At 45.9% G+C, this 72,089-nt stretch overlaps 1 protein-coding gene across 2 annotated transcripts; it reads left to right on the forward strand.

Annotated features, from left to right (window-relative positions):
- Positions 1-1,705: 1,705 nt before the first annotated feature.
- Positions 1,706-16,536, forward strand: SIGMAR1 (sigma non-opioid intracellular receptor 1). 2 transcript variants are annotated; one of them, XR_013277483.1, is made up of 5 exons: positions 1,706-1,915; positions 3,695-3,895; positions 9,841-9,933; positions 11,605-13,161; positions 13,533-16,536. XR_013277483.1 is itself a non-coding variant. In XM_077490554.1 (4 exons), exons 1-4 carry the CDS (start codon positions 1,765-1,767, stop codon positions 11,832-11,834), a joined length of 675 nt encoding a protein of 224 aa, XP_077346680.1. In that variant the 5' UTR covers positions 1,706-1,764; the 3' UTR covers positions 11,835-16,536. The 2 variants fall into 2 exon arrangements, 1 of the variants encoding a protein (XP_077346680.1); XM_077490554.1 differs by having other exon boundaries at positions 11,605-16,536.
- The last annotated feature ends 55,553 nt before the right edge of the window (positions 16,537-72,089 follow it).

Consider the following 72,089-nt stretch of genomic DNA (forward strand, 5'->3'; position numbering starts at 1 on the left):
AGCCCCCCAGTGCTCTCACCCCCCCCCCCCCAGTACTCTCATCCCCTCCCTGTGCTCTCCATCCCCCCCAGTGCTCTCATCCCCTCCCTGTGCTCTCCAGCCTCCCCCCCTTTCATCCCCTCCCTGTGCTCTCCATCCCCCCAATGCTCTCATCCCCTCCCTGTGCTCTCAGCCCAGATACCCCTCCTCAGTACCCAGTGCCTATTTTGTGGTCCCAGTTTGGGCCTGGGTCAGGGGCGTAACTATAGGGGGTGCAGCAGTCGCGACCGCAACCGGGCCCTGTGATGCAGGGGGCCCATGCAGCCCCCTCTACATATGGCCGGCAGCAGCATAGGCAGCTAGGGGTACCAGTGCACCATGCACACGGGTGGCTGGAGGTGGAGGGTGACTAGCAGAGCTCCATGCTCGACTATCACACTGGCTGCTCTTTAGTTGTGCATTCCCCGCATGACCTGTGTCCTCGGCCGGCTCCTCAGAGTACCCCTCTCCTGCTCCATGCATTGCCGCTCAGTCCGATGTCTGTTCTCCCCAGCCAGAGTCCCGCCCCCCCGAGTCCGGCCCACACTGCACTGCATACTTCTCCCGGGTAAACAAACTTTAAGCACACAGATGCAGTGCAGCCCTATGAGAGCCAGCTCCCCGGAGGACACTGCAGGCTTGTCTGCCAGCCCCCCTCCTCCCCCCGTCATACACAGATGATGAAAGGTCTTTCTGGGAGATATGCTGATCGCCCGTCCAGCACACTGGATTGAGCCCAGGCCAACATGGATGAGTGCGCGGCCTACAGCTTGGTCATGGTGAGTGAGAAGACCTCATCCCCCACACACTATTACATACCCCCTCCATCTCCCCCTGGGGACAGGGGCCCCTTCTCACGTGGGGACAGGGACCCCCTCCTCCCCTGGGGACAGGGACCCCTTCTCACCTGGGGGCAGTAACTTCATCTGCCCTGGAGAAAAGGACCTCATCTCTTCTGGGGACGGCTACCCCATCCTGCCTAGGGACAGTCCCCCAATGGGGCACCTAAAAATTAAAAAAAAAATAATAAAAAAACTACTGATGCCAGTGGTGGAACTACAGGGCTCCCAAAGGTCATACCTGGTACCACGCCCTGGAGTTCCACCGCCGGACTCGGAGGGAAGGGCCCTGGCTGGGGTTCAGGGGGACCCTTTATGGTTTCTTGCATCGGGGCCCTGAAGGTTCTAGTTACGCCACTGGCCTGGGTACTATTATTCAACAAGCGGTTGAGTGGTGGTTTAAATTGTGTGTAAAAGAATTTTTTTTTATATTGGCTGGAGTGGGACGAAGATGCGACCCTCTGACAGGCTTTTTTTGCTATCGACTGCATGTCTCCGCTGGGCAGTTTCACCCTTCTATTTAGCTTGCTGACTATCGTCATCAGCACTGAAAGTGATAGCAAAATGAAAACATTTGGAATGGCTTGGGGGGAATCCTCCAATAACGGTCTGACTTTGGAGAGATTCGCTCTCACTTCCTGTTTCCTCTCCTGGAGAGGAAGTGAAGGGAAATCTCCCCCGTGGGGTAGGAGATTTCTTTCCGATCCAAGGATAGGATGGTTTGAGCAGAGCGCTGCAGTTCCACCGCTGCGGCCACCGGGTGTCGCTGTTGCGCAATGACAGTCAGCCCGACCCTTCTGATCAGTCGTCGGGCCGTCCGATGTCCTCCTATTGGAGGAACGGGGTGATGGGCGTGTCCCTGCGGCAGTAGGAAGCGGGTCTCCGGCGTGTCCGCTCACTGTCTGCCATGTACGGATGTTGCGGGTCCCGGGCGGTGAGGGCCGCCGTGCTGGTGGCGGTGGTCGGGGTCCTCGCGACTCTGGTCCACCAATGGCTGATGAGTAAAACGTACATCTTCTCCCGGGAGGAGATCTCCGCCCTGGCCCGGGAACATGCCGGTAACCACGCCCCCCCCCCCCCCGACGGGTCACTCTGCAGCCGGGTCACGTATTGGCAGAGGAGAGGGCCCCTGGGTGGTTTCCAGAGGAAAGGCCCCCTCAGTGGTTGGAAGGAGGCCCCTGGGTAGTTGGCAGAGGAGGAGAGGGCCCCTGGGTGGTTGGCAGAGGAGAGAGCCCCTGAGTGGTTGAAAGGGGGCCCCTGGCTGGTTAGCAGAGGAGAGGGCCCCTGGGTGGTTGCCAGAGGAAAGGCCCCCTCAGTGGTTGGAAGGAGGCCCCTGGGTAGTTGGCAGAGGAGGAGGGGGCCCCTGAGTGGTTGAAAGGAGGCCCCTGGGTGGTTGCCAGAGGAAAGGACCCCTCAGTGGTTGGAAGGAGGCCCCTGGGTAGTTGGCAGAGGAGGAGAGGGCCCATGAGTGGTTGGCAGAGGAGAGGGCCCCTGGGTGGTTGGCAGAGGAGAGAGCCCCTGAGTGGTTGAAAGGGGGCCCCTGGCTGGTTGGCAGAGGAGAGGGCCCCTGGGTGTTTGCCAGAGGAAAGGCCCCCTCAGTGGTTGGAAGGAGGCCCCTGGGTAGTTGGCAGAGGAGGAGAGGGCCCATGAGTGGTTGGCAGAGGAGAGGGCCCCTAGGTGGTTGGAAGGGGGCCCTGGGTGGTTGGCTGAAAGGGGGCCCCTGGCTGGTTGGCAGAGGAGAGGGCCCCTGAGTGGTTGAAAGGGGGTCCCTGTGTGTTTGGAAGAGGGGAGGGCCCCTGAGTGGTTGGAAGGGGGCCCCTGGGTGGTTGGCAGAGGAGGAGAGGGCCCCTGAGTGGTTGGAAGGGGGCCCCTGGGTGGTTGGCAGAGGGCCCCTGAGTGGTTGGAAGGGGGCCCCTGGGTGGTTGGCAGAGGAGGAGAGGGCCCATGGTGGTTTAAAGGGGGCCCATGAGTGGCGGAGAAGGAGAGGGTCTCTGAGGGAATTGTTGGAGCAGGAAAGGGTCCCCGAGGTGGTTGTTAGAGAAGATGGCTGCTGGGTAGTCCTGGGTTAAGAGTAGATGGCCCCTGAGTGGCAGAGGAGGAGAGGGCCCCAGGGTGGTTGGTGGCGAAGGAGAGGGTCCCCGAGGCGGTTGGTGGAAGGAGGAAAGGGTCTTCGAGGGAGTTATTGAAGCAGGAAAGGGTCCCCAAGGTGGTTGCTAGAGAAGAGGGCCCCTGGGTAGTCCTGGGTTAAGAGTAGATGACCCCTGGGTGGTTGTTTGAAGAAGAGAGGGTCTACAAGGTGGTTGAGGGAGAGGGTCCCCGAGTCGGTTGACGGAGGAGGAGAGGGTCTCTGAGGGAATTGTTGGAGCAGGAAAGGGTCCCCGAGGTGGTTATTAGAGAAGAGGGCCCCTGGGTAGTCCTGGGTTAAGAGTAGATGACCCCTGGGTGGTTGTTGGAAGAAGAGAGGGTCTCCAAGGTGGTTGTTGGAGGAAAAGGTGACACCGTGGTCAGAGGAGGAAGGCACCTCCTGGGGTGGATGGTGAAGTAGAGGGCCCCAGAGTGGTCAGTGAGGAGATAGTGGCAAACACAGTGGTTTTTAAGGTGGGGGCCCCAAGGTAATAGCAGCGTAATAAGAGGGGCCCTTGGTGAGTGAGGGGAGAAGGACCTCTTGGGTCATTGGAGGAGAGAAGGTGGTAAGAAGGGGTGTTGGGATGGACTGTAGTGGGGGGGGGGGGTGGTGGTGCGCAGAGAAGGGGTACTCGGGAGGTTACCAGGGCAGAGGGCGCTTCCTCTGGGGACTCCCCACCCCCGCTCTGACCCCCTTCTCCCTCTTCCCCCAGGTCTGGACTATGAAGTCGCCTTCTCCAAGATCATCATTGAGTTGAGGAAGAAGCACCCCGGTCACATCTTACCGGATGAGGACATGCAGTGGGTGTTTGTGAACGCCGGCGGGTGGATGGGCTCCATGTGCCTCCTGCACGCCTCCCTCACCGAGTATGTGCTGCTCTTCGGGACTGCCATGGACACCAGCGGGCACTCAGGTCAGTGATTACAGGGTGGGGTGACTTGCGCTTCCTACAGTGCCTTGCAAAAGTATTCACCCCCCTTGGCATTTTTCGTGTTTTGTTGCCTAACAGCCTGTACTTAACATGGATTTTTTGAGGATTTGCATCATTTAACCACTTGCTTACTGGGCACTTAAACCCCCCTCAGTCCCAGACCAATTTTCAGCTTTCAGCGCTGATGCACTTTGAATGACAATTGCGCGGGCATACAACACTGTACCCAAATGAAATTTTTATCATTTTTTACCCACAAATAGAGCTTTCTTTTGGTGGTATTTAATCACAGCTGGGAGTTTTATTTTTTGCTAAACAAACAAAAAAAGATGCAAAAAGAAAAAAATCATGTTTAATAGTTTGTTATAAAATTTTGCAAACGGGTCATTTTTCTCCTTCATTGAAGTGCGCTGATGAGGCTGCACTGGTGGGCTGCACTGGTGGGCTGCACTGGTGGGCTCTGATAGGCATAGTTAAGGCGGCACTGATGGGCAAAGATGCGCACAGATAAGATGGCTCTGATGGGTGGCTCCGATGGGTGGCTCTGATGGGCCGCACTGCTGGGCACTGGTAGATGACACTGATGGGCACGGATATGTGGCACTGGGGTGCAGCACCTTTGAGGCAGATTGTGGGCACTGCTGGATGGCACTGTGGGCACTGCTGGGTGGCACTAACATTTTATTAATGATGGTGGGCACTGGCAGGGGGCAGGTGGGCACTAGCAGGGCTGGCCATGATCGGGACTGATGTCCCGATCACGGCCGCCGGTGATCGGCTCTTTTTTTTTTTCTCCTCGCGCTGTCAGCGCGAGGAGGAATAATAGCCGATTACCGGCTCCGTTGTATCACATGATCAGCTGTCATTGGCTGACAGCTGATCACATGATAAAGGGTCGGGATCGACCCCTTGCTCGGATCGGTGATCAGGCGAGTCTCACGGACTCGCCGATCACAGAGCACGCCGCGTGCGCCCCTCAGGGGGCGCGCAGGCCGCTCGTGCACGGGACTAAGTCAATGTGCATAACTATTCACCCCCCTAAATTCAATACTTTGTAGAGCCGCCTTTTGTGGCTATCACAGCTCCAAGTCACCTTTGATAAGTCTCTGAGTCTTGCCACATCTTACCACTGGGATTTTTGCCCATTCCTCCTTGCCAAACTGCTCCAGCTCCTTCAAGTTGGATGGTTTGCGCTTGTGAACAGCAATCTTTAAGTCTGACCACAGATTTTCTATTGGATTGAGGTCTGGGCTTTGACTAGGCCATTCCAACACATTTACATGTTTCCCCTTAAACCACTCAAGTGTTGCTTTAGCAGTGTGTTTGGGGTCATTGTCCTGCTGGAAGGTGAACCTCCGTCCTAGCCTCAAATCACACACAGAGCGGTGCAGGTTTTGCTCAAGAATATCCCTGTATTTAGCACCATCCATCTTTCCCTCAACTCTGACCGGTTTCCCAGTCCTGACTGCTGAAAAACATCCCCACAGCATGATGCTGCCACCACCATGTTTCACAGTGGGGATGGTGTTCTTTGGGTGATGTGTTGGGTTTGCGCCAGACATAGCGTTTTCTTTGATGGCCAAAAAGTTCAATTTTAGTCTCATCAGACCAGAGCACCTTCCTCCATACATTTTGGGAGTCTCCCACATGCCTTTTCACAAACTCGAAATGTGCTGTTTTTTTTTTTTTTCCCAAAAGTAATGTCTTTCTTCTGGCCGCTCTGCCATAAAGCCCAACTCTATGGAGCGTACGGCTTATTGTCGTCCTATGTACAGATACTCCAGTCTCTGCTGTGGAACTCTGCAGCTCCTCCAGGGTTACCTTAGATCTCTGATTAATGCCCTCCTTGCCCGGTCTGGGGGTTTTGGTGTGCGGCCGTCTCTTGGCAGGTTTGCTGTTGTGCCATGTTCTTTCCATTTGGTTATGATAGATTTGATGGTGCTCCTAGGGATCATCAAAGATTTGGATATTTTTATTTTTTATAACCTAACCCTGACTTGTACTTCTCAACAACATTGTCCCTTACTTGTTTGGAGAGTTCCTTGGTCTTCATGGCAGTGTTTGGTTAGTGGCGCCTCTTGCTTAGGTGTTGCAGCCTCTGGGGCCTTTCAGAAAGGTGTGTATATGTAATGACAGATCATGTGCCACTTAGATTGCACACAGGTGGACATCATTTCACTAATTATGTGACTTCTGAAGGTAATTGGTGGCACCAGAGATTTTTATGGGCTTCATAACAAAGGGGGGTGAATACATATGTACATGCCAATTATAAGTTTTTTTATTTCTGGAAAAAAAAAAAAAATATATATATTATATATATATATATATAATATATATATATATTTTTTTTTTTTTTTTCTAATTATACTTCACCAACTTAGACTATTGTGTTCTGATCCATCACATATAATTCAGATTAAAAAAACATGAGCTAAAGGCTGTAATATAACAAGAAAAGGGAAAAACCCAAGGGGGGTGAATATTTTTGCAAGGCACTGTACATCACCTTTTATATACAGATTACTGATCCAGCACTGCTTCCTCCTCCTCTATGTGACAAGACACGCCTCCTTGCTCCTCTAATTGAAACTGCATGTACATTTTGTTCTTTGTGAAATAACCAATAGGGAATAAAAACGAATATTTTTAGGGTATTTCCTCTTCTAGTCGAATTCTTCTTCTCACATACCATAGGCAGCAGTACAAATGGGTTCATTCATAACAAACGTGCATGCTGCATCATGTCCACTAGATGTATTTTATTTCCCCCCCCCCCCCCCGACTCTTACTCCTAAAAGTTCTTCAAATCCATATCTGCAAAAAAAAGAGACACAATGTAACAATTGTAGGCAATGCTGGAGGGAATTGGCAACTGTAGCTAATGTGGGAATTTGCTACCTGTAAAACAACAAATGGAAAGGAAAGGGCCTGTGTGTTGAAAATTCGCCGCAATGCTTCTCCCTGGCCACCGCTGCAGATATTCACCCTTTGGGTGTATAGAATACATGCTCCCCTGCCACATGCTGTTGGTTCCTTCCACCAGCTACTCTATCCATACAAGACGTAGGAGCAAGTGGGGGGGGGGGGGGGGGGTCGAATCACTGCATGGAGAGAGATGCAAGTGCAGGTCACAAGAATGCACAGGGGTCATGGAATAATACACAGTGCCCTGGGGGTCACAGGTGTGCACAGAGGTCGTGGGATGATATTGGGGGGGGGGGGGGCTCTGGAAACAATGGGGTTCATAGGGGTCATGTGGCTCATATAGGGTGCTCTGGTATTATGGGAGTGCACAGGGGTCATGGGATGATATAGGGTGCTCTGGAAACACTGGGGTTCACAGGGATGATATAGGGTGCTCTGGGGTCATGGGATGATATAGGGTGCTCTGGAAACACTGGGGTTCACAGGGATGATATAGGGTGCTCTGGGGTCATGGGATGATATAGGGTGCTCTGGTAACACTGGGGTTCACAGGGATGATATAGGGTGCTCTGGGGTCATGGGATGATATAGGGTGCTCTGGAAACACTGGGGTTCACAGGGATGATATAGGGTGCTCTGGGGTCATGGGATGATATAGGGTGCTCTGGAAACACTGGGGTTCACAGGTGTGCACAGGGGTCATGAGGAGGATATAGGGTGCTCTGGGGTCATGAGGAGGATATAGAGTGCTCTGGGGTCACGGGTATAAAATGGGGTGCTCTGGAGGCACAGGAGATGATGCAAAGTGCTCTGGGGTCCCTGGAGACACTGGGATCAAAAATATTACTGGATAGCACAGGGATCTTTGGAGGCACAGAAATGCTGGGTTTATAGGATGACAAAGGGTGGGCTGGGGTTGCTGGAATCACTGGCGTGGGAGTGGTCAGGGGTCATGGTATGACACAAGGAGCTCTGGAAGCACATGGGGGTCACTGGGTGTCACAGGAGTGCTCAGGGGTCTTGGGATTACACAGGGGTGCTCTGGGGTCACGGGGGGGCTCTGGGATTACACGGGAGGGCTGCTCTGGGATCATGGCATTACACGGGGCTGCTCTGGGGTCATGGTATTACACGGGGGGTGTTTTGGGGTCACAGGGGTGCTTTGGGGTCATGACATTGCATGGGGGTGCTCTGGGGTCATTGGATTACACGAGGGTGCTCTGGGGTCATGGGGGTGCTTTGGGGTCCAGGGATTACACGGGGGTGCTTTGGGGTCCTGGGATTACACACGGGGGTGCTCTAGGGTCCTGGGATTACACGGGGGTGCTCTGGGGTCATGGCATTACACGGGGGTGCTCTGGGGTCAGAGTCTCTAGAGGTATAAGGGTTCAGGGGCGGCACAGTAAAGTGAGTGTGATAATTGGCTGTAGTGCCGGTAGACAGTGACACTGCATTATGACTCCCCCACTTTATTAAGTATGTGGGCAGTAATAAATTCCCCCTTGCCCTCTCCTTCCTTCTTTCTGCACATTTGATCATTGATCTGGGAAAGTCTCTGATGTGTCGTTCACCCCCCCCTCCCCTGGACCTTCCTGGACCTTGTGCTCAGTGTGCGGCGTCCTTGCGCACTCACTCTTTGTACGGAGAGTTCATGGCCGGGCTCCACTGCCGGGAGAGATTAGGAGATCACACCAGATGAGGAGGCGGGCGGGGCCTGTGAGACTCCATTATCAGAGGTTGCGGGGGAGGGGTCCTCTGTGTGTCGGTGAGATCAATAAACGCATACAAAGGTTATCACACGGGGGACTCCTCTGTGTGGTTAAAGGTGAAGCTTAATCTGCGCTCCCTTCACTGGTAACTGACAGATCGTTCCCTCTGTACAGAGCTCTGTGTTGTTTACCAACACGGAGCTCTGGGCTGTGATTGGACACAGGCAGGCCCTGAATCCTTTGCTGGGACTTGCTGACAGGTTCCCACTTGGCGCACATGGAAGTAAGCGGTGACATACGGGCACGTCGCTTTTGCCTACAGCGGCCGCCCATCCGTCCCAAATTACAGGGCCGGGTGGTCCCCAAAAGGATAAACAACTTTGCAATTCTTTGAGGGACACTTCACAATTTCTGCGTTCTTGATGTTCTGCATTCGAATTTACATGTTGGTTTTTTTATTTTTGTATGCGCTTGGTGCATTCCCTCCCCCTTTTAATTCTTTCTTGTTTCAGGACATTCATCTTGGTGCGTTTACATGCATTCCAAGTGCATTTTCCATGCATTTTGCCACGTGCGTTAGATGTGTTCCATACAAAAAATGCAACATGTTCTACTTCTGTTGACTGCACTGAAATAGGGCCACTAAAGCTCTCTCTCTCTCTCTCTCTCTCTCTCTCTCTCTTTTCTTTTCCTTTCCTTTTCCTTTTCTTTTTCCTTTTTCCTTTTTCCTTTTTCCTTTTTCCTTTTTCCTTTTTCCTTTTTCCTTTTCCTTTTTCCTTTTTCCTTTTTCCTTTTTCCTTTTTCCTTTTTCCTTTTTCCTTTTTCTTTTTCTTTTTCTTTTTCTTTTTCTTTTCTCCCGCTTGCCGACCAGTAAATGTACTGTTGCAGGTCGGCTCTGTTGCAAGAAATCATGCAATAGCTACTAGGGGGCGTGAACCGTCGTAGGCACAATTGCACACTGATTGACGCCCCCCCCCCCCCCCCCCCGTCCAATCAGTAGGTCCGACAACCCACCCATGCTCATTCCCGGGAGAGGCAGAAGGGCGATCTGCTTGTGTAAATAAGATCACTGTTCTGACAGGGGAGAAGATGGAGATCCTGTGTTCCTGCTTGGCAACATGGATCTCTGTTTACCCCTCCCCCACACATATTGGCCTAAATTAGATAAAAAAAAATTTATTTTTTCTTATGGCAGTAAAGATTTTGCTCTGGTCCATTTTTGGGGGTTCCATACACTTCTTTTTTTTATTATTTTTTATTTATTTTTTTACTCTGTGGCTTCTCTTGCAGGTCGTTATTGGGCAGAGATCACAGACACCATCTTGTCTGGAACGTTCCGGCAGTGGAAAGAAGGAACGACAAAGAGTGAAATATTTTATCCAGGTAAGAGGGGGGGGGGGTGTAACACACAAATATGGAGGGTGTGTTTATGGAATCCCAGGGTGAAGGGAGGGTGTGTTTATGGAATCCCAGGGTGAAGGGAGGGTGTGCTCATGGAATCCCAGAGGGGAGGGGTGTCCACAGAATCCCAGGGGGGAAGGGGGAGAGTTGCCCCGCTGAATCGAAGGGTTGCTCTCCAGAATCTCAGGTTGAAGAGGGGGCGTTCACGGAATCCGAGGGGGGGTTCCCCCTGCGGAATTCCGGGGTGAAGGAGGTGCTCACGGAATCTCAGGGGGGGTGGGGAGCCCGGCAGAATCTCAGGGTGAAGAGGGGCACTCATGGAATACCAGGGGAAAGGGGAGGGGTTCCCCGCGGAATCTTAGGGTGAAGAGGGGGGGCGCTTGCAGAATCTCTGGGTGGGGGAGGGGTTTCCCCTGTGGAATCTCTGGGTGAAGAGGGGACACTCGTGGAATCTCAGGGGGAAGGGGAGGGGTACCCGGCGAAATCTCAGGGTGAAGAGGGGGTGCTCACAGAATCCCAGGGGGAAGGGGAGGGGTTTCCCCTGCAGAATCTCAGGGTGAAGAAAGGGTCACTCACGGAATCTCAGGGGGAAGGGGAGGGGTGCCCTGCGGAATCTCAGGCTGAAGAAAGGGGCGCTCATGGAATCTCAGGGAGAAGGGGGTGGGTTCCCCCCGCGGAATCTCAGGTTGAAGAGGGGCGCTCATGGAATCCCAGTGAAAAAGGGGAGGGGGGGGGGGTTGCCCAGTGGAATCCCAGAGGAAAGGGTAGGAGTGCCCTGCAGAATGCGCGGGGGGGGGCGGGGTACTCGTGGAATGCCAGGGGGAAGGGAGGTTGTGCAAATGGACACGTCTCTTGGGGCTATTATCATGGCTTCCTGCATTTGCATATAATACAGATAACAGGGCTGGCATCAGTAACGCTCTGCACGTCATTGTGGACTGCCCAGTGCCAAACAGAGGCGAAGAGGACATAAGACGCCTGAAAATGGATATATTTTAAAAATAAATGTTTAGCCCAACCCCACCCACCCCCTAGTTTACACTATTTTACTGAAAGTATTGGGACGCCTGCCTTTACACTCACATGAACTTTAATGGCATCCCAGTCTTAGTCCGTAGGGTTCAATATTGAGTTGGCCCGCCCTTTGCAACTATAACAGCTTCAACTCTTCTGGGAAGGCCATCCAGGTTTAGGAGTGTGTCCAAGAAGCTCCTCTCTAGGGTACCTTATCCCGGCTCTGGCGGATACATGTCTGGGGCTGATGGGTAGGGTGTCGCTGCCGATAACCCCCGTCCACTTAAGTTAAGACACCCAGCTACACAGGGTGACAACACTGCCGTGAAATCACTCCAGACAAAAGTGTTGTCACCCTGCTGGGGGAAGTACCATGCACTGGCAGGATCACTAGGTATTCATACTTGCACGTTATTGTGAGAGCCCTGGGGGTCTGTACTACTTTTAATTCTGCTTTGTTTTCTGTTGTGGGGGGATAGCAAGAGAAAGATCTTGTTGTAAGCTTGCTTGACTCGATTGGCTTTGTCAAGCAAAACTGTGTGATTGGTCGGCCTCTGATTGCTGTTGATGATGAATGTAGCTCAGTGTGGATATACAGCCCATACGCCGCTCACCCTCCCATGTTTTCCCACTCTGCAGGGGATACCATCATACACGAGGCGGGGGATGCCACAGCCGTCCAGTGGAGCGCCGGGACGTGGATGGTGGAGTACGGCCGGGGGTTCATCCCCTCCACGTTGGGATTCGCCTTGGCGGACACATTCTTCAGCACCCAGGACTTCCTCACCTTCTACTACACCGTCCGGGTTTACTCCAAGGCGCTTCTACTGGAGGCCAACACCTACCTGTCCGAGGTGGGGTTCTTCTAAACCCAGCTGTCCAATCGTCATCTCCCCCGCCCCCCACTCTGGCGGATAACCGGCGGACCTCCATCTAGTTTTTCCTTAATCTGCTAGAAGATATTTTTTTCCATCACGTGGGTCATCATGGCTGCTGCGGGGGTCTTAAGGAGATGCGTCTTGTCAGAACCACACGGCCGCCAAAACGGGCAGAAGCAGGTGCCTTCTATAGAACAATATGGCTGCCCCCTGGAGGGGGAGGGGGGATTCAGGCAGTGCTCTAGAATGAGAACACACGCCCATTACAGGGGGTCTTGTCACAAAGCCATTTTCAGAGCTCGCCTTCATTGGGGGGGCCAAAGTATGTGGTGAATTCTTTTACCTGCAGCCTTAACGGGTCAGCTGGCCACACACTATGCAATCACGTTGTACAGTTTAATACATACACATTAAATCTAGACGTTTGTCGTAAAGACATAACTTCTGTTTGGAATTCGATTGTAGCTTAATGTCCTAATACAATTGACCCTTTTACAATTTTTAGAGACCCTGTCACCCTGCCTGTTTGCAGTTACAATGTAAAGCCCTCAACTCCATTATACTCAGCCCCTCCCCCCCAAATTACCCAATGTCGGAGCTTACAGGGTTTCATGACATTACCTATGCCAAGGGAAAGCATTCTGGCCAAGTGACTGGCCGTTAGACCTGAGCATCGAATCATAGGGAGCAAGTCACATTCTTCATTGCGTTACCTCCTTGATCTTTGAAGATTTTGTTCTGGCTGAATGATTGGCAGTTAGACCCAAGTGCTGCATTGTAGGAGGTCACATCCTCCCATGATGCTACCTCCTTGATCATGCGACGGTGTTCTGGCAGAACAATTGGCTGTTGGAACCAAGCATTGAATTATAGGAGGCCACGTGCGCCATGACATTACCCCCTTGGTCATGTGCCAATGTTTGGATTAAGGGACTGGCCACTATACCCAAGCGCTGCCTCAAAGGACGAGTTCATATCCTCCTCCATAATTACGTCATGTGATGTTCATCTGACTGAGTGACTGGCTGCAAGACCCCAAGCACTGCCTCACAGGATGAGGGCACATTTGCATCCATTCTCGGGGTATTGTGTGATGGGAGTGCTCCATGAGATCATTCCCTTGGTCTTGGGACAGCCTTCTCACCCATTGAGCCTGAGCACTGCATCATAGGAAGAGGTCATGACATCACCCCCTTGGTCATGTGCCAACATTTGGATTAAGTGACTGCCTGCTAAACCCAAGCACTGCCTCAAAGGATGAGGTCATGTCCTCCTCCATAATTGGCGTATTATGTGGTGGGAGGGTTGTGAAGGTGAGGTCATGTTCCATGAGCTCACCCCCTTGGTCATGGGACAGCATTTTTACCCATTGAGCCTGAGCACTGCATCATAGGAAGAGGTCATCCGCTCCATGACATCACCCCCTTGGTCATGTGCCAATGTTTGGATTAAGTGACTGGCCACTAAACCCAAGCACTGCCTGAAAGGACGAGGTCATGTCCTCCTCCATAACTGGCGTATTATGCGGTGGGAGGGTTGTGAAGGTGAGGTAATGTTCTATAAACTAATCCCCCCCCCCGGTTCATGGGACAGCATTCCCACCTATTGACTGACCATTGGACCTGAGCAGTGCATCATAGGAAGAGGTCACATGCTCCATGACAACAGTGGGTGTGTTGTGAAGCTGAGGTCATGTTCCATGAGCTCATCCCCTTGGTCATGGGACAGCATTACCACCCATTGACTGACCATTGGACGCGAGCAGTGCATCATAGGAAGAGGTAAGGGACTATATACAAGATTTTAGTAATGAGAACGGTATCTTTAGCAGTAATCAGCATGGATTCATGAAGGATCTATTAACCTTCTATGAGGAGGTGAGTTGCCATCTAGATAAAGGAAGGCCCGTAGACGTGGTGTATCTGGATTTTGCAAAAGCATTTGACACAGTTCCCCATAAATGTTTACTGTACAAAATAAGGTCCGTTGGCATGGACCATAGGGTAAGTATATGGATTGAAAACTGGCTACAAGGGCGAGTTCAGGGGGTGGTGATAAATGGGGAGTATTTGGAATGGTCAGGGGTGGGTAGTGGGGTCCCCCAGGGTTCTGTGCTGGGACTAATCCTATTTAATTTGTTCATAAATGACCTGGAGGATGGGGTAAACAGTTCAATCTCTGTATTTGTGGACAATACTAAGCTAAGCAGGGCAGTAACTTCTACACAGGATATGGAAACCTTGCAAAAAGATCTGAACAAATGAATGGGATCTGAAGATCTGAAACTACATGACTAATGAGGTTTAATCTAGAAAAATGTAAAATAATGCATTTGGGTGGCAAATATATGAATGCAATCTATACACTGGGGGGAGAACCTCTGGGGGGAATCTAGGATGGAAATGGACCTGGGGGTCCTAGTAGATGATAGGCTCAGCAATGGCATGCAATGCCAAGCTGCTGCTAACAAAGCAAACAGAATATTGGCATTAAAAAGGGATCAACTCCAGAGATAAAACAATAATTCTCCCGCTCTACAAGACTCTGGTCCAGCCGCACCTGGAGTATACTGTCCAGCTCTGGGCACCAGTCCTCAGGAAGGATGTACTGGAAATGGAGCAAGTACAAAGGGCAACAAAGCTGATAAAGGGTCTGGAGGATATTAGTTATGAGGAAAGGTTGCGAGCTCTGAACTTATTCTCTCTGGAGAAGAGACGCTTGAGAGGGGATATGATTTGATTATATAAATACCGTACTGGTGACCCCACAATGGGGAGAAAACTTTTTTGCGGAAGGGAGTTTAACAAGACACGTGACCACTCATTAATATTAGAAGAAAAGAGGTTTAACCTTAAACAATGTAGAGGGTTCTTTACTGTAAGAGCGGCAAGGATGTGGAATTCCCTTCCACAGGCGGTGGTCTCAGTGGGGGGGCATTTCAAGAAACTATTAGATAAGCACCTGAACGACCGCAACATACAGGCATATACAATGTAATACTGACATATAATCACACACATAGGTTGTCTTTTTTTTTTTTTCAACCTCACCTACTATGTACCAATGTTTCGGCTGATGACAGGCCACTAGAACCAAACACTACCTTTTTAAAGGATGAGGTCATATCCTCCTCCTCCCATCCTTGCAGTATTGTGAAGGTGAGGTCACATGTTCCATGACATCATCCCCTTGGTCATGGGACAACATTCCAACCAGTTGACTGACCATTAGAGCCGAGCAGTGCATCATAGGAGGAGGTCACATGTTCAATGACATTACCCCCCTTGGTCAGAGTACAGCATTCACACTAATTGACTATTGGGCCTAAGCACTGCATCAAAGGAGGAGGTCACATTAGGGTTGACACCTCATTTCTTTAAAATCGAACACATATGAATTATACAGGTTCTGTGGTTGATTAAGGTGGTAAATAAACTCACTTGGAGCCTTATCTGCATTTAATTGGCCTCAAAACCTGTGTTAATCATATGTGTTGGGGTTTAAAGGAATGAGGTAGCAACCCTAGGTCCCATGTTTCATGACATCATTCCCTTGGTCATGGGACAGCATACAAACCAGTTGCCTGCCCATTGGACCCAAGCACTGCATCGTTGAAGGAGGCCACATGCTCAATGATCTCATCCTCTTGTCATGGCACGGCATTCCCACCCAATTGACTGACCGTTAGACCTGAGCGTTGCATCGTACGAAGGTCACATGCTCCATGACATCATCCCCTTGGTCATGGGACAGCATACCAACCAGTTGCCTGCCCATTGGACCCAAGCACTGCATCATCGGAGGAGGCCAAATGCTCAATGATCTCATCCTCTTGTCATGGCACGGCATTCCCACCCAATTGACTGACCATTAGACCTGAGCGTTGCATCGTAGGAAGGTCACATGCTCCATGACATCACCCCTTTGGTCATGTGACAGTGTTTCGGCTGAGTGACTAGCCACTAGATCCGAGCACTGCCTCGAAGGATAAGGTCATGTGCTCCTTTGTACTCGCGGTATTGTGCGGTGGGTAGTGTTGCGAAGGCAAGGAGTGACTGGGTCGCTTTAAAGCTTTGTGGGCAACATTGTCCAAAAAAAATATCTTCCAGACATAAAGAAAAATTGGTTTGTAAGAAGAGATTGCAACTTGTATGGTCAGCAACAGAAGTTCATGTATTTATTTATTTTTTATTGTTTTGTGGTTCTTTCATACATACAAGCGTCTTGAGGCATTTTGAGAATCTCTTGCCTAAATCCCAATGTTCCATCTGGAAATCTTGTAGCCTTTTGAAGAATGCATAAAATGAATGTTTGGGGAGGAGGCTGGTTGAGTTGCACTCTGTCTATGTCCAGTGTATGAGTTCCCATCTCCACCCCCTGCTAAAAAAAAGCAAAGCAGGAATTGTGATATGTCCGTCAGCGCAGGGGTTAAATACATCGCCTTCCTCCAGGGGCTAAAATGACTAACCTTCTAAAAGTATTGGCTTTTTATGCTGTGGTTGTGATTGGTTGTTGGTCTCAGCCGGCCCTGCCCACTGACGTTGGCTCCGGTGTGTCTTTCTGGTGTTTTGTATCTTTGACCGGGATGATGAGAAAGCAATAGAAATATCCTCTGACAATTTAGAATAATTCTGTTGATTTTTGTTTTTAAACATGAATATTTTTTAATAAAAAAATTATAAAATATAAAGAATGTGTTTCTTTTTATAGAAGGAAATTGGCTCTAATCCCTCAAGCTTAAGGCATGTATGTCGAATTGAACTCACTCAATGTCATTGCACGCCTTTTTAAGGAACCCAGTCACCAGACCATTCCTTACAACCATCATTACCCTGTAATATTATATGTCCATTTAATGTATTTTCTGCATGACCTTTTACCTGTAAAAGCCTTCCACGTGTAGACATCCAAAATCCCTGAGACTGCTGCCAGGTGGCGTCATCTCAGGTGTGATATCAGTACTCAAAAGTCAGTATCGGCACTCAAAAGTTGTCACACATTGCAAGTAAAAAAAAAATATATATATATATATATATATATATATATATATATATATATATATATATATATATATATATATATACCGTATTTATCGGCGTATAACACGCACCCCAAGTTTAGGAGGGAATTTTGTGGAAAAAACTTTTAGGAGGGAAATTTAAGGAAAAAAAACTTACATTTAAATGCCCATCAATGCAGCCTTATCAGTGTCCATCTGAAGCCTCGTCAGTGTCATGCAGCCTGTCCATCATTGCAGCCTTGTCATGCAGCCTGTCCTCATTGCAGCCTTGTCATGCAGCCTGTCCGCATTGCAGCCTTGTCATGCAGCCTGTCCACATTGCAGCCTGTCCTCATTGCAGCCTGTCCTCATTTCAGCCTTGTCATGCAGCCTGTCCGCATTGCAGCCTTGTCATGCAGCCTGTCCTCATTGCAGCCTGTCCTCATTGCAGCCTGTCCTCATTGCAGCCTGTCCTCATTGCAGCCTTGTCATGCAGCCTGTCCGCATTGCAGCCTTGTCATGCAGCCTGTCCGCATTGCAGCCTTGTCATGCAGCCTGTCCACATTGCAGCCTTGTCATGAAGCCTCTCGTCATTGCAGCCTGTCGTCATTGTAGCCTTGACATGCAGCCTGTCCGTCTTAGTGCATTGTCCGCTTATGTTTTTAAAAATGGCGCCGCCGAGATGCCCCGTGTATCTCGGCGGCACCCGGAAGTTCTTGACGGCTTTCGGCCGCACTCGGACCTCGACAGCTTTCGGCCGCTCTCGGAAGGTCCGAGAGCGGCCGAAAGCCGCGAGAAGGGCTCTGGGCGGCTGAAAGCTGCCCAGAGCCCAAAAAAGTGTGCAGAAATCGCGGAGTATCGGCGTATAACACGCACCCGCGATTTTTCCCTGATTTTAAGGGGAAAAAGGTGTGTGTTATACGCCGATAAATACGGTATATATATATATATATATATATATATATATAAACAATCTACAAGTAAGTGTTAAACAAAAAACACTTGATTTTCTTAATTGTACATTTACAGGACACTCAGGATCAGACCTAAACCATGGGTTAAGCATCTACCTCCAGGTAACTGGACATTGGCAAGCAAAGCTTTGGACAGGCCTGTGACGTAACGTCCCACACTCCGCTTGAGTGCTTCCGTCAGTATATTGCTTCCTAAGCTCTGGAACACGAGACTAAAGGATCTGGCAATAGTAACACCAAGAACCAGGCAACACCAGTTTTGGAGTACACCAGAAATAGAACTGTTTATTAGAAGAAGAATATAGTCTTGTATATGCTTGAGGAGGAGGTTCCTCCCTCCTGATCATATTACCCTAACAGTACAACTGTAACCAGAATCATAAATTAACATGAGCTAACTAGTCACTTAACCAGCCTAGGTGACTCAGGTTTGACCTTTCAGGTCAGCCTTGCCGTTGTTCTGCCTAATAGAGTCCGCCTATCAAATGCTGTCCGCTCCGTACTGCGCATGCGCAGTACGGAGCAGACGAAGCTTCGGAAAAACTCAGAAGCTGGCCTGCGCCGTGAGTGGAGGAGGTAGCCCCACTATCCAAGCGGACATAGGGTTGAGAATTTTAGAGTGCCCCTCGCGGGCGAGCTTCGTTCGCCACGCTTCGGGCTCGGCCTCGCTGCGCTCGGCTCTTTTTTATTCTAACTCTATGTCCACTTGGATAGTGGGGATAGAACCTGGTCTCACGGCGCAGGCGCCGTTCATCCTCGGCAATTTTCGGAATCTGTGTCCCTGTGTACTGCGCATGCGCAGTACGCAGGGGACACCATCTGATGGAGGACACTATTTTACAAGACACCGTCATCTAGCTCAGAATTATAAGCACAGGACACCTTCTCACAATAGTGGAAGCCCACCAGTAGCAGACTATCCATCTCCTACATTGTACATAGGCCAATATGATCAGCTCTTTCAATTAACATGTATAGTTCAGAATAAAATAAACCAGGAATAGTGTTTGTATATTTTCTGGGAGATATTGTGTGATAAATATTACTGTTCCATTTGCTTGGTGACCCTGTGCCCCTAATAGACACAGGGTGACTTAGACATAAGAGGGCATGGAGAGATGAAACAAAAGTAAACTAACCAGGGCCCATAGTCAGTTGGCATTTAGTCCCCTCCAAAAGCCTCTGTCCTGGGTGAGTCTATCGCAAGCCTAACATAACACCTTCCACTCCCAGCAAGCCCCAGCTCTGCATGGATGGGGCGTAGTCCCTAACATCCATTCTTGACTGCTAAGAGGGATGGCAAAATTACATAAATTAGGACTGCTCACTTATCTTTGAAAGATTTTGGGGCTCAGCTGCCTACTTACTGACTGGTCACAGAAGGCTTTACCATGTCCTTTCTGCAGTAAGTCGTGACTAACCCCTTTGAGACATCCCTTTTTACACATGGCTGATCATAGACTCTAAGAGATTGGGTCAGTAGCCTTGCTAACTCATGCTCTACTAAAGGCTTGGGTGTGTGGTCCTGATTTAGTTAGTCCTGACCACTGTCCCCATTAGAGGCACTGCCCTTAGAGATCCCATTAACTCCTTCTGTTGCACTCCCTTACTAGGCAGCACAGGCTCCACCTCTTATGCCCATGTACACAGCAGCCCTACTTGTCAGGCAGCACAAGCTCCACCCCTTCTGCCAATGTACGCAGCAGCCCTACTTGTCAGGCAGCACAGGCCCCACCCCTTGTGCCTATGTACACAGCAGCCCTACTAATCAGGCAGCACAAGCGCCACCCCTTCTGCCAATGTACGCAGCAGCCCTACTTGTCAGGTAGCACAGGCTCCACCCCTTGTGACTAGGTATGCAGCAGTCCTACTTATCAGGCAGCATAGGCTCCACCTCTTGTGTCTATATACGCAGCAGCCCTACTAATCCGGCAGCACAGGCTCCACCCCTTGTGCCCATGTATGCAGCAGCCCTACTTATCAGGCAGCACAGGCTCCACCTCTTCTGCCCATGTATTCAGCAGCCCTACTTATCAGAAAGCACAGGCTACACCTCCGATGCCCACGTATGCAGTAGCCCTGCTTATCAGGCAGCACAGGCTCCATCCCTTTTGTCTATGTACGCAGCAGCCCTACTTATCAGGAAGCACAGGCTCCACCCCTTCTGTTCATGTACGCAGCAGCCATTTTAAACTGCGGTGGCCACGGATTGGCTGGGCATTGGAAAGAAACCCTCGAGCCATTCTCTCCTAAAGAAGTTTGCAATTTGCTGTGGGGGAGGAGGATTGCTGGGCTTCAAACCAGTCATGAAGATGTACATGCTGTGCGCAGGCTGTCCACGTCATGATAAATGCTGCCCGCCTGGCTGTCATTCTCATCCTCTGGTTTTTGTACTTTTTAAATGCACTGACTCGTCAGATGTGCAGATGAGGAGTTCTGATTTCACTCGCCGCATACTTGCTTCGGGCAAGTCAGTGTTTCTCAATTCCAGTCCTCAAAGCGCACCAACGGGTCATGTTTTCAGGATTTCCCTCTGATGAAAGGGCTGTGGTAATTACTAAGACAGTGAAACTGATCAAATCACCTGTGCAAAATAATGGAGAGCCTGAAAACCTGACCTGTTGGTGCACCTTGAGGACTGGAGTTGAGAAACGCGGGGGGGGGGGGGGGGGGGATTAAAGTTGGAGGATCAGCATGACCGGTGGCAGGTTGTTGTCAGACCGGGCTCTTCTCCCGGGGGACACGTGTCTCCCAATCTGTCGGTGTTGGTCCTCCTGGAGTTGTCCGCCCCACCCCTGTATCCATCCTCAGTGTGCGTCCTCTGTATTTATTTTGTAATTGAAGATGAGATGTGTTTTAACAATAATTATATTTTCAGAATAAAATTAATAAATCCTGCTGACAGATTTTCTCTTCACATCTTCAAAGAGACTCATCCCAACCTCCATTTGGTTTAAATCTTCCCTCCGGCCTCCCCCTCAGTCTTGCACTGTTGTACCAGTGTTCAGACATATAGCGTCCGGCCATCTAGAAGTGTACGCCCCGTACTGCGCAAACGCATCGCTTGCGCAGTACGGAGCAGAAGGAGATTCGGAAAATCTCCGAAGATGAACGGCGCCTGCGCCGTGAGTTGAGATGCTGGCCCCACCATCCATGTGGACATAGGCCTGCGCTCGGCTCTTTTTATTCTAACTCTATGTCCACTTGGATGGTGGGGCTAGAACCTGGACTCACGGTGCAGGCGCCGTTCATCTTCGGGTATTTTCGGAATGTGGGTGTGCTGCGCATGCGCAGTACACAGCGGACACTATGGGGGACAGTATGTGATAGGACACCGGCTCCTCTCCTGGACTGACATGGTTTTCTCTGAGTTCACTGCACACTGTGAGCTTCTCCAATAGTGGCACTATAATTGATTGCCCATTGTATGCGCAAAGGCACAACAAAGGGCTCTGCCCGGCCTTCATACCTTGGCACATCTGTACACTTGCAATGTTATTCTTGGCTAGACGAAAAAGGAGAAAGTTCTGCTCTACAGCACACAAATATAGACAGCCAGATAAACATGAATAAATATATATGTATAGTATATCACAAAAGTAAGTACACCCCTCAAATTTTTGTAAATATTTTCTTCTCTCTTTTCATGTGACAACACTGAGGAAATGACACTTGTCTACAATGTAAAGTAGTGAGTGTACAGCTTGTATAACAGTGTAAATTTGCTGTCCCCTCAAAATAACTCAACACACAGACATTAATGTCTAAACCGCTGGCAACAAAAGTGAGTACACCCCTAAGTGAAAATGTCCAAATTGGGCCCAAAGTGTCAATATTTTGTGTGGTCACCATTATTTTCCAGCACTGCCTTAACTCTCTTGGGCATGGAGGTCACCAGAGCTTCACAGGTTGCCATCGGAGTCCTCTTCCCCTCCTCCATGATGACATCACGGAGCTGGTGGATGTTGGAGACCTTGTGCTCCTCCACCTTCCGTTTGAGGATGTCCCACAGATGCTCAATAGGGTTTAGGTCTGGAGACATGCTTGGCCAGTCCATCACCTTTACCCTCAGCTTCTTTAGCAAGGCAGTGGTCATCTTGGAGGTGTGTTTGGGGTGGTTATCATGTTGGAATACTGCCCTGCGGCCCAGTCTCTGAAGGGAGGGGATCATGCTCTGCTTCAGTATGTCACAGTACATGTTGGCATTCATGGTTCCCTCAATGATCTGTAGCTCCCAGTGCCGGTGTTCTGCCGAGAAAGGTCCCCCTCCGGTGGATAATGACCCCCCCCCCCCCTGTACTGCCCAGGCGCAGCACTTGCACAGTACAAACCACAAGGGAGCTGCCGAAAATAGCCCGAAGATGAACAGCTGTGAGACAGCTGTACACGGTGCCTGCGAATGACGACGACATTGTGCCAGAGGCTGCCGCACGCTCCCGATGCTCGTGCAACTCTGCAAGGGCGGGTGTATTACTGTTATGCCGTGTAAGGGGCAGATGGCTACAGAAGAGGGTGATTTTAAATAGATGGGCATGTGAAAACCCGCCCGTTTAAATACACCCCACAAAGACGTGTAGTTTATTGTTAAAACCACCGCTAAGTTATCAGCTCTGCCCATCAATTTAAAATTCGGCCTCTTCTGTAGCCATCTGCCCCTTACACAATATAACAGAGTAATATATGCAGAGTAACCCACCCCAATATTGGCTCCGTAAAATCTATTGATCCGAAATCCGCCGCTGTCAGTAAGCAGACGGTGAATGTCATAATGTACTGATGAAAGAATAATATAAAATGAAAATAAAAAATGGCAAATTTTGCAAAATCTGAATAGAATCTATATTGAGATGAAGGTGGAATCCCTCAACTATCAACGTGCAGGAAATAATTATCCTCAGCAGTTTCTACTGTAAGACTGCAATTCTCCATCTGTCCACTAGGTGGCAAGCTAAACTTTTTTTTCTTTCTCCAACCTTTCCCTAAAGTATATGTGACCAAAAGTATATGTACACCAGACCGTCACACTTTATATGGGAAAAAGTATATGGACACCAGACCATCACCCTTTATATGGGCAAAAGTATATGGACACCAGACCGTCACACTTTATATGGGCAAAATATATGGACACCAGACTATAGCATTTTATATGGGCAAAAGTATATAGACACCAGACCATCACACTTTATATGGCCAAGAGTATATGGACACCAGACCATCACACTTTATATGGGCAAAAATATATGGACACCAGACTATAGCATTTTATATGTCCAAAAGTATATGGACACCAGACCATTACACTTTATATGGCCAAAATTATATGGACACCAGACCATCACACTTTATATGGGCAAAAGTATATGGACACCTGACCATGACGCTTTATGTGGTCAAAAGTATATGGACACCAGACTATAGCATTTTATATGGGCAAAAGTATATGGACACCTGACCATCACACTTTATATGGTCAAAAGTATATGGACTCCAGACCATCACACTTTATATGGGCAAAAGTATATGGACACCAGACCATCACACTTTATTTGGGCAAAAATATATGGACACCAAACTATAGAATTTTATATGACCATCACACTTTAAATTGGCAAAAGTATATGGACACCTGACCATTACACTTTATATGGCCAAAAGTATATGGGCACCAGACCATCACACTTTATTTGGCCAAGAGTATATGGACACCTGACCATTACACCTTATATGACCAAAAGTATATGAACACCTGACCATTACACTTTATATGGTCAAAATGATATGGACACCTGACTATCGCACCTTATATTGGCCAAAAGTATATGGACACCAGACCATCACACCGTATAAGCCCAAAATAAGGTGTCACCAGCGAAGGGTACTGTTAATACTACACCATACAAAAACATTGTAGACAATTTCTTCCAATCTTATGGTTTGGTAAAGGCCCATTTTCTGTTCCAGCATGACTTTGCCCCTGTATACAAAGCCAGATCCATAAAAGACGTGGTTGTACCCGTTTGGAGTGGAGGAATCCAAGTTTCCTGCACAGTGCCCTGACCTCACCCCTACTGAAGACCTTTGGGATGAACTGGAACTCTGATGGTGAGCCAGGTCTTCTCATCCAACAGCAGTACCTGACCTCGGGAAAAATTCTCACAGACACCCCAAAATCGTATATGTATGGAAGATAGTCCTCTTTAAATATGGAACCCCAACCACTTATCAGATGTATGGTTTACCATGACTGGGCACCAGTTAGGCAGCAGAGTGTCAGCGGGGTACTGTACTGTAAGGCAGAGTTAACTTTCACTGCCATGACCACCAATTTAGGGTGGGGGGGGGGGGTATTACATTCACTGCCACAATTCAGAAGGGTGTGGGGATTAACGTTCACTGCATCTGACCACCAATGTGTGTGTGTGTGTGTGTGTGTGAAGGGGGAGGTGGGGTGGGGGTTAATATTACTGCCATCAGTGCTGGGGGTTATTATTGCAGCCATTGACATCAATGTTGGGGGTTATTATTGCGTCCATTGACATCAATGTTGGGGGTTATTATTGCAGCCATTGACCTCAATGCTGGGGGTTATTATTGCAGCCATTGACATCAATGTTGGGGGTTATTATTGCAGCCACTGACATCAATGTTGGGGGTTATTATTGCAGCCATTAACATCAATGTTGGGGGCTATTATTGCAGCCATTGACATCAATGTTGGGGGTTATTATTGCAGCCATTGACATCAATGTTGGGGGTTATTATTGCAGCCATTGACATCAATGTTGGGGGTTATTATTGCGTCCATTGACACCAATGCTGGGGGATATTATTGTACTCTCTGACTCCAATGCTGGGGGGGGGTTTATTATTGCCACTGACATTGGGAATTATTATTGCACTCACTAACACCAATGTTGGGGGTTATCATTGCACTTACTGACACCAATGGATGGACAGTTGGATAAATGGCTCTACATTTTGGATGTATCCAGTCCATAAACCAGAGGCTCTGGATGGACAGTTGGATAAATGGCTCTATTATTAGGATGTATCTGTTCTATAAACCAGGGGTTCTGGATGGACAATTGGATAAATGACTCTATATTTGTGATGAATGTGGTCTACAAACCAGAGACTCTAGTTGGATAAATGGTTCTATATTTAGGATGTATCCGGTCTATAAATCTTGGATAAATGGCTATAGACATATGTATTGTAAATGGGGGTGTTTGGTCCTCCTTTGGCTTCTGTTGGCCAATTTCACTCTTCAGCCATTGGAGTCACAATTGTTGGTTGCTCCATCCTCCCCTCTCTCAGTAAAATACGTCCAGCTTGGCTCGGCGCTCTCCGTATCGCTGACTTCCAGATCTCAGGGGAGTGGCAGAATCCTACTTTGATGGAAGTCCATCTCCCCCCCAGTCATAAATATACATTGCTTTAACGTCTAATGCACGGGCCTGAAAATGATCGGGGGATTTATAGCTCCTTGTGAGTGTTATTACTGACACCGCAGCAGCCAATGTGCGCCCGCGGCCCGGCTCCAGTCATTTAACACGGGAGCTGGGACGGAATCTGAGTAATTTGTGTCTACACAAACAAAGCTGATGTCAGCAGTGCACGTCGATAGCTCCACTTACAGCGAGACTCGTGTAATGAAAATCCAATGAACAAACCGCTGGAAGTAAATAAGTATTCCATTAAAATTAGAAAATCCAATCCGGGACGGCTTATTTTCTCTGCCTTATTGATTTCTTTTATTACGGAAATATTACTGCTAAATAACATTAGCGCGAGCAATCTTTACATGTTTTTCTGGGCAGGGTGTCAATAGTTTTGTGTCAGCGTCGTGCCCCGCAGAGATAGAAAACTCTCGGCGGAATTATCGGCTCTTTATCATGTTTTTCTAAATACATAACGAGCGTCTCTACCAACCTCCGCCCGCCTATCCGAAGTTAGGGACGAGCTCTATTCAAAGTCATCGTTTCCCAGAAAATTGGGCAAAAATGGGAAGATTTTTGTTAGAATTACATCACATAGGCGAATCGCTTAAAGTTAATGGGGAAAGGTGAAATTAGCAGGGCTTTTGGCAGTTTTTCCAAGCAGGATGTTTACTAAAGGGACCATGTGAGTTTCATTAAAGTAGGGTTTCTCAACCAGGGTTCCAAGGTACCCTAGGGTTTCTCCAGAGGTTGTTAGGGGTTCCTTGAGCATTTTCTGCCCCTCAGATAAATTCCCACTCACACCACTGATCTTTTTAGCTACCTGTAAGGGGGTAATTCTTCCCAATGACCACAAGTGTAAGGGACATTCTTCCCACTGATCACCAATGTAAGGGACATTCTTCCCACTGATCACCAATGTAAGGAACATTCTTCCCACTGATCACCAATGTAAGGAACATTCTTCCCACTGATCACCAATGTAAGGGACATTCTTCACACTGATCACCAATGTAAGGGACATTCTTCACACTGATCACCAATGTAAGGGACATTCTTCTCACTGATCACCAATGTAAGGATCATTCTTCTCACTGATCACCAATGTAAGGAACATTCTTCCCACTGATCACCAATGTAAGGAACATTCTTCCCACTGATCACCAATGTAAGGAACATTCTTCTCACTGATCACCAATGTAAGGAACATTCTTCCCACTGATCACCAATGTAAGGAACATTCTTCTCACTGATCACCAATGTAAGGAACATTCTTCTCACTGATCACCAATGTAAGGAACATTCTTCTCACTGATCACCAATGTAAGGAACATTCTTCTCACTGATCACCAATGTAAGGAACATTCTTCTCACTGATCACCAATGTAAGGAACATTCTTCTCACTGATCCCCAATGTAAGGAACATTCTTCTCACTGATCACCAATGTAAGGAACATTCTTCTCACTGATCACCAATGTAAGGAACATTCTTCTCACTGATCACCAATGTAAGGGACATTCTTCTCACTGATCACCAATGTAAGGAGCATTCTTCTCACTGATCACCAATGTAAGGGACATTCTTCTCACTGATCACCAATGTAAGGAACATTCTTCCCACTGATCACCAATGTAAGGGACATTCTTCCCACTGATCACCAATGTAAGGGATATTCTTCCCAATTTTTCTTTATTAAAAGTCTTGCAATCATTAAGCATAAAATCACAATATATAAATATACATAAATATATACATATTTACATAAATTAAAATAAATATAGCAAAACTGCTCTCAAACCAAAAAAAAGAAAATACTTTACAGCAATAACATAAATCCTATTACGACTCACACCATTACACCAGACATCAAACTTGTGAGGTTAAGAAACAATCCCGCACCCATTATGCATGCAGCCCTTCTTCAAAAAGAAGATATTAACCAACAAAAGCTAAGGGAGTGAAAGAACCAGAAAAAGAAAAGAGCTCCTCACCCAGAGATGGGCAGTTCACCAAAGGCAGGTCTGATATTCCTCCACGCCCTTATCCAGACTGCCTGAGGCTCCCTGCCCTTCTCAAGACCCCGAATTTTCCCAACCTCACCCAGAATATCGTGCACCACCACCTCAACAGAGAGGACTTTCTTCCACAGGGTAATCTGGCACCGTGCATTCCATGTGAAGTAACGGACAACTATACTAACTAAAAACAGTGTATCCAAATCAAAATCCCAGTGAGTCGGAAATGCCCCATACACCCACTCCGCATAACTCATGCGATAGAAAAAGGGGATGCCTAGAGCCCTCCCCACCTTTTTATACACCTCTATGTTAAAGGGACACTGGAGCAAAAAGTGGTCCATAGACTCCACTTTACCAACACACTCCGCTCTAGGACAATCCCGATCATCCACAGGGCGATGCTTCAAGTTCCCTCTCACATAGAGCCTTCCATGGAAGGCGAGCCAGGCTTGATCCCTAAACTTCAAGGGGATTCTTTCTAAATTGATTAAACGCAACCCTTCCCTCATTACAGAGCCTGGGCAATCCCTTAAGGCCAGTGACACACTGAAAGCAGAGCCCAAAATCCTCTTCTCCAGAAGCTTCCTGGGGAGGGACTTGATATCCTCCACTGTCACCTGCCACTGCCGAAGTATTTTCAGACACGGGGCAACATAAGCCGGGAGCTTGCCATGTCGGACTCTCAGACTTTTCACTGGCCCGCCATCTTCCCAGGATCGCAGAAAAGGCCTAAAACAAGATTGAAAAATACCCACCCATCCCGGCGGGTTCTCTGCTAGCATGTTACCAAGATTGTACTTTAAAAACAGCAGAGAAAAGAAAACTATTGGGTTGACCATTCCTAGGCCACCCTCCCGCCTAGACAGGTAAGTTACATTGCGTTTGATCAGGTTCAGCCTACTTCCCCATAACAGTTGGAAAAAGCAGCTGTACACCCTTGCATAGAGAGATACTGGCAAGATACAGACGAAGCTGACATATAAAAAAATTGGGACCAGGTACGTTTTGATCAAGTCAACCCTCTCCCTCAATGAAAGCTTCCATTTCTTCCAACTTGCTACTTTGGCATTGGCACACACCAACCTGCTTTCCCAATTTCGATGACCATAGTCACCAGGACCAAATTTGATGCCCAACACTTTAATTTCCTGCTGGGGCTCTGGGAAGGCATCCGGAAGTTCGAAGCTTTCACCTTCCTCACCCATCCAGAAAACTTCACTCTTTTCATGGTTGACTTTAGAACCAGAAGCCTCCGTGTACTGCTCTATCATAGAGACCACCTCCTGCGCCTCCTCCGTTCCAGAGACAATAACAGACACATCATCGGCATAGGCCACGACCTTCAAAGGTGGCACACCAGCAATGCCCAAAGGCACCCCGCACAAAGATCCACTCTCTAGCCTTCTTATGAAGGGGTCGATTGCGAATACATATAACAGGGGGCTCAGAGGACATCCCTGGCGCACACCAGAGCCAACCTCAAAAGGCCGTCCAACCCAACCATTAACCAGTGGGAAGCTCTCAGCCCCTTTATATAATGTCTTCAGCCAATCTATAAACCTCCCCTGCAGGCCGTATCTACCAAGTAGAAAATACAGGTACTCGTGATTGACTCTATCAAAAGCCTTCGCCTGATCCAATGCCAGCAAGTACTTTCTCCATCCAGCAGCCCTGCATCGCTCCAAAGCCTCCCGGACAGCTAAAACCGCTGAAAAGGTACTTCTACCTTGGACCGAGCAGTGCTGATGACTGGACAACAAATCGCCTGCCACTGACGACAAGCGCCAAAAAAGAATCTTCGCCAAGATCTTTCTATCAACATTGAGAAGACTGATGGGGCGCCAGTTCTCAATCATTGAGGGGTCTTTACCTTTTGACAGAAGAATCACAGCGGATTGCCTCATGGAGGGAGGGAGCGAACCCTCTTCTAGACAGCTGTTATAAACCTCCGCTAAAAAGGGAGCCAGAATGGACTTAAAACACTTGTAGAATTCAGCTGTCAACCCATCTGGCCCAGGCGATTTTTTGGTAGCCAGCTTCTCTATAGCATGGACTACCTCATCCACTGAAATTGGTTCTGTCAAATCCATCAAAGGCAATGTACCATTTCCCAATCCTGGAGTAGAATCCAGAAAGCTTTCCATCTTGTCCCGACAAAGGTCCTTTCTTCCCAGAAGGTCTGCATAATATGATCTGAAGATCTCCAGGATCCCTGATCTGGACTTTACCAGGGAACCCGTACTATCCCTCAGGCCTATGACCGTCTTAACTGCTATGCCTTGCTTACAGTTCTGGTAAGGATCAGGCGAGTGATATTTTCCATAATCCCTCTCCAGAACCAAGGAGGCATGCCGGTCGTATTGACACTTTCTAAGAAGAAACTTCACCTCAGAGATCTTCCCTGGATCTCCTCTATACGAGACAAGACGATCAAGCTTCCTCCGCAAATGCCGGTAGGCAATGTACATACCAAGCTGCTTCTTCTTACTTATGGCCTTGAAAAGTCCAATCGCCCTTTGTTTCACAAGCTCCCACCACTCTGACTTAGTGCTGCAAAAGTCCAGAATAGAAACCTGTGCCTGGAAAAAATCCTCAAAGGATTGTCTTACCTCTACGTCTTCCAGGAGAGCCGAATTCAGTTTCCAGGTACCCCTTCCCCTGGGTGAAGTGTCCGAGGCATTCAGAGTCACAGACAGCATACAGTGGTCAGAGAACTCCACCGCCCTCAACTCAGGAGCCGAGAAAGCAGAGTTCTCCTTTAAAAAAAAACTATCTATCCTACTCTGACTATTCCCTCTCTGAAATGTGAATCCCGTGCTGCCAGGGCAGTGCTTAATATGCACATCTACCAGGCCTGCTTGTCTCACCATATCTCTAAGAAAAACGCTATCGTACGCCAGCCTGTCTATGGAGCCTCTCCTGTCTTCAGGCCTAATTATGGTGTTAAAATCACCTCCAAAGACAACCTGCTGGGACGTAAAAAGGAAGGGCTTGATCTCTGTGAGGAGGCATTTCCTGCCCCATCTTGACTGCGGTCCATAGATATTAATCAGGTGCGGGTCCTGCCCCCTAACAGAGACGTCCAAGACCATGCATCTCCCAATCTCTACCTCAAATACCCGCCGGCACGCTACCATATCGGTTTTAAAAAGGACCGCAACTCCGCTGCAGGGCTCAGCCGCAAGAGACCAAAAGGAGGGACCGCATCTCCACTCCCTTTTTGCTAGATGGACATCGGCCAAAGTATTGAGCCAGGTCTCTTGCAAAAATAAAATCTCGGCATCAAACTCGCTGAGCAAAAATAAGGCAATATCACGAGCTCTTGCAGATTTCATGCTGGCGACATTAATGGTCGCCACCTTTATCGGAGTGGGAACTGCCATCAGGCTGATTGGGGTAGTCGTTTCTTAACCTTTGCCACACTCTCATCACCAGAAACAGCTCTCTTCAAACTATGTGACTCCCCCTCATCCATGGATGATAAAGAAAAAGATAAATCAGACATCCCATCACCTGACAAAACTGAGAAGGTGTTGCCAAGAGGAACCCCTCCTGGGTCCGACTCTGAGGAAGAAATTAACACCTTATTTGTCTTCCTCTTCTTCTTTTTCTTCCTCATAAACGTCTCCCACCCCTCATCATCCGAATCCCCCCCAACAGAGGGTGAGACATGGGATATGGACACCCTTCCATCAGCCCCACCCCCATCCAGCACCCCCACACTCCCCTGACCACGTTTGCGCTGCCGAGGGACAGGGACTGGAGGCTGAGAAGGAAGATCCGCTAAACCTGCCCCCCCAGCAGCCTCCGCTAGTCTGGAGGATCTACGTACAGCAGGAATAGGGACAACCACATGGGGGACAGACTTAGGGACCACATCACTAGAGGGAACAGAATCTGAAGCAACAGATGGAACTGACACAGGAGGGACAGACTCAGGGACCACATTACCAGGGGAAACAGAACCTGAAACAGATGGAACAGACACAGGAGGGACAGACTCAGGGACCACATTACCAGGGGAAACAGAACCTGAAACAGATGGAACTGACACAGGAGGGACAACAACAGTTACAGCGGCCTCATCCTCCTTATCCAGCCTCTGCAGCTCAGCCTCCAATCCTGGCAGGTTATGTAAAGCCTCTGGACACTTACTGTAAGGATGGCCAAGCTTTTGGCACAGATTGCACCGAATTTGGGTACAATCTTTTGCCAAATGGTCCAGACCCTGGCATAGCGAACACTTTTTACGGGTGCAGGTAGAGGCAAAATGGCCCTTTTCACCACATTTATTGCAGACTTTGGGCTGTCCCTGGTAGAAAATAGTCAGCCGATCTCTTCCCAGAAAAGCTGAGCAGGGCAGATGTTGGACTACATTGCCCAGCACCCCCAGTTTTAGCGACACTGTCCAGGCCCCTGTCCATATCCCATGTTCATCCAGGACCTTCCGCAGTGGAGTGAGGACCTCACCATATCGGCGTAGCCATACTATCAAATCAGCCTCTGGTATGGATTCGTTGCGCACCAGAATGGTCACCGATTTTATCAGGGGCTGCCTGGAAATAACCTTTGGCACCAAACCACTCCACTGCGAAAGGCCCTGGCACCTCCTATGTCGCTCCCAAAATAAGTCCAACCCCTCAGGTTTTACAAAAGATAAATCAAATTCATAACTCCCCACTGGGCAAATCAAAGCAAAAATATCCACAGCTTTAAACCCCATTTCCAAAATCAACTCGGCCACCCTCCCCCTCACTGGTGGGGTCCCCTCCCCCTCCCACTTGAACTGAACCACATTCCTCCTCCTATACCCACCACCAATCCCACCACCAAACCCCCCTATATTGTGACCACCAATATTTACAGCATTCCCCCCACCCTCCTTGGTGCGACTCCCCACAACAGACGCATAACTCCCCATATTCCTCCCAGCAGAAGAGATATTTGTGTGTTTTGAACTGTCTGAGACATCTCTAGCAGATATCGATTGTACAGATTTGGTCTGTACAATCGATGAGTCTTTCCTCTGAGCAGAGAGAGAAATGTCATTTTTGTTTTTCCCAGCAGTATTAACCCCTCCACCATCACCACCACCCACCACATTCATTGTTTTATCATGACTGTCATTGTTAATACTTGCTGGTATATTCACATGTCCTGCAGTCTTCCCAGCAGTGTCAGTTCCCACTGCTGTGCTGGTGGAATCTTCATCTGGCCTGTTCTCTTCCATCAGGACAGGACTTTCTGCAGAGGACGGTGCAGGCTGGACTGACACATCCATGGCTTCCATTGCACATGGTGCAGTATTCTGACCCCCTCCCCCACCAGAATCAATCAGCTCTGCTGGAACACAGAGAGGCTCAGGTGAGGCAATCACATTGCAGGTGTCAGACACAGTGTGTGAAACACATGCAGCAAATGTGGTAGTGGAACTACAGGTCTCAGCACATGCAGGTGCAGCAACATCCATGTTCAGGGGATTTGGTGCAGGTTCATCTTCATTCCCTGGCTGATTTTTCTGAACATCCTCCGGGACCTCTGATGGATTATCAGACATTACAAGCTTGTCTCCTCTCAGGGGGGATTCCATCCGCTGGATGAAGGTCAGGGTGCCATTCTCACTCTCAACCCCCTGGCTGGTTGCCGCCGGCGACTCCAAGGCCTTACATGGGGGGAGAGGAGCAGAGGCAGATGGACCCGGATCATCCATATGCTGAGGCTGATCCACTGAACATGCTGAGGACTGGCTGACAAACCTTCTCTCGTTTTCAAACTTTTCTTTAAATGCTCCACTTTTTTCTTTTAGTTTTCCCAACAATAAAGTTTGCTGCTTCACTTTTTCCTCTAATTCCTGTAGCTCAGGCTTCATGGCGGTGCGATTCTTACTCCAGGCCTGGAAGTATTTGGCTTTGAAGTTTTTAAGCTCCAATCTCAAAACTTTAAGTTTCTCCTCCGCTCTCCCAATCGCCCTAAAGCGATTAACAACCTTAAGGCTGAAAACGCTGGCATCCATACCAGGGCCCGGACCCACAGACAGATCCTCCACCTCCTCCTCACTGGGCCCCGTGTCATCAGGGGGATCCATCTCAGGGCCTCCCCCAGGATCAGGCATTATTCCTGGGTCGAGCTAGCAGGCAAGGCCCAGGCTTGAAAAAAGGTGCGGTTCTCAGAGAGCTCCTTGGGTGTGTCCTCCTCCTCCTTCCCACTGATCACCAATGTAAGGAACATTCTTCTCACTGATCACCAATGTAAGGAACATTCTTCCCACTGATCACCAATGTAAGGAACATTCTTCTCACTGATCACCAATGTAAGGAGCATTCTTCCCACTGATCACCAATGTAAGGAACATTCTCCCCACTGATCACCAATGTAAGGACCATTCTTCTCACTGATCACCAATGTAAGGACCATTCTTCTCACTGATCACCAATGTAAGGAGCATTCTTCCCACTGATCACCAATGTAAGGAACATTCTCCCCACTGATCACCAATGTAAGGACCATTCTTCCCACTGATCACCAATGTAAGGAACATTCTTCCCACTGATCACCAATGTAAGGAACATTCTTCCCACTGATCACCAATGTAAGGAACATTCTCCCCACTGATCACCAATGTAAGGAACATTCTTCTCACTGATCACCAATGTAAGGAGCATTCTTCCCACTGATCACCAATGTAAGGAACATTCTTCCCACTGATCACCAATGTAAGGAACATTCTCCCCACTGATCACCAATGTAAGGAACATTCTTCTCACTGATCACCAATGTAAGGAACATTCTCCCCACTGATCACCAATGTAAGGAGCATTCTTCCCACTGACAGTCACACTAATGTATCATGAGTTGTAGATATAGTCATTTTTAGTAGTGGTTCCCTGAGACTGGAAAGTTAATTTCAAGGGCTCCTCTGTGTTAAAAAGGTTGAAAAGCGCTGCACTAAAACAATCCATGGGCCCCAACACAACTGGATGAAAATCACACACACAGTATCTGGTTATGTAGCTTACCACAAGCAGGGCTGCCTTTAGGGGGGGTACAGCTGATACAACTGTAAGGGGCCCTGAGCATCTGGAGGGGGCCCGACCAGGCTAGGAGAAGGCAGCAGCGGGTGAAGGGGAGCCATGCTGTGCAGTGCAGAAATGATCTGTGCAGTGCAGAAATGATCTCTGCAGTGTCTGCGCTCTGACATCAAGCTTTTTACTGCCACCTCTGGCAGGTGACATATGAACCCCAGTACATGTTGCATGTACTGGGTATGTAGTGTGATCGGCTGCAGCCCCTCTGTGTCTCAGCTACATGTCAACTTTGTGGAAACAGGAGCTGGGACCAGGTAGGAAGATCACCTTTACATGTAGGGGCTGTGAAGGAATGGGAGGGTGGCTGTTTGTGTACAGGGAGGGGCCAGAGTTTTGTGCGTTTACAGATGTGTATATGTGGGGAGCTGACATATACACAGGTGTGAGGGGGGCCTGACATTTATACAGGTGTGAGGGGGAGGCTGATATGTATACAGGTGTGAGGGAGCCTGACATGTATACAGGTGTGAGGGGGGCTGATATGTATACAGGTGTGAGGGGGCTGACATATATACAGGTGTGAGGGGGCCTGACATGTATACAGGTGTGAGGGAGGGGGCCTGACATTTATACAGGTGTGAGGGGAAGCCTGACATGTATACAGGTGTTAGGGGGAGCCTGACATGTATACAGGTGTGAGGGGGAGCCTGACATGTATACAGGTGTGAGGAGAAGCCTGACATGTATACAGGTGTGAGGGGGGCTGATATGTATACAGGTGTGAGGGGGGCCTGACATGTATACAGGTGTGAGGGGGAGCCTGAGATGTATACAGGTGTGAGGGAGCCTGACATGTATACAGGTGTGAGGGGGCCTGAAATATATACAGGTGTGAGGGAGGGGGCCTGACATGTATACAGGTGTGGGGGGGCTGACATGTATACAGGTGTGAGGGAGGGGTCCTGACTTGTATAAAGGTGTGAGGGGGCGCCTGACATGTATACAGGTGTGAGGGGGGCCTGACAGGTATACAGGTGTGAGGGGGGGCTGACAGGTATACAGGTGTGAGGGAGGGGACCTGACATGTATACAGGTGTGAGGGGGGCTTGACATGTATACAGGTATGAGACAGGGGGGCTGACATGTATATAGGTGTGAGGGGGCCTGACATGTATACAGGTGTGAGGGAGGGGCCTGACATGTATACAGGTGTGAGGGGGGCCTGACATGTATACAGGTGTAAGGAGGAGGCCTGACATGTATACAGGTGCGAGGGAGGGGGCCTGACATGTATACAGGTGTGAGGGGGCCTGACATGTATACAGGTGTGAGGGAGGGGGCCTGACATATATACATGTGAGGGAGGGGGCCTGACATATTTACAGGTGTGAGGGAGGGGGCCTGACATGTATACAGGTGTGAGTGGGCTGACATGTATACAAGTGTGAAGGAGGGGGCCTGACATGTATACAAGTGTGAAGGAGGGGGCCTGACATGTATACAGGTGTGAGGGGGGCTGACATGTATACAGGTGTGAGGGAGGGGGCCTGACATATATACAGGCGTGAGGGGGGCTGACATGTATACAGGTGTGAGGGGGGTGCTGAGTGTGTACGGGAGTGAGGGGGGCTGACATGTATACAAGTGTGAAGGAGGGGGCCTGATATGTATACAGGTGTGAGGGGGGCAGACATGTATACAGGTGTGAGGGAGGGGGCTTGACATAAATACAAGCGTGAGGGGGGCTGAAATGTATACAGGTGGGAGGGGGGTGCTGAGTGTGTACGGGAGTGAGAAGGGCTGACATATACAGGTGTGAGGGGAGGCTGACATATATGCAGATATGAGGGTGGTTGCTGAGTGCATTCAGTTGTAAGGAGGGCTAAGTGCATATTCGGTGGGATGGCCCGTGGGCAGGCCCAGGGAATGTTGGTTGTCAGGCTCTGGGGGTGGGGGGGGGGGCAGGCCTAAAGCTGTGTAAGGGGCTCAAAAATGTATGATGGCTGTCCTGACTACAAGACAAGGCAAGGCATTACATCAACATGAGCATTGGAGCGTCATTCAAAACAAATGGTACATCAACACACTGTTGCATTACCAAGCCATGCAATCATGTTCACATTTTACCGAGAGAATGTGCTCCACCACATGGTGGGACCCGGGTCTGAACCTACAGCCTATGCTGTGTCTAGCAATGTCTCTTCTTGCTGAACCACCTGAGATACTGGACATCTTCCTGGACAATTCCTTGAATGATCTTTCCTTGAAACATGCTCTTGAATTTTGAACCCTTCCCATGTCCTTTCTATTTTAGCCATGCCTTTGCACTTCCTGTTTGCCAGATTATTGTGCTCTCTCCAGCCAATATCTCTCTCTTGTTGCTGTCCATATTTTCCCTACCACTTGTTACTGACCTTTGGCTTCTTCCTTGACTACACTTCTGCTTGAAGCCAAACTGCGACCACTTGTTACCGACCTTTAGCTTGTTTACTGACTACACTTCTGCTTCATCCCTACCAGCTATACCTGCTACTGGACCCCGGCTTGCTCACCTCCTGGTGGGTCAATCCCGAGGGCTGTGACCTGGCACTAACACACAGCAAAACCCATCTCCGCCATCAGGAGCTTTAGTGAATATCGGTTAGTTCTTAGACTTCGTACCTTTGGTGAGCCCACGCCATCCGCCAGGGTGACCTGTTTCTGTACTTATCCAACTGGTTGATGGAAGCCTCTCTACTGCTATAGGTACTGATCTCCACACTTGGCTCCAGGCCGTGACAACAGCATTCTCATGGGATTTCTAGAACCACTTATTTTCATGAAAGGTCAATTTCAAGGGTACAATGTACTCTTCTTTTTCATCAATTGAGAGACACAGAAAAATCATATACTGTTGGGTTATACTGCCATCTACAGGAGGACTGGACACTGGCAAATAAATAATTTGAAGGCCAGCCCCCGTATAACCCAATCTCTGCCAGGCATGCCACGGTTTTTTATAGTGTCCTAGGAGGATGGATATTGTTTCTTATGTTGGGAAAAGTCTAATCAACTTTTGCTCGCCTTCAATTCTTCCATTGGCTTCAGTCTTGGTCTTGTAGCCCATTTCAGCCTTGTGTAGGTCTACAATCTTGTCCTTGGACAGCTCTTTGGTCTTGGCCATGGTGGAGAGATTGGAATCTGATGATTGCTTCTGTGGATAGGTGTCTTTTATACAGGTAACAAGCTGAGATGAGGAGCACTCCCTTAAAGAAAGTGCTCCTAATCTCAGCTCGTTACCTGTATAGAAGACACCTGGGAGGCAGCAATTTTGCTTATTGATAGGGGATCAAATACTTATTTCACTCATTAAAATGCAAATCAATTTATACATTTTTTGAAATGTGTTTTTCTAGATATTTTTGTTATTCTGTTTCTCACTGTTAAAATAAAACGACCATTAAAATTTATAGACTGATCATTTCTTTGTCAGTGGGCAAATGTACAGAATAAGCAGAGGGTTCAAATACTTTTCCCCTCACTGTATAACCACATGGTGCACTGTTTCTATTTATGCCTTAAATGCAATCTGATACAAATGTGACAACTAGTTCAAGAATTAACCACAATACTAGGTCTCAAAACATAATAAATAGACAAAAATGTATCAATAATAAAACAGTGCTTGTATGCTGTAATTACTGTACACTAGATTAGACATACAGTATCTCACAAAAGTAAGTACACCCTTCACATTTTTGTAAATATTTTCTTCTATCTTTTCATGTGACAACACTGAAGAAATGACACTTGTCTACAATGTAAAGTAGTGAGTGTACAGCTTGTATAACAGTGTAAATTTGCTGTCCCCTCAAAATAACTCAACACACAGCCATTATTGTCTAAACCGCTGGCAACAAAAGTGAGTACACCCCTAAGTAAAAATGTCCAAATTGGGCCCAATTAGCCATTTTCCCTCCCCGATGTCATGTGACTCGTTAGTGTTACAAGGTCTCAGGTGTGAATGGGGAGCAGGTGTGTTAAATTTGGTGTTATCGCTCTCACTCTCTCATACTGGTCACTGGAACAGGGAGAGGCCTCTGCGTACACTCACTACTTTACATTGTAGACAAGTGTTATTTCTTCAGTGTTGTCACATGAAAAGATAGAAGAAAATATTTACATAAATGTGAGGGGTGTACACACTTTTGTGAGATACTGTATATTCCAGAATACGTGTGGTTAAAAAAACATGTTCAAACAGATGCAAATTAATTGAACAGGTGTTCCAAAGTCCATAAAAAAATAATGGTGCTCTGATAACTCATATAATCTATTTGTATAGAATGAATATGTGGTTCCAGATTCCCACATGTGAGATATACATGAAAGTGTTCTTGTGCAGAAAATAAATCCAAAATGCATCACCACCGTGCTCCACACAAAAGATTGGCCGCTCTCCAGACACATTGATCCCACTAAGAGGTCATATGCGCATATAAAACAAGGTTAAAGAGGTTTTGGCTTAAAAAAATTATAATAATTAGGTCATGATATTGTACAATAACACAAATAATAATATGCAATATACAATATATAATATTGATATACAGTATTATTAGTAGTAGTAATAATAGTAATCATAAGGTCATGATATTGTAGAATGACATGGATTGATACATTAATATTATTATTATTATTGTTGTCATGGTATTGTACAATGAAGCTAATGATAGTAATAATAATATTTAATATATAATATTGTATTGTACAATAACACTGATAACAATATAGAATAATATTATTGGTAAATTATTATTATTATTATTATTATTAATAATAATAATAATAATAATAATAATAATAATAATAATAATAATAATAATTAATAATAAGGTCATGATATCGTACAACAACACCAGTGATAGTAATAGTAATAATAATAATGATAATATTTAGGTCTTAGTATTGTACAATGACACTGATAACAATATATAAATAATATTATTTGTACGATATTATTATTATTATTATTATTAGTATTATTTATTTCATGGTAATGTACAATAATGCCAATGATGGTAATAATAATATTTAGGATTGTACAATATTGTATTGTACAATAACACTGGTAACAATATAGAATAATATTATTGGTACATTAATAATGATAATAATAATAATAATCATGTCATGCTATTGTACAAAAACACTGATAATAATATATAAATAATAATATTGATACATTATTATTATTAATGTCCTGGTATGGTACAATAATTCCAATGATAGTAATAATAATATTTAAGATTGTACAATATTGTATTGTACAACGACACTGGTAACAATATAGAATAATATTATTGGTACATTAGTAGTTTTATTATTATATTATTATTATTATTATTATTAATAATAATAATAATAATAATAATAGAAATAATAATAATAATAATAATATTGTGCAACACCAATTATATTAATAGTAATAATACTAATGATAATATTTAGGTCATAGTATTGTACAATAACACTGATAACAATATATGAATAATAATATTGGTACATTATTATTATTATTACTTATGTCATGGTATTGTACAAAAATGCCAATGATAGTAATAATGATATTTAAGATTGTACAGCATTGTATTATACAATAACACTGGTAACAACATAGAATAATATTATTGGTACATTGTTAATAATAATAATAATTCATGGTATTGTACAACAACACCAATAATAGTAATAATACTAATGATAATATTTAGGTAATAGTATTGTACAATAACACTGATAACAATTAAGAAATAATAATATTGGTACATTATTATTATTATTATTATTATTATTATTATTATTATTATTATTATTATTATTGTCATGGTATTGTTCAATAATGCCAATGATAGTAATAATAATATTTAGGATTGTATAATAACACTGGTAACAATATAGAATAATATTATTGGAACATTATTATTATTAATAATAATAATAATAATAATAATAATAATCAGGTCATGGTATTGTACAATAATACCAATGATAGTAATACTAATGATAATATTTAAGTCATAGTATTGTACAATGACACTAATAACAATTAAGAAATAAAAATATTGCTACATTATTAGTAGTAGTAGTAATAATAATATTAACCACTTAACAACCGCCCATTCCCGATTAACGGCTTCAGGGCGGTTGTTTAACTCTGAGAGGCCGTTAATTAACGGCCTCCCAGAATTCTGCTCTCGCGCGCCCCCTGGGGCGCGCACACGAGAGCATCCGTGACCGCTGGGTCCAGTGGACCCGGCGCATCACGAATCACGGTAAACGGCCGCTCATCGCGGCCGTTTACCACGTGATCGCTCCGTCAAATGACGGAGTGATCACTTGTAAACAAGCCGGCGTCATGTTATGACGCCGGTTCCTCCCTCCCCTCTCTGTACCGATCGGTACAGCGGAGGGGGAAGAGATCGGTGTCAGCAGCGATGTGGGCTGCATCTGCAGTGCCCACATCGCTGCTCACCGAAAATTAACCCCTCAATTCCCTGCAAATACTCTGCATTACTCTGCAATTCCCTGCAAATACTCTGCATTACTCTGCAATTCCCTGCAAATACTCTGCATTACTCTGCAATTCCCTGCAAATACTCTGCATTACTCTGCAATTCCCTGCAAATACTCTGCAATGCCCTGCAAATACTCTGCAATGCCCTGCAACACTCTGCATTGCCCTGCAACACTCTGCATTGCCCTGCAACACTCTGCATTGCCCTGCAACACTCTGCATTGCCCTGCAACACTCTGCATTGCCCTACAACACTCCGCAATGCCCTACAACACTCCGCAATGCCCTGCAACACTCCGCAATGCCCTGCAACACTCCGCAACGCTCTGCAATACCCTGCAACACTCTGCAACACTCTGCAACACCCGCCAATACCCTGCAACACTCTGCAATGCTCTGCAACCCCCGCCGATACCCTGCAACACTCTGCAATGCTCTGCAACCCCCGCCGATACCCTGCAACACTCTGCAATGCTCTGCAACCCCCGCCGATACCCTGCAACACTCTGCAATGCTCTGCAACACCCGCCGATACCCTGCAACACTCTGCAATGCTCTGCAACACCCGCCAATACCCTGCAATGCTCTGCAACGCAGTACTCTGCAACACCATGCTCTGAGATACCCAGCCATAGTCGGTGATACCCTGCAATACCCAGCCATAGACATCTCCCGCCGCCCTCCGCCCTCCGGTGCTTCTACCGAATCGCTAATACGATCAAAGCCAGAATCTTTTTTTTTTTTTTTCAGGCTTCCCAGCTTAGAGGTGAGATGTGGGGTCTTATTGACCCCACATCTCACTGTAAAGAGGACCTGTCATGCCATATTCCTATTACAAGGGATGTTTACATTCCTTGTAATAGGAATAAAAGTGATCAAAAAAATTATTTTTGGGGAAAAAAATGTCAAACTAAAATAAATAAAGTAAAATGAACAATAAAAAAAAATGTTTTTTTAAAAGCGCCCCTGTCCCCATGTGCTCGCATGCAGAAGCGAACGCATGCGTAAGTCCCGCCCACATATGAAAACGGTGTTCAAACCACACATGTGAGGTATCGCTGCGAACGTTAGAGCGAGAGAAATAATTCTAGCCCTAGACCTCCTCTGTAACTCAAAACATATAACCAGTAAAAAAAATGTAAATCGTCGCCTATGGGGATTTTTAAGTAGCGACGTTTGCCGCCATTCCACGAGCGTGTGCAATTTTGAAGAGTGACATATTAGGTATCTATTTACTCAGCGTAACTTCATCTTTCACATTATGCAAAAATTGGGCTAACTTTACTGTGTTTTTTTTTTTTTAAGCACAAAACAGTTTTTTTTCCAAAAAAAAGCATTCGAAAAATTACTCGCAAATACCGTGCGAGATAAAAAGTTGCAAAGACCACCATTGTATTCTCCAGGGTGTTTGCTAAAAAAACATATATAATGTTTTGGAGTTCTATGTAATTTTCTAGCAAATAAATGATGATTTTTACATGTAGGAGAGAAATGTCAGAATTGTCCTGGGTGCTCCAGAACGCCTGAAGGCACTCCATGCATGTTGGCCTCTGTATGTGGCCACGCTGTGTAAAAGTCTCACACATGTGGTATCACCATACTCGGGAGTAATAGCAGAATGTGTTTTGGGGTGTAATTTGTGGTATGCATATGCTGTGTGTGAGAAATAACCTGATAATATGACAATTTTGTGAAAAAAAAAAAAAAAGTAAAAAGAATCTTGATTTTGCAAAGAATTGTGGGAAAAAATGACAACTTCAAAAAACTCACCATGCCTCTTACTAAATACCTTGGAATGTCTTCTTTCCAAAAAGGGGTCATTTGGGGGGTATTTGTACTTTTCTGGCATGTTGGGGTCTCAAGAATTGAAATAGGCCGTCAGTACTTCAGGTGTGATCAATTTTCAGATATTGGCACCATAGCTTGTGGACTCTATAACTTTCACAAAGACCAAATAATATCCACCAATTTGTACTTATTTTTACCAAAGATATGTAGTAGTATAAATTTTGGCCAAAATTTATGAAGAAAAAATTACTAATCTGCTAAATTTTCTAACAGAAACAAAGAAAAATTCATTTTTTTTACAGAATTTTCGGTATTTTTTCTTTTATAGCACAAAAAATAAAAAACCCAGCGGTGATTAAATACCACCAAAAGAAAGCTCTATTTGTGTGAAAAAAAGGACAAAAATTTCATATAGGTCCAGTGTTGCATGACTGAGTAATTGTCATTCAAAATGCGAGAGCACCGAAAGCTGAAAATTGGTCTGGTTATTAAGGGTGTTTAAGTGCCCAGTGGTCAAGTGGTTAATCATCATTTTTAGGTCATGGTATTGTACAATATTGCATATAATAATATGCAGCTAATAATGGTCATACATTAACCACCTCAATACAGTGCACTTACACCCCCTTCCTGACCAGACCAATTTTCAGCTTTCAGCGCTCTCACAGTTTGAATGACAATTACTCAGTCATCCAACACTGTATCCATATGAAACTTGCGTCCTTTTTTCCACACAAATAGAGATTTCTTTTAGTGGTATTTAATCACTAGTGGGTTTTTTTTTTGTGCTATGAATAAAATAAAACGTAAATTTTGTGAAAAAAATTCATTTTTCTTTGTTTCTCTCATAAATTTTTGCTAATGAGTAATTTTTCTTCATAAATTTTGGCCAAAATTTATACTGCTACATATCTTTGGTAAAAATAACCCACATTAGTATATATTATTTGGTCTTTGTGAAAGTTATAGAGTCTACAAACTATGGTGCCAATCACTGAAAATTGATCACTTCTGATCAGGCCTTCAGTACATCAGGTGTATCTCAATTCTTGAGACACTAACAAGTCAGGAAAGTACAAATACCCCCCAAATGACCCCTTTTTAGAAAGTAGACATTCCAAGGTATTAAAGTGGAATAAACCCTTCTATGATTTTCAGTCAAGGAAGCTGCCATCTTGGCCTCTAATGATTCTTCAACTGCCATAATGCTGCACATGTGATCAGTTATGAAACCAGCCATTGGATGGTTTGAAAGTTTGGTTGAGAGCATAACCAATGTGAAAGTTAGCATTTCCGACATGCCGGGAATGTAAGTGTTTTTTGAAACTGGGTTTACTCCCGCTTTAAGTAAGTAGCATGGTGAGTTTTTTTAAGTTGTCATTTTTTCCCACAATTCTTTGCAAAATGAAGATTTTTTTTTTTATTATTATTTTTTTTTACAAAATTGTCATATTATCAGGTTATTTCTCACACACAGCATAGGCATACAACAAATTACACCCCAAAATACATTCTGCTACTCTTCCCGAGTACGGCGATACCACATGTGTGAGACTTTTAAACAGCCTGGCCACATACAGAACACCAACATTGATGTAGTACCTTCAGACGTTCTACGAGCAAAAATGACGCATCTCATTTCTCAACCACCTATTACAATTTTGAAGGCCCTGAAGGTCCAGGACAATGGAATTTCCCATAAAATGACCCCATTTTGGAAAGCAAACACCCCAACGTATAATCTGTGAGGCATGATGAGTCTTCTTAACAGTTCATTTTTTTTCCAGAAGTTTTTGGAATATGTGGAAAAAAATGAAAACGCATTTTTTTTACACAAAGTTGTTAATTTATAAGATATTTCTAACACATAGCATGTATATAGCAAAAATTACACCCCAAAACACATTCTGCTACTCCTCCCGAGTATGGCGATACCACATGTGTAGGACTTTTACACAGCCTGGTCACATAGAGAGGCCGAACATTGAAGTAGTACCTTCAGGCGTTCTAGGAGCATAAATGACACATCTCATTTCATTCCTACCCATCACACTTTTGAAGGTCCTGGAGCACCAGGACAATGCAATTACCTACAAAATGACCCCATTTTGGAAAGCAAACACCCCAATGTATATTCTATGAGGCATGGGCTGCAAATAGGTACTTGGGTACTCTGATGGGCTGCAGATAGGTACTCTGATGGCCTGGTGACAGGTACTCGGGTACTCTGATGGCCTGGTGACAGGTACTCAGGTACTCTGACAGGTTCTCTGATGGCCTGGTGACTGGTATTTGGGTACTCTGAAGGGCGGTGATAGGTACTCAGGTACTTATTTGGACTGTGACAGGTACTCGGTTACTCAGATGAACTGTGACAGGTACTCAGGTACTCAGATGAACTGTGACAGGTACTCAGATGAACTGTAACAGGTACTCGGGTACTCAGATGGACTGGGACAGGTGCTCAGGTACTCAGATGAACTGTGACAGGTACTCAGGTACTCAGATGGACTGGGACAAGTACTCGGGTACTCAGATGGGCTGTGACAGGTACTCGGGTACTCTGATGGGCTGTAACAGGTACTCGGGTACTCTGATGGGCCGTGACAGGTACTCGGGTACTCTGATGAGCCGTGACAGGTACTCAGGTACTCTGATGGGCTGTGACAGGTACTCGGGTACTCTGATGGGCCGTGACAGGTACTCGGTTACTCTGATGGGCTGTGACAGGTACTCGGGTACTCAGATGAACCGTGACAGGTACTCGGGCTCTCTGATAGGCCGTGACAGGTACTCGGGTACTCTGATGGGCTGTGACAGGTACTCGGGTACTCTGATGGGCCATGACAGGTACTCTGGTACTCGGATGGGCTGTGACAGGTACTCAGGTACTCTGATGGACTATGACAGGTACTCTGATGGACTGTGAGTGACATGTTCTATGAGGGATGGTGACAGGTCCTCTTTATTGGGGGGGGGGGGGGCAATCAGTGTGATTGGTGTACACTGTAAGCGGTAATGAGATGTTACCGCAATCTTCTCCTCACACAAGATCGGTGTGTGAGGAGGAGAACCCGGTAACATCTCGTTACCGCGGTTTGTTTACATTTTAGTGATCGGCTGTGAAACAATCACAGCCGATCACGTGTGTAAACAGCCGACCAATGGCTGTTTACCAGCATCGCGACGAGCAGTGTTCCCAGGGAACATGCCGCCACCGACTTGCGCGTGAATGCGCCGTGCACAGTGGGGGTGTGACCATCTGTGATCGGCCGTGACTTCATCACGGCCGATGACGTGATAAACAGCCATACCCAATGGCTGTTCACCCCCTTCAGTGGCGAGCGGTGTCTCCGTGACACGCCATCACCGAAGAAACACGATTGCGCGCATTCCCTGTTTAAATAGGAGGACGTCATATGACGCCCTCCCGCCACAATAGGTCCGCCGCCTGGCCGTTATTTGACAGCCGGCGGTCAGGAAGTAGTTGAAGTGGTTGTAAACCCTTACAGACCACTTTGACCTACAGGTAATCCTAGATTAAGGCTTACCTGTAGGTCCAAGAAATATCTCCTAAACCTACATGGTTTAGGAGATATTTACAAAAAGATAGGCACCGCTGTCTTTTTGCAAATATCTCCTAAACCGCGTAGGTTTAGGAGATGGTGCGCAGGCGCACTGAGCATGCCGCTGCTACCAGCGATATGCATGTGCGGGAGTGACGTCATTACGCCTCCAGCCAATCACAGCGCCGGAGCCACAATACCCAGAAAGAAGATGGACACTCCGTGGATGAGGGGACAGCGGTGACATCGCTGCCTCCTGTGTCAGGTGACACATAATATAGTAGCCCATTATGCTTTTACTTTGCAGGGAAACAAAGAGGAAGTGAACCCATCAGGGTTTACTTCCTCTTTAATAATTATAATAATAAAAATATTTAGATCATGGTATTAATCAGATAATAATATTGATACTCATGTTCGGGTCATGGTATTGTTCAATTACTCAGATAGGAATATACAGATAATACTAATAATAATCAGGCCATGGTATTGTACAATAACACAAATAATAGTGTACAAATAATAATATTCATACATTCAGCTTTTAAAATGAAAGGTAGTGAAATCTGAAACTGGTAAGGTATGGATATCATTTATCTGAGTATGGCCAGTACTGTGAGATGTAGTGAATACATTTAGTCCTCTTATTATGAAATGCTGTTCTGTGTGTTTTATTGTAAAACTAGAACTGCTCTCCTGACAAATTCTGCAGTCTTCTATTTGACCACTAGATGTCACTGGAACCCATTATAAATGTTGCAGTAAGATAGATAGATAGATAGATAGATAGATAGATAGATAGATAGATAGATAGATAGATAGATAGATAGATAGATAGATAGATAGATAGATAGATAGATAGATAGATAGATAGATAGATAGATAGATAGATAGATAGATAGATAGATAGATAGATAGATTTTTAAGATGGGACCGAGGGACACCTTTTAGAAAAATGACGTAGGAATAACAATGTCAATGTCACGGCCCCTAAAGTTGAATTATACAAAAAAAAAAAAAAAGAAGCCCACAAGGGCTTTTTCTACGACTACTATTCCTTTATATTGGATTTTGAAATTGCAGCAATTTAGAAATTGGATGAAAGGTTTAGCACTGGGAAACACTTTTTGAAAGATAAAAAGTGCATTTTATGTACAAGTGTATAGATCAGACCAAAATGAGGGACAAATGAGGAGTAAAGAGGGACATTGTTGCAAATCAGGGACAGTCCCTTGAAATCAGAGACAGTTGGGAGCAATGTATATTTATATATACACACACTATATTACCAAAAGTATTGGGATGCCTGTCACATGAACTGGCATCCCAGTCTTAGTCCGTTGGGTTCAATATTGAGATAAATTGTTGAAAAGATCTGGTCCCCAACCAGAAATATCAACCAAAGAGAAGGAGTGAGGGGACTATTACGGTGCGATTCACAAGGTATAAAACATTAAAGAAACAGACATAAAAATGTATATCAATTTATTTAAGTTAAAAAAAATTGACAATACAGATGGTCCACAAATGGTGTAAGAAATGACGTATTTCGACTAGTTTCGTTTTTCAGCTTCCTCAGGAAATACATATGTCAGTGGGTTAGGTAGTTTCATATCTTTAAGACCAGGAGAAGGACATGAGGCTGTCCATCCTCGGATGGACAAGGAACTCATCCTCATTAATGGGATCAGTATGCGAGATGGAGGAACATCCAGAAATTATTAGGGCACTTAGGGTATAAATAGTATCACCAGCAGTGTGACCCCTGGAGGTTCTCCGGATCAGCTCGGCGTGGCATCTTTTCAACAATTTATCTCATACTTATTTGGGATGAGGGTGCTTGTTGTAACGTCCCAATTGAAACCTAATATTATATTGTGAGGCCATCCATAACTTATATAGGGTTCAATATTGAGTTGGCCCACCCTTTGCAGCTATAACAGTTTCAACTCTTCTGGGAAGGCCGTCCACAAGGTTTAGGAGTGTGTCTATGGGAATGTTTGACCATTCTTCCAGAAGAGCATTTGTGAGAGCAGACACTGATGTTGGACGAGAAGGCCTGGCTCGCAGTCTCCACTCTAATTCCTCCCAAAGGTGTTCTATCGGGTTGAGGTCAGGACTCTGTGCAGGGCAGTCAAGTTCCTCCACCCCAAACTCGCTCATCCATGTCTTTATGGACCTTGCTTTGTGCACTGGTCCAAATCATTTGGTGGAGGGGGAATTATGGTGTGGGGTTGTTTTTCACAGGTTGGAATTGGCCCCTTAGTTCCAGTGAAGGGGATACTTAAGACGTCCTTAAGACGACACTTAAGATGTCCTGAGGAGTGATTCTAACTGTCTGGCAGATGGGCTGTACGATCGGTGTCCTGTCACTAGGCAGAACGCGGAGATGCCAATGTAAACAGCATCTCCGTGTTCTGCCTATTGACAGGACACTGATCGTCTGCTCCCAGGCATGTACTGGCCATAGGGACTATAGGGAGTTTCCCGGTGGGCCGATGGCTCAGTGGGCCGGTTTCAGTGACAGCCAGTGGCATCGCTGGGGGGGGACTTTTGGGGCTATAGCCCCGAATCTTGGGCCCATAGCCCCAAGTCAGTCCAGGAGTCCCCAACCACAGGGTCCCGGCCCACTACCTGCCCTCTTTCTGGTCACCCTGATGTAAGGAGGGGCTCTCTGTGGACCCGGATGTAAGGGGGGGCTCTGTGGGGACCCGCATGTAAGGGGTTGGTTCTCTAGGGACCCTGATGTAAAGTGGATGATCTCTGGGGACTCTGATGTAAGAGGGGCTCTCTGGGGACCCTGATGTAAGGGGAAGGCTATATGGGGACCCTGATGTAAGGGGAGGCTCTCTGGGGATCCTGATGTAAGTGGGGTGCTCTCTGGGGACCCAGATGTAAGGAGGGGCTCTCTGGGGACCCTGATGTAAGGGGAGGCTCTCTGGGGACCCTGATGTAAGTGGGGGACTCTCTGGGGACCCAGATGTAAGGAGGAGCTCTCTGGGGACCCTGATGTAAGGGGGGCTTTTTTGAGCAATTGCGTACAGTTTATATACTGTTTTTTGCGTGTTTGCAAAATTAAAGTGGGCCGGTCTGGATGAAGTCCAGGGCCAAATTTTTGTCCCAGTCCAGCCCTGTCTGCTCCCTGTCATCGGAAGCAGCGATCAGTGTCCATGTCCCATACAGCCCATCCTCCAGACAGTTAGAAACACGCCCCCAGGACACAGCTCCTTGACACGATCGCGGGTATCCCAGCGGCGATCGAGTCGCGGGCACGGATCTCGCGGCAGGTGTGCGCGCGGGAAATTCAAAGTAACGTGCGGGTACGATACTTTGCCCAGCCGTGCCATTCTGCCAACATATATATGCCGACATTGGTCGGCAAACGGTTAACCAAGGTTCCACTGTATATACCTAAATGTTTAAATATATAAAAGACTTAAATTTAAATTTGCTAGCAATGTGGTATGGCTGGTAGGACATTTCACACTGCAGCGCCGACCGCTAGCGCCCAAAAAGTGCCGCAAAAGCGCTGCAAAAACGAGCGGTGCTTTTCAGCTGATAGCGAGGTGCTTTAAACCCCCCCGCTAGCGGCCGAAGAAAGGGTTAAAAAACACCCGTGTGCTTTGGAAGCGCTGCCCATTCATTTCAATGGGCGGGGCGTTTTGGGAGCGCTGTATACAAACCGCCCCCCGAAGATGCTGCTTACCGGACTTTTCCTAACGTCCCGAGAGCGCACCGCCCCGGGGGTGAAAAGTCACGCCGGAATAATTGGTAGGTCTGAAAGCCACCTCGTGTAAACCTGGCCTATAACATGATATAAATATACTGTATATATATCTATATATATATCTATAGGACAATGGATGATAAGAGGAAAAGATTCTGGAATGAAATGAAGTTCATGAAAATATATAAAAAGATCCGTCAGTATAAAATCGCAGAGCATACAGGCCACAGCGCAAAGATGGGCGAGGCGACTTAAAGGAGTTGCCGACTCGCTGGCTGTCATGTTCATCCGCTGGCTTCACTGCCTAATGAGTACGTGAGCAGAAAGCGGCATGAAAACTTGGATCTCTGGCTACAATGGCCGAATTGTTGGTTGTGGCCGGTGACCGATTGTTTGGTGAAACCGAAGGAGGAGTATGACAGCCAGGGGAGCAGGATGTCTTATGTCTCTATCCGGTCATCTATACTTAAATCAGAAAACGTGAAGGCCCATCAATCCCCTCCCCCCCCCGGCCACAGCCTCGCCGGTGACCCTCCTGTCCTCCATCGGAGCTCAGGCCCAATAAATATATTGATAAATACATACGTATCTATCGATGATCTGTCCGGGGCAGATAATTGTACAGGTAATATGTGAGCCGATTCTGCGATTTGCAGCTGGGAACTTTATTATTCTTATGAGACACATTGTAAAATGCTGACCGTCACCAGAAGACATATTAATTAGACGTAATGACCGAGCGCTCCTCCATTCTTAATTGGAATTCATACACACCCCACCCCACCCCCACACACTGAGATTATTAACTCCCCACGCTTATTGCCAACCAGATAATTGGATCCTTTTATACTTTTATATGTAAAATACATTGTATAATATACACTGCAGAGAGAGGCCCAAGGTTATGGTAATAAAATAATAATTAATAGTGATTGTCAGTATAAAATAAAAATGGTTATTTATATATATATATATATATATATATATATATATATATATATATATATTATATACTGCAGAGTGAGGCCCAAGACATATATATATATATATATGTATATAATATAAAATTGCATGCAGGGCACCAGACAAAGCATTAGGGACAAAAGGGATGTGAAATGATTTGATACAGTAATGTAATCTGTAAGATTACAGTGTACTGTATGTATTATGCTTTTCTATATATATATTTATTATTATTTTTATAATTATATAGTAATAATATAATAATAAATAATGATTATCAGTATAAAAAAATATATATATATATTATTATAATTATATGGTAATAATATAATAATTAATAGTGATTGTCAGTATAAAATAAAAATTGTTATTTATATATATATATATATATATATATATATATATATATATATATATATATATATATATAATATACTGCAGAGTGAGGCCCAAGACATATATATATTTATATTTATTATTATTTTTATAATTATATAGTAATAATATAATAATAAATAATGATTATCATATATATATATATATATATATATATATATATATATATATATATATATATTTAATATTATTTTTATAAATATATAGTAATAATATAATAATACATAATGATTATCAGTATAAAAAATATATGTATATATATATATATATATATATATATATATATATATATATATTATATATAGTATATATTTTATCCGATGGTTGTCACTGCAGACACTAATCAAGGATAAAAGATGGACCCAGGTGTGTAGCAAAGACTGCAGTGCATATAAACCAAAAAAGAAAGAGGCTATTTTACATTGTAGACAAGTGTCATTTCTTCAGTGTTGTCACATGAAAAGATAGAAGAAAATATTTACAAAAATGTGAGGGGTTTACTTAATTTTGTGAGATACTGTATATATTACAGCTTGTATAACAGTGTAAATTTGCTGTCCCCTCAAAATAACTCAACACACAGCCATTAATGTCTAAACTGCTGGCAACAAAAGTGAGTACACCCCTAAGTGAAAATGTCCAAATTGGTTTCAATTAGCCATTTTTGCTCCCTCATGTGACTCATTAGCATTACAAGGTCTCATTTGTGAATGGGGAGCAGGTGTGTTAAATTTGGTGTTATCGCTCTCACTCTCTCATACTGGTCACTGGAAGTTCAACATGGCACTTCATGGCAAAGAACTCTCTGAGGATCATAAAAAAAAGAATTGTTGCTCTACATAAAGATGGCCTAGGCTATAAGAAGATTGTCAAGACCCTGAAACTGAGCTGCGGCACATTGGCCAAGACCATACAGCGGTATAACAGGACAGGTTCCACTCAGAACAGGCCTCGCCATGGTCAACCAAAGAAGTTGAGGTCACGTGCTCAGCGTCATATCCAGAGGTTGTCTTTGGGAAATAGACATATGAGTGCTGCCAGCATTGCTGCAGAGGTTGTAGGGGTGGGGGGGGGGATCAGCCTGTCAGTGCTCAGACCATACGCAGCACACTGCATCAAATTGGTCTGCATGGCTGTCGTCCCAGAAGGATGAAGGAAGCTGATGCAAAAGATGATGCACAAGAAAGCCTGCAAACAGTTTGCTGAAGACAAGCAGACTAAGGACATGGAGTACTGTAACCATGTCCTGTAGTCTGATGAGACCAAGATAAACGTATTTGGGTCAGATGGTGATAAGCGTGTGTGGGGGCAACCAGGTGAGGAGGACAAAGACAAGTGTGTGTTGCCTACAGTCAAGCATGGTGGTGGGAGTGTCATGGTCTGGGGCTGCATGAGTGCTGCCGGCACTGGGGAGCTACAGATCATTGAGGGAACCATGAATGCCAACATGTACTGTGATACTGTACTGAAGCAGAGCATGATCCCCAAACGGGAGTAACGCTCAGACCAGGATGTGGCCAAAGCACCCCTGAGGACTCCTTGTGTCACCTCAGGGTGACGCAGCACCCCAATAAGGGTCGCCACTTGTCCGGGGTTCACCCAGACAGTTTGGGTTTGGAATCACGCATCTGGGTTTCAGACTACCCGAAACCCGGACACATTATTCAGACTGGACTATGGCTTCCCAGCAGGATTGCTGGCTGCAGTTGGCTAAGCTGAGAGTGTCTGTTACACTCTTTTTTACACTGCCCAAAGCCACCACTAACAAAATGAACAATTCCAACACACCAACGAGAGAGGAGAGAGGGCTCAATCTGCACCTCTTCCTCCCACCCCTCTGTGTCTGCCCACACTCCAATCCCCAGCACTGTGCCTCAGAAAAGAATAGTGGGGGGTAGAAATTGGATGTTGACCAGCCTCAGATACATCTGGATGAGAGGTGCTGACTGCAAGGGGGTGAGTGAGCTCACCATCCATCCATCCCTGTCTGTGACAAGTCTCCCCCTTCTCTCTCCTGCCTCTGAGTGAGGTAAGGTAAATCAGGGTTCTCAGAGCACCCCTTACATCAGAGTTCCCCTTTACACTAGAGGTTACAGTGTTCTCGTTTAAAACAGAGTCCTCTCTGTACATCAGAGGGCTCAGCGTCCCCCCTTAAATCAGGGTTTTCAGAGCATTCCTTACAGTCCCCAGAGTTCTCCCTTACAGTGAAAGGGGACTCGGCGGGTTCATATCTAAAAGGGGGACTCTGAGGATTCATATGTAAAAGGGGAACCCTGTGGACTCTGATGTAAAAGGGGTACTCTGTGGACTCTGATGTAAATGGTTAACTTTGTGGACTCTGATGTAAAAGGGGAACTCTGTGGACTCTGATGTAAAAGGGGAACTCTGTGGACTCTGATGCAAAAGGGGAACTCTTTTTATTGGCGTCATATGATTAGAAATGTTATTTAATAGCAAAATATACATATAGTTTATACTTTTAAAAAAAAATTGCTGTGCGTCGCTTAAGTGTTGGGGTTTGATTTGAAGAAAAGGTGGCAACCCTATTGACAGATGGAGCAGGGGACAAAGAGGTAGACACGTTTGACAGAGGGAGCAGGGGACAAAGAGGTAGACGCGTTTGACAGATGGAGCAGGGGACAAATAGGTAGTAGCGTTTGACAGAGGGAGCAGAGAACAAAGAGGTAGATGCGTTTGACACAGGGAGCAGGGGACAAAGAGGTAGACGCGTTTGACAGATGGAGCAGGGGACAAAGAGGTAGACGCACTTGACAGAGGGAGCAGGGGACAAAGAGGTAGACACAATTGACAGAGGGAGCAGGGGACAAAGAGTTAGACGCGTTTGACAGAGGGAGCAGAGGACAAAGAGGTAGACACTATTGACAGAGGGAGCAGGGGACAAAGAGGTAGACGCGTTTGACAGATGGAGCAGGGGACAAATAGGTAGATGCATTTGACAGAGGGAGCAGGGGACAAAGAGGTAGACGCGTTTGACAGATGGAGCAGGGGACAAAGAGGTAGACGCGTTTGACAGAGGGAGCAGGGGACAAAGAGGTAGACGCGTTTGACAGAGGGAGCAGGGGACAAAGAGGTAAACGCGTTTGACAGATGGAGCAGGGGACAAAGAGGTAGACGCGTTTGACAGATGGAGAAGGGGATAAATAGGTAGATGCGTTTGACAGAGGGAGCAGGGGACAAAGAGGTAGACGCGTTTGACAGAGGGAGCAGGGGACAAAGAGATAGACGCGTTTGACTGAGGGAGCAGGGGACAAAGAGGTAGACACAATTGACAGAGGGAGCAGGGGACAAAGAGGTAGACGCGTTTGACAGATGGAGCAGGGGACAAAGAGGTAGATGCGTTTGACAGATGGAGCAGGGGACAAAGAGGTAGACGCGTTTGACAGAGGGAGCAGGGGACAAAGAGGTAGACGCGTTTGACAGAGGGAGCAGGGGACAAAGAGGTAAACGCGTTTGACAGATGGAGCAGGGGACAAAGAGGTAGACGCGTTTGACAGATGGAGAAGGGGATAAATAGGTAGATGCGTTTGACAGAGGGAGCAGGGGACAAAGAGGTAGACGCGTTTGACAGAGGGAGCAGGGGACAAAGAGATAGACGCGTTTGACTGAGGGAGCAGGGGACAAAGAGGTAGACACAATTGACAGAGGGAGCAGGGGACAAAGAGGTAGACGCGTTTGACAGATGGAGCAGGGGACAAAGAGGTAGATGCGTTTGACAGATGGAGCAGGGGACAAAGAGGTAAACGCATTTCACAGAGGGAGCAGGGGACAAAGAGGTAGGCACGTTTGACAGAGGGAGCAGGGGACAAAGAGGTAGACGCGTTTTGTGCAAATGTTAGTGCTTAGTCATTACCTATTGGAACTAGTCACCCCAATCACCTACAGTATATACTACACTAATGTGTCATCATTAGGTTACAGGTGAACTAACCAATTAAAATTAGTACTCAGATGGTGTTACAATGAAAATCCGGCTAGAATACATGGGATTTACACTCAAATCTGATGTAAACAGTTCAGCCCAAATCCGCTGCCAGAAAAAGCTGATACACCAATTGAACTCGGAGCAAATGCGACACATCAGTCAAAATGATTGTATAGTTACAACGACATACACAAAATAATAGAAAACATGTATATAAGGTATACACACAATGAAGTTGATATTAAGAACAAATGATTTTAAAAGCAAAGTGTTAGAGCATCATGAGGACCAATACCAGCATATTCCTAAAGAATGCGCATAGTCTCGAATGAATGTCAACGGCAAAATAATTTTTTAGGAGAGTAATAGGTGCTAATAGACTACAGTAAACTTGCCAAGAGAGTAAAAAAAAGCAAAACAAAATGAAAAAATAAATAGATAGAAAAAAAATAGGTGCTAATAGACTGCAGGGAACTCGCCAAGAGAGGGAAAAAAAACAAAAAATAAATAGATAGGAAAGAATTAGGTGCTAATAGACTGCAAGAAACTAGCCAAGAGAGGGGAAAAAACAAAACAAAATAAATAAATAAATATATAGGCGAGAAATAGGTGCTAATAGAGTGCAGGAAACTAGCTAAGAGAGGGAAAAAAATGAAAATAAATAGGAAAGAAATAGGTGCTAATAGACTGCAGGAAACTAGCCAATAGAGGAAAAAAAACACAAAAAAAAACAAAACAAAAAAGAATAAATATATAGGAGATAAATATGTGCTATTAGACTGCAGCAAACTAGCTAAGGGGTGGGGGGGGGGAGGGGGAATAAATAAATAAATATGTAGGAGAGAAATAGGTGATAATAGACTGCAGAAAACTAACTAAGAGAAAAAAAAAGCAAAAATTGTGGGTGGGGCGGAGGGAGGAGAGATAGTAATTGAAGGGGTGGGTGAGGAGAGAAGAGAGCACAGCCCACATTTGCACTAGAAGTGGGGATTTGGGGTGGGGGGGGAGTGTTGGAGCAGGGTTTGTGCTAGAAGTGGGGATTTGGGAGCAGGGAGATTTGTGCTAGGAGAGGGAATTTGGGTGGGTGATTTTTTGTGCTGGGGGGTGGGGGGGGGGGGGGGGGGTTGTGCTAGGAATGGGGATTTGGGTTGTTGTGCTAGGAGAGGGGATTGGGGGGTGGAGAGGGGTTTGTGCTAGAAGGGGGGATTTTGGAGCAGGGTGATTTGTGCTAGGAGGGGGGATTTGTACTAGAAGGGGGGATTTGGGAGCAGAGGAATTTGTGCTAGGAGGGGGGATTTGTGCTAGGAGGGAGGGATTTGGAGGGTTGTGCTAGGAGAGGGGATTGAGAGGGATGGAGAGGGTTTTGTGCTAGCAGGGGGAATTTGGGAGCAGGGGGATTTGTGCTAGGAGGGGGGATTTGTGCTAGAAGGGGGGATTTGGGAGTAGGGGAGGTTTGTGCTAGGAGGGGGGATATGGGGGGTTGTGCTAGGAGAGGGGATTGGGGGGTGGAGAGGGGTTTGTGCTAGAAGGGGGGATTTGGGAACAGGGTGATTTGTGCTAGGAGGGGGGATTTGTGCTAGGAGGGGAGATTTGTGCTAGGAGGGTAGATTTGTACTAGAATGGGGGATTTGGGGACAGGGGGATTTGTGCTAGGAGGGGGTATTTTTGCTAGGAGGGAGGGATTTGGAGGGTTGTGCTAGGAGAGGGAATTGGGGGGTGGAGAGGGGTTTGTGCTAGAAGGGGGATTTGGGAGCAGGGGGATTTGTGCTAGGAGGGGGATTTGGGGGCAGAGGGATTTGGGCTGGGGGGGAGGTTGTACTAGAAGGGGGGATTTGGGGGCAGGGGGATTTGTGCTAGGAGGGGGGTTTGTGCTAGAAGGGGGGGTTTGGGAGCAGGGTGATTTGTGCTAGGAGGGGGAATTTGTGCTAGGAGGGAGGGATTTGGAGGGTTGTGCTAGGAGAGGGGATTGGGAGGTGTGGAGAGGGGTTTGTGCTAGAAGGGGGAATTTGGGAGCAGGGGGATTTGTGCTAAGAGGGGGGATTTGGGAGTAGGGGGGGTTTGTGCTAGGAGGGTGATTTGGGGGCAGAGGGATTTGGGCTGGGGGGGGTTGTACTAGAAGGGGGGATTTGGGGGCAGGGGGATTTGTGCTAGGAGGGGGGTTTGGGGGGTGCTAGGGGGAGATTGTGGGATGCTAGAAGGGGGAATTTGGGGGCGCTAGAAGGGGGGCATAGGGGAGGGGCTGCTAGAATGGGGTATTTGGTGAGGGATTCATGATAGAAGGAGGAATGTGCTAAGAGGGAGGGATTTAGGGGGTTGTGCTAGGAGAGGAGATGTGGAGGGGGGGGGGGGGGGTGGAGAGGGGTTTGTGCTAGAAGAGGGATTTGGGAGCAGGGGTTTTGTGCTAGGAGGGGGGATTTGTGCTAGGAGGGGGGTTTCCAAAAACAGTGCGCCCATAGGCTAGTAGAAAATGAAACATTCTGTTGATCGAAAAAAAAAACGAAAAAGCCTCATACGATTGTCCCATCATTTACTTTGTTTTTCTTTAAAGAAATCCAGCATGTTGGATGAGGCGCTTTGGATTACGACACAAAAATCGCATGTCGCAGCTGATGCAAAAAAAAAAACGATCGACCAGAATTCATTTTTTTTTTTTTGACTCGTCTGTGACCTGCTTTATTGAATGGTGTCAAAAAAGACAAATGATGAAACTTTACATTAATAAAAGGGCAGAGAAAATTTCCAGTGATTTTTTTTATTTTTTTATTTCTTTCCATGGCTGCCAAAATTTGCATTTACGCGTTTGTATACAGTAAGTAGCCAATCAATGGTGTTTAAAGCTGGCCATAAATCGGGTAGAAAAAAAATCAATGCAAATTCAAAACGTTCTTTTGATCTAACATTCGATGGCCCAATCGTCGTATCAGAAATTTTCCAGTAAATGTTACATTTTTTTTCGATCGTTTTAATATTAAATATCATTTTTTTTTTTCAATCGTTTTCTATTACTACGTCTTCTGCTCGTGAATTAACATATATATATATATATATATATATATATATATATATATATATATATATATATATATATATATATATATATATATAGATATAATATATATGTGTATATATATATATATATATATATATATAGATATAGATATAATATATATGTGTGTATATATATATATATATATATATATATATATATATATATATATATATATATATATATATATATATATAAAATATATATATATATATATATATATATATATATATATATATATATATATATATATATATATATATATATATAAAAATTAATAAAAAAAAATTATATATATATATATATATATATATATATATATATATATATATATATATGTATGTATATATATATGTGTGTATATATATATATATGTGTGTATATATATATATATGTGTGTATATATATATATATATATATATATATATATATATATATATAAAAAAAAATTTTTTTTTAAAGGTTGACCTACAAACAATTAGAATATGCTCGGTTCAAAAGAAACTTGTTAATTTTCGATCTTGCAACAGAAATAGACTGCCGTAACCATACCAAAATCGAACGAGCGGTCTACCGGCTGGAGTTTTTTATTTTCGATTTTTCTCTCCATTGATGGGCAGCTTAACTCTTCCCTCCCCGGGATGGCTGCGAGTCGGCTGATTACTGGTGGGATAATGAAAGGTCTGATGATGAATGGCCGCTCCTGGGCCTGCAGGGTCCTGTCTGGCTGGGGGGGCCCCCCTGGCTGTCAGCGCCGGCCCCTGTGTTTGGCTGCTGGAGATAAAGAGATGAAATGGTTGAGAAGCCATAAAAAGACAGATGTTCCTGTGATGGGGGGTGGGGGGGGGGGGGGCTCCGGACAAGAGTGATCCCAGCCCCCAACCTGGGACTGCTTGTTTGGGTTATGGCTTTATACATCAGACCACCACAAACAAACAAAAGCATGTGGGAAATGCACGTTCCTCGCTACATGGAGATATGAATTTAGCCTAAAACTGCATTGGCGTGTGTTGGGGGAGAAATCCAGAAATGCTGCAAAATAAATCAACGCAACGGCAGCAAAAGAGGATCGACGCGTTTCGTGACAAAGTGACGCTCCTAGTGCAAAAATAAATGGTGTTAGTATTTCGGCTCTGGATGTGGCGTGCGCGGTAAAAACACACTTAACCACTTGCTGACTGCCTGTCAGCAGCTAGATGCCATAAACCTGGTATTTAAAATGGAAGTAAACCCTTCCAAACAACTTTGACCTACAGGTAAGCCTAGATTAAGGCTTACCTGTAGGTCCAAGTAATATCTCCTAAACCTATATGGTTTAGGAGATATTTGCCCGAAAATGGGCACCGCTGTCTACGGCGCATGCGCCGTAGTCAGCGGCGCGCATGCGCACTAAATGCGGCAAGTCCAAGAATGGATTTGCCAAATTTGTCGACTCCCGTGCGCATGCGCGGGAGTGACGTCATCGCGGCCTCGCCGTATGACAGCGGCGGAGCTGCGAGGCGCGACTCCCGTGCGCATGCGCGGGAGTGACGTCATCGCGGCTTCGCCGCTGTCATTGGTCGGAGCTGCGAGACGCCACCAGCAAGATGGACGCGGCGGACTACAGGGATCAGCGGTGACTTCGCTGGCTCCTGTGTCAGGTAAGTGACACATAATGAGCTACTATGCGATGCGATGCGATGCATAGTAGTCCATTATGCTTTACCTTTGCAGGGAAAAAAAGAGGAAGTAAACCCATCAGGGTTTACTTCCTCTTTAATTTTCATTAGGTCACCTGGCTTTCCGATAAAAATCATCCCAGTGGACGATTCGCCGCGAGATCGTTTCTTATATAAACGATGGGAGAATCCGCCGCCCCCCCCCTTTCTGTTGCATCCCAGTCGTTTTAGCCTACCAGAGCCAACTGATAATCCTGGAAAAACGATCCGATGAGGCCGTTTGCTGGGCAGGAAGTCAAGTGAGGGCAAGATGGCCACCGGAGCGACCTCCAACGTCACTTCCGGACCTCGGGCATAAGCAAAGGATTTTTTTTTCCAAGCCTATTTTTCACACTTGTAATTAAAATCTTTTTTTTTTTTTTCATTTTATTTTTCAGACCCCCAAACATTATACATATTTTTTTCCAGACACCCTAGACCAGTGATGGTGAACCTTGGCACCCCAGATGTTTTGGAACTACATTTCCCATGATGCTCAACTACGCTGCAGAGTGCATGAGCATCATGGGAAATGTAGTTACGAAACATCTGGGGTGCCAAGCTTCACCATCACTGCCCTAGAGAATAGGGGTCAATGCTTAATGTCACACCGTATTTGCGCATTGGTCCTACGAACGCATTTAAAAAAGAATTAAAAAAAATGTATTTAAAAAATAAGAAAAGAATAAAGTTAGCCCGATTTTTTTCTATATTGTGAAAGATAATGTTACGCAGAGTAAATTGATACCCAACATGTCACACTTCAAAATTGCGTGGAATGGCGACAATCTTTGGCACTTAAAAATCTCCATAGGTGACATTTAAAAGTTTCTACAGGTTACCAGTTTTGAGTTACAGAGGAGGTCCAGTGCTAGAATTATTGCTCTCACTCTAACGATCGCGGCGATACCTCACATGTGTGGTTTGAACACCTTTTTCATATGTGGGCGCGACTTACGTATGCGTTCGCTTCTGCGCGCGAGCACAGTGGGACGGGGGCGCTTTAAAATATTTTAATTTTTTTTCTTATTTATTATTTTTTCTTATTTATTTTACTTCTTATTTTAAATTTTTATACTGTCCTTTAAAAAAAAAAAAATTGGGTCACTTTTATTCCTATTACAAGGAATGTAAACGTCCCTTGTAATAGAAAAAAAGCACAACGTCTTTAATATGAGATCCGGGGTCAAAAAAGACATCAGATCTCACATTTACACTTAAAAGCAATTAAAAAAAAATATATGTAAACGGTGTTGGAACCACACATGTGAGATTTCGCCGCGATCGTTATAATGAGAACAATAATTCTCGCACAAGACCTCCCCTGTAACTCTAAACAGGTAACCTTAAAAAATTTAAGCGTCGCCTATGCAGATTTTTATGTACCGTAGTTTGTCGCCATTCCACGAGCATGCGCAATTTTAAAGCGTGACATGTGAGGTATCTATTTTCTCGGCGTAGCATCATCTTTCACATTATACAAAAAAAAAAAAAAAAAAGGGCTAACTTTAATGTTTTTTAGTTTCTATTATTAACTGAAAAAAAATTCCAAAATAAAACACGTTTGAAAAATTGCTGTACAAATACCGTGGGCCGTAAAAAGTTGCAATAACCGCCATTTTTTTTCCCTAGAGACTCTGCTAAAAAAAAAAATGTAAAAAAAATTAAAGTTAGCCCATTTTTTTTCTATAATGTAAAAGATGATGTTACACCCAGAAAATAGATACCTAACATGTCACGCTTTAAAATTGTGCACGCTCGTGGAATGGTGACAAACTACGGCACATAAAAATGTTTGCGGGTTCTGAGTAATTTTCTAGCAAAAAAAAAAAATGATGATTTTTACATGTAGGAGAGGAGTGCCAGAATAGGCCCAGTATGGAAGTGGTTAAGTATTATAGTTTGTCGCCTGTTCCACGAATGTGCGCAATTTTTGACACGTAATATGTGAAAGATGTCAGCGTAACATCCTCTTTCACATTATGCAAAAAAAAAAATTAAGGTAAATTCTATTTTTTTTATTATTCATGAAACAGTTTTTTTCCCCCCCAAAAAAGGTGCTTGAAAAATTGCTGCACAAATACCGTGTGACGTGAAAAGTTGCAACGACCGCTATTTTATTCTCTGCTAAAAAAACATATATAATGTTTTTAGGTGCCGAGTAATTTTTTTGCAAAAGAAAAATGAGGATTTTTACAAGATGATGTTACACCGAGAAAATAGATACCTAACATGTCACGCTTTAAAATTGCGCACGCTCGTGGAATGGTGACAAACTACGGCACATAAAAATGTTTGCGGGTTCTGAGTAATTTTCTAGCAAAAAAAAAAAATGATGATTTTTACATGTAGGAGAGGAGTGCCAGAATAGGCCCAGTATGGAAGTGGTTAAGTATTATAGTTTGTCGCCTGTTCCACGAATGTGCGCAATTTTTGACACGTAATATGTGAAAGATGTCAGCGTAACATCCTCTTTCACATTATGCAAAAAAAAAAATTAAGGTAAATTCTATTTTTTTTATTATTCATGAAACAGTTTTTTTCCCCCCCAAAAAAGGTGCTTGAAAAATTGCTGCACAAATACCGTGTGACGTGAAAAGTTGCAACGACCGCTATTTTATTCTCTGCTAAAAAAACATATATAATGTTTTTAGGTGCCGAGTAATTTTTTTGCAAAAGAAAAATGAGGATTTTTACAAGATGATGTTACACCGAGAAAATAGATACCTAACATGTCACGCTTTAAAATTGCGCACGCTCGTGGAATGGTGACAAACTACGGCACATAAAAATGTTTGCGGGTTCTGAGTAATTTTCTAGCAAAAAAAAAAAATGATGATTTTTACATGTAGGAGAGGAGTGCCAGAATAGGCCCAGTATGGAAGTGGATAAGTATTGTAGTTTGTCGCCTGTTCCACGAATGTGCGCAATTTTTGACACGTAATATGTGAAAGATGTCAGCGTAACATCCTCTTTCACATTATGCAAAAAAAAAAATTAAGGTAAATTCTATTTTTTTTATTATTCATGAAACAGTTTTTTTCCCCCCAAAAAAAGGTGCTTGAAAAATTGCTGCACAAATACCATGTGACGTAAAAAGTTGCCACGACCGCTATTTTATTCTCTGCTAAAAAAACATATATAATGTTTTTAGGTGCCGAGTAATTTTTTAGTAAAAGAAAAATGAGGATTTTTACAAGATGATGTTACACTGAGAAAATAGATACCTAACATGTCACGCTTTAAAATTGCGCACGCTCGTGGAATGGTGACAAACTACGGCACATAAAAATGTTTGCGGGTTCTGAGTAATTTTCTAGCAAAAAAAAAAAAAAATGATGATTTTTACATGTAGGAGAGGAGTGCCAGAATAAACCCAGTATGGAAGTTGTTAAGTATTGTAATTTGTCGCCCGTTCCACGAGGGTGCGCAATTTTTGACATGTGAGGTATCTATTTACTCGGCGTAACATCATCTTTCACATTATGCAAAAAATAATAATTAAGGTAAATTTTTTTTTCTTTTTTGATTCATGAAACAGTTTTTTTCCCCCCAAAAAAGGCATTTGAAAAATTGCTGCACAAATACCGTGTGACGTAAATGGTTGCAATGACCTCCATTGTATTCTCTAGAGTCTCTGCTAAAAAAAAACCATTTATAATGTTTGGGGGTTCCGAGTAATTTTCTAGCAAAAAAAAAATGATTATTTTTACATGTAGGAGAGGAGTGCCAGAATAGGCCCGGTATGGAAGTGGTTAGTACCGTAGTTGGTCACCGTTCCAAGAGTGTGCGCAATTTTTATGTTAGGTATCTAGTTACTAAGCGTAACATCACCTTTCACATTTTACAAAAAAAAAAATGGGCTAACCTTACTGTTTTTTTTTATTATTATTATTATTATTATTATTCATTAAAGTGTATTTTTTATTTTTTGCCAAAAAAATTGCATTTGAAAGACTGCTACGCAAATACAGTGTGACATATAGATATATAGAATTGAGCTAACTTTAATTTTTTTTAAAAATTTTTATTATTCATGAAACAGTTTTTCCCCCCCCCAAAAAATGCTTTTGAAAAATTGCTGCACAAATACCGTGTGACGTAAAAAGTTGCAACGACCGCTATTTTATTCCCTAAAGTCTCTGCTAAAAAAACATATATAATGTTTGGAGGTGCCGAGTAATTTTTTAGCAAAAAAAAAAAAAATGATGATTTTTACATGTAGGAGAGGAGTGCCAGAATAAACCCGGTATGGTACAATAGTTAAGTATTGTAGTTTGTCGCCCGTTCCACGAGTGTGCTCAATTTTTGACTTGTGAGGTATCTATTTACTCGGCGGAAAAATATCATCTTTCACATTATGCAAAAAAAAAAAAATTAAGGTAAATTAAATTTTTTTTAAATTTTTTTTATTATTCATGAAACAGTTTTTTTCCCCCAAAAAAAGGCATTTGAAAAATTGCTGCACAAATACCGTGTGACGTAAATGGTTGCAACGACCGCCATTGTATTCCCTAGAGTCTCTGCTAAAAAAATGCATTTATAATGTTTGGGGGTTCTGAGTAATTTTCTAGCAAAAAAAAAGATTATTTTTACATGTAGGAGAGGAGTGCCAGAATAGGCCCGGTATGGAAGTGGTTAGTTCCGTAGTTGTCGCCGTTCCAAGAGTGTGCGCAATTTTTGTCATGTTAGGTATCTAGTTACTAAGCGTAACATCATCTTTCACATATTACAAAAAAAATGGGCTAACCTTACAGTTTTTTTTAAAATTATGATTATTCATTAAAGTCTATTATTTTTTTCGCCCATAAAAATTGCATTTGAAAGACTACTGCGCAAATACAGTGTGACCTATATATATATAATGTTTGGGGGTTCTAAGTAAATCTTTTTTTTTTTTTACCACTTCCAGACCTCTGCACGCCGATATACATCCTAACTTTGAAGATGAATATCGTTGATATGGCAGCAGGTAGCTGCCATAACCCCCGGTATCCTCTTCTCTAGCCGCTTTCCTATTAATAGTGGCCTCTGCGGCGGATTCGCCGCGAGATACCTTTTATCAGTGGCAGGAGAGGGCCCCCCTCTGTAGCTGCTGACTTTTAACATATGGACACTTACCTGTTCAGGGATCCAGCGATGTCGGCAACCGCAGCGGATTTTTCAATCTGCTCCCAGGTGCCGCCGCCATTCCTTGTAAGGGAAGCCCTGCGGCTTCACAGCCGGATCCATACTGCGTGAAGCGCACTGCGCTTTCTGAATGGCCCGGCTCCGGGGGAAGGAGGAGTAGGGGTGGGGTTGAACTTCCGGGGGTCTACGGCAAGGTCTCCAGGAAGCGGGAAAACATGTGACTACCCTGTGCCCATTTAGAAATGGGTTCATTTACTAAAGAAAATAACAGCTTGAAATGAATGTTCACTGAGCTTAGTAAATAGTACTCACTTTAATTATCCAATCATATGCATGAAAAAAAAAAATTCCCTTGCACGTGAATCGCCCTATTTACTTAGTGAGCATTTACCTGGATTGGTGGACAGTGTTTGCTGCTTCGGTAAACCAACCCAATGCAGACGAGAACAGCCAGTGGACCTCAGAGCTTACAATCAAATACATCTATAGAAGGAATCCATTAAAGCTCAAGACCAATCTGCTTGTTATTATTATTATTATACAGGTTTTATATAGCGCCAACAGTTTGCTCAGCGCTTTACAACATGAGGGCAGACATTACAGTTACATTACAATTTGGTACAAGAGGAATCAGAGGGCCCCGCTCGTTAGAGCTTACAAGCTTATTATTTTTCCTTCCATGGTTCCTCCCTCCCCCACCCGCATCAATATGCTAATAAAACTTTTCTGCTGTTGGTACTTATTTCAGATCCCGTGATGTCATCACTGGGTCTCTGTGCTTCTCTATGCAATGCAGAAGATCATGGCTGGTGGTTGGGGCCGGTAGATTTCTGTACAGTGTCGGCCTGTAATGCAGCCCCCCCCCCCCCCCCGAGAGGGTTCTGTACAGTGTCGGCCCGTAATGCAGCCCCCCCCGACAGGGTTCTGCACAGAGGGGGCCTGTAATGCACGGCCCCAATATCCATGCGTCCAGCCCCCTAATCTCCATGTGGGGCACCGGACGCATGGATTCCAATTGGGTTTTTATTTTTTTGAAGCACATGATTAAAATCTGAGGCTCTAATAGGCTTCAAAAAAGGGTGGGCTCGGGGCGCAGAGCACTGTGCCCTGAGCCCACCCAGTTGTGTGACAATAGCAAATTAATATTCGCTATTGTCTTCCTGATTTCATCCTGGTCAATCAAGAAGCGACTCCTGAGACCCATCACAGGATTGGCCGAGAGGAGGAGGAGGAGAAGGGAGGAGACGCAGGAGAAGCCGACGTGAAGCACCAGGAGGAGGAGACACCGGCCGCCGCCCAGAGGAAGCGCTGCCTGCGACCCAGATGGGGTAACTGCAAGGATGGGACCAACTGCCACCAACCCGACCGACCGGGGGGGGCTTTGGGTGGATTGTTTGCCGTCCCCCCAAAAAAAAACTATAGCACCAGCTGCCACTGGTGCTGTACATAGAAAACATCACAACATCCTCCCTCAGTACTCCTCTCATGAGCCGTCAGTCCTTCATATAAGGAGTGGGAGGAGTTATGCAAATATCAAAATGCCTTGATGCACAGTAGACATGTGCACTGCCGAAAAATTAGTTTGTTTTCGTTTTGTTGGGGTTTTTTTTTTTTTTTCGTTTTTCGGGTCATTCGTTATGATTGAAATTCGTAAATTCAGGAATTAATAGATTCGAAAATTCGATAGATTGGAAGTTCGGAAATTCAGAAATTCGAAAAAATCAAAAAACCGAAAATAAGAAAGAAAATCCGAAAATTCGAAAGAACGAAAATTCTAAATAATAGCTAACTAACAAACGAATAATAACTATTAAATTATAGCTATTGGTAACGAATACGAATTTATCTGAAGTTACGAATTATCCGAAATAATGAATGCCGCATCTAAACAAATGTTACGGAACAAATAATAATAAATAACAATACATTTTATTATTATTATTATTATTTATTATCATTAATTCATTACGTTCTATTCATTTAGATGTGGCATTCGTTATTTCGGATAATTCATAACTTCGGATAAATTCGTATTTGCTACGTTCACTAACAGCCAAATTTGAAAGGAAATTCCAATACCTATAATTTAATATAGCAATAGTTAAAGGGGTTGTAAACCCTCCTGTTTTTTCACCTTAATGCATCCTATGCATCCTGAGCCCCTTCATGTCTTCGGCGGGGACACGCTCTCCTTCTCTCCACGTGGTCCTGGTTCTTGATTGGATAGATTGATAGCAGCGCAGCCATTGGCTCACGCTGCTGTCAATCAAATCCAATGATGCGGGTGGCGGGGGGGGCGGGGCTGAGTCCGACATTCATGTCTATGGATGCAAATGCTGGACTCGGGAGCGCGCCCGCAAGGTATCCCCCCCCCCCCCGGGAGAGCGCTTCTCCTAGGGGGTTATCTGATGTGGGGAGGAGCCGCGAGAGCCGCCGAGGGGCCCCAGAAGAGCAGGTTCGGGGCCACTCTGTGCAAAACAAACTGCACAGTGGAGGTAAGTATAACATCTTTGTTATTTAAAATAATAAAAAAACGATCCTTTACAATCACTTTATGGTATTATTAGTTAGTTATTATTTCAAATTTTCGAATTTTCAAGTTTTCAAATTCTCGAATTTTCGTTCCTTTTTTCGGAATTTTCGAATTTTCAGATTTTCGAATTTTCAAATTTCCGAATTTTCGGATTCAGAATTTCCGAATGTACGAATTTTCGAATTTCTGGATTTTCCGAATTTTTTAATTTCTGGATTTTCAAATTTCAACTTTACGAAATTACGAATTTTCAAATATTCAAATTTAACAAATATTCCAAAAAATTTGTTAAAGTGGTTTTCGTTAATTTGGATATTTCCGAATTAACGAATTTGTTAAAATTCGTTAAAAAACATATTCGGAACAAAACGAAATTGCACATGTCTAATGTGCATGTCTGGAGGAGCGGGCATTGCTAGGTAGGCTGTATTGGCATGTAGACCACCCACATGTGTTGCTGAGCCTCCATGATTGAAAGAACTGTGATCCAATAAATGAAAGGGGCGGGACCAGGGACAGTTGGGCTGGGGAGGAAAGCGCTAGGTGATGCTGGACGTCATCCAGCCAGGAAATGACGTGGGCTCTGACTTGCTGCAGCTTCTAATGTACATTGTGAGAAGCTCACAGTGTGCAGTGAAATCAGTGAGTTAGCAATGTCAGTCCAGGAGAGGAGCCGGTACAACTGAAGAAAAATCTCAGGTTTGTTTTACATATAATGACCCCCCTGATGTGTCTCACACTTCGTCACTTCCATCGATCTCGGCGTTGGCTGATCGTGTCCGCCCCCCAGCTGTCAGACTCTTTATGCTGCTCCCTCTTCCATCACCCGATGCGTTTTACCATTATTGGCCGCCTGTCTCTCTTCATATCTTTATCTGTCCGTCAAATGTGACATTACCTCCTCCCGCCCGTCACTCACAAACCCCCGTCTGAGGAAGATTGGCGTAGAGCACTGATTAGATGAGCGATCGTTAGTGGGATATAGTTGTCCTTGCTTTGTGCGCTGGGATGGACGCTCGCCATTCACAGACCGTACATGTCCGCTAAACGGGAAGACCGCCGGAACTCACCGGCCGCAGGCCAAACCTTTCTGGGCTATGTTCATACTCTGAGCACTCCAGGGATGCATGCAAAATAGCACGCTTTCCCAACACGCACAAAAAAGCACTGCCCTTTAGCAGACGCATGGCAGTGCCAGTTCGATGCTACGAGTCAGGGATTCTTTAACATCATTGAGATGAACGGGCAATGCACAGAAATGCACACACGTTCTGTCGCACCTGTATGGCATGAATAGAAACTTCCACTGTTAGCGATTACAATCAATATGTTGCTACATTTTTGTGAAAGGCTGGCTGTACACACAGCTGGATGAAAGGAGGGCAGCATCACAGATTAGAGGCAGTGTTTCAGGTGGCGGAGAGTGGTGCAAGTGAGAGGATGTGTCACAGGAAGGGGGGCAGCGGGACAGGTGGGTCGCAGTGTCACAGGTAGGGGGCAGTGGGACAGGTGAGGGGCAGCGGGACAGGTGGGAGGCAGCGGGGAAGGTGGGAGGCAGCGGGACACATGGGATGCATTGTCACAGGTAGGGGGCAGCAGGACACATGGGAGGCAGTGTCACAGGTAGGAGGGCAGCGGGACAGGTGGGAGGCAGCGGGACAGGTGGGAAGGAGTGGGACAAGTGGGGGGCAGTATCACAGGTAGGGGGCAGTGGGACACATGGGAGGCAGTGTCACAGGTAGGAGGGCAGCAGGACAGGTGGGAGTCAGTGGGACAGGTGGGAGGCAGCGGGACAGGTGGGAGGGAGTGGGACAGTTGGGGCAGTGTCACAGGTAGGAGGTAGTGGGACACATGGGAGACGGTGTCACAGGTAGGGGGGCAGCAGGACACATGGGAGGCAGTGTCACAGGTAGAAGGGCAGTGGGACAGGTAGAAGGCAGCGGGACAGGTGGGAAGGAGTGGGAGAAGTGGGGGGCAGTGTCACAGGTAGAAGGCAGCGGGACAGGTGGGAGGCAGTGGGACAGGTGGGAGCAGTGTCACAGGTAGGGGGGCAGCAGGACACATGGGAGGCAGTGTCACAGGTAGGAGGGCAGCGGGACAGGTGGGAGGCAGCGGGACAGGTGGGAAGGAGTGGGACAGGAGTGCGTTACATACAGAGTTCAGGATGGGAGGCAGTGTCACAGGTAGGAGGGCAGTATGACAGGTGGGAGGCAGTGGGACAGGTGTGAGGCAGTGGGACAGGTGGGAGGCAGCGAGACAGGTGGGAGGCAGCGGGACTGGTGGGAAGGAGTCGGACAAGTGGGGGGCAGTGTAACAGGTAGGGGGCAGCGTGACACATGGGAGGCAGTGTCACAGGTAGGGGGCAGCAGGACACATGGGAGGCAGTGTCACAGGTAGGAGGGCAGCGGGACAGGCGGGAAGGAGTGGGACAAGTGGGGGGGCAGTGTCACAGGTAGGGGGCAGCGGGATACATGGGAGGCAGTGTCACAGGTAGGAGGGCAGCAGGACAGGTGGGAGGCAATGGGACAGGTGGGAGGCAGCGAGACAGGTGGGAGGGATTGGGACAAGTGGGGGGCAGTGTCACAGGTAGGGGGCAGCGGGACACATGGGAGGCAGTGTCACAGGTAGGGGGCAGCGGGACACATGGGAGGCAGTATCACAGGTAGGGGGCAGTGGGACACATGGGAGGCAGTGTCACAGGTAGAAGGGCAGTGGGACAGGTAGAAGGCAGCGGGACAGGTGGGAAGGAGTGGGAGAAGTGGGGGGCAGTGTCACAGGTAGAAGGCAGCGGGACAGGTGGGAGGCAGTGGGACAGGTGGGAGCAGTGTCACAGGTAGGGGGGCAGCAGGACACATGGGAGGCAGTGTCACAGGTAGGAGGGCAGCGGGACAGGTGGGAGGCAGCGGGACAGGTGGGAAGGAGTGGGACAGGAGTGCGTTACATACAGAGTTCAGGATGGGAGGCAGTGTCACAGGTAGGAGGGCAGTATGACAGGTGGGAGGCAGTGGGACAGGTGTGAGGCAGTGGGACAGGTGGGAGGCAGCGAGACAGGTGGGAGGCAGCGGGACTGGTGGGAAGGAGTCGGACAAGTGGGGGGCAGTGTAACAGGTAGGGGGAAGCGTGACACATGGGAGGCAGTGTCACAGGTAGGAGGGCAGCAGGACACATGGGAGGCAGTGTCACAGGTAGGAGGGCAGCGGGACAGGCGGGAGGCAGCGGGACAGGTGGGAAGGAGTGGGACAAGTGGGGGGGCAGTGTCACAGGTAGGGGGCAGCGGGATACATGGGAGGCAGTGTCACAGGTAGGAGGGCAGCAGGACAGGTGGGAGGCAATGGGACAGGTGGGAGGCAGCGGGACAGGTGGGAGGGATTGGGACAAGTGGGGGGCAGTGTCACAGGTAGGGGGCAGCGGGACACATGGGAGGCAGTGTCACAGGTAGGGGGCAGCGGGACACATGGGAGGCAGTATCACAGGTAGGGGGCAGTGGGACACATGGGAGGCAGTGTCACAGGTAGGAGGGCAGCAGGACAGGTGGGAGTCAGTGGGAAAGGTGGGAGGGAGTGGGACAGTTGCGGCAGTGTCACAGGTAGGGGGTAGTGGGACACATGGGAGGCAGTGTCACAGGTAGGGGGGCAGCAGGACACATGGGAGGCAGTGTCACAGGTAGGAGGGCAGCGGGACAGGTGGAAGGCAGCGGGACAGGTGGAAGGCAGCGGGACAGGTGGGAAGGAGTGGGAGAAGTGGGGGGCAGTGTCACAGGTAGAAGGCAGCGGGACAGGTGGGAGGCAGCGGGACAAGTGGGGGCAGTGTCACAGGTAGGGGGGCAGCAGGACACATGGGAGGCAGTGTCACAGGTAGGAGGGCAGCAGGACAGGTGGGAGGAGGCGGGACAGGTGGGAAGGAGTGGGACAGGAGTGCGTTACATACAGATTACAGAGTTCAGGATTACACTACGTACAGAGTGCAGCGTTCTGGAGTGCGTTACATACAGAGTGCAGAGTTCAGGGGTGCTCTATGTACAGAGTGCAGAGTTCAGGGGTGCTCTATGTACAGAGTGCAGAGTTCAGGGGTGCTCTATGTACAGAGTGCAGAGTTCAGAAGTGCGTTACATTCAGAGTGCAGAGTTCAGGGGTGCGTTATGTACAGAGTGAAGAATTCAGGGGTGCGCTACTTATAGAGTGTAAAGTTCAGGATTACATCATGTACAGAGTGCAGAGTTCAGGGGTGCGCTACTTACAGTGTGTAGGGTTCAGGATTACACTATGTACAAAGTGCAGAGTTTAGGGGTGTGCTACTTACAGTGTGTAGGGTTCAGGATTACACTATGTACAGAGTGCAGAGTTTAGGGGTGTGCTACTTACAGAGTGTAGGGTTCAGGATTACACTATGTACAAAGTGCAGAGTTTAGGGGTGTGCTACTTACAGAGTGTAGGGTTCAGGA

The sequence above is a fragment of the Lithobates pipiens genome, unplaced genomic scaffold (assembly GCF_037356315.1).
Source record: "Lithobates pipiens isolate NorthernLeopardFrog02 unplaced genomic scaffold, aLitPip1_a1.2 Scaffold_19, whole genome shotgun sequence".
NCBI lineage: Eukaryota > Metazoa > Chordata > Amphibia > Anura > Ranidae > Lithobates > Lithobates pipiens.

Bases quoted from the DNA above. Each gene is read 5' to 3' on its own strand.
- SIGMAR1 (XM_077490554.1), top strand. From the start codon at position 1,765: ATGTACGGATGTTGCGGGTCCCGGGCGGTGAGGGCCGCCGTGCTGGTG. The intron at 1,916-3,694 runs GTAACCACGCCC...CTCTTCCCCCAG, and splicing joins CCTGGCCCGGGAACATGCCG to GTCTGGACTATGAAGTCGCC. The intron at 3,896-9,840 runs GTCAGTGATTAC...CTTCTCTTGCAG, and splicing joins GGACACCAGCGGGCACTCAG to GTCGTTATTGGGCAGAGATC.